This window comes from Lacerta agilis, chromosome 9 (assembly GCF_009819535.1).
Source record: "Lacerta agilis isolate rLacAgi1 chromosome 9, rLacAgi1.pri, whole genome shotgun sequence".
Lineage (NCBI taxonomy): Eukaryota > Metazoa > Chordata > Lepidosauria > Squamata > Lacertidae > Lacerta > Lacerta agilis.
The window spans coordinates 41743934-41816022 of record NC_046320.1 but is presented as its reverse complement, the minus strand read 5'-3'; the positions used below and the strand labels follow the sequence as shown (position 1 = coordinate 41816022).

General features: G+C 39.9%; 1 non-coding gene across 1 annotated transcript; it reads left to right on the top strand.

Moving 5' to 3' along the window:
- Positions 1 to 35016: 35016 nt before the first annotated feature.
- LOC117053536 lies at positions 35017 to 35119 on the top strand. Its single transcript, XR_004427407.1, has one exon. It is a non-coding gene; the product is annotated as a U6 spliceosomal RNA (small nuclear RNA).
- Positions 35120 to 72089: the final 36970 nt, after the last annotated feature.

The window sequence follows — 72089 nt, the reverse complement described above, 5'->3', positions numbered from 1 at the left end:
TTGCAGAACTTCTGCACCCTATACAATGGACCATTTCCAGCCAAACCTCTCTCACCCTCCCTCCTACCCCATGGATGGAGAGTTTGTAGTCCATCAGGTAGGGCTGATGGGAGTTGTGGATCCAACAACACTTGGGAGGGCACAGGTTCCCCATCTCTGTCCTATTCAGTTCTCCTGTCCCAACCTTTTGTGAATTTGAACTACTAGGGTTATACAAAAGGCCTCTGAGGTGATAAAGCAGAGCCTATTTGTGACTGACAATCACAAACATAGAGCTCCCAGTGGGGAACTCAATCACACAGGCAATCCCTGCCAAAAGCAGTTTTGGTCTATGCTTGTTGTTTGTCCTCTAAGCACTCCACAACCAACTGGCTGTTTGGTGCTTGGGAAGTGCTATGCAAGAGACTTGGGTAGGTGGGTGGCACAATCTGTTTGTTAGTCATTGTATTTCACAATGTCACGTGACTGGCTGGTGGGTTGTCCCAACCACCTGTCAAAATTAGTCCATGGGGATGGGGACAGTAACAATCTGGCCTGCTGGTTCAAAAATGGGTTCCACGCTCCTGCTTTATAGCAATGGTCTACAGCTATTGGCTGGGAGCTTTATGAAGAATTCACTAAAGTCAGAGATAAAGATAAGGAGGAAATCCTGCAACCCCGAGTCATGTACTTTGAAAGGGGAAAATACTTGCCTCTGGAGACATGTGCTGTATGTATTTATGCATTCATGCATAGGGAATGTTCGTTTATTTGGTGAATGCAATGGGATGTTGGAACGCTCATCATTTTGCAGAAATGTTAAGTTCAGTGATGTAGAAGTACCTGTGGGGGTTATGGTGTGTGTGTGTTTCCAAAAATCAAGTATAATGAGCCATTGTCCAGATTGTGAGGTATTGGAAAATGTGTTCCGTCTGTTTTTATTCCCGAGGCTTAGTTTCAAATCCCATCTTGATCAAAATGACAGGATGTGATTTTAGCTGGATTGCTGCTTCACAGGTAAAACCTATAATGGGTCCGGGTGGATTACCATAACTCCACATACAGAGAAGTTTTCAGCATGGAGACAATCACAACTATCACTAATTCAAAGGTGTCCACTCTTCAGGAGGTATTATAAATGACAGGTTTATGCAGCACACTGGAACAGCTGACCTTTGAATCCAATTACCATTTCATTCTGTTTTGAGAAACCTGGAAATGTTTACCAGTCAGTTTTTTATGGGGGTGGCACCTTTTTAAGAATCAAACCCTGCTCAAGGCATTTGATAGTATCCTGTGAAAAGACAAAATCAGTAATATTATTATTTATATAGCACCATCTGTGTGCACACTGTTTAAAACACAAACACACCCACCCACAATAGACACAAAGAAATGGAGGACATTTCCCCCCTCTTACTTCAGTTCACATGGAGTGATCCTCATAGTGGTTTAACTATCAATCCATCTTCCCAGGCAACTCTGGGAATTGTAGAGCTTTGAGAGCAATAGGGCTCTCCCAATAACTATCAGCACTCTTAACAAGTGTAAGAGTGCTTTAAATGTATGGCACAGATGTGGCCATCAGTTGGTTTAGTGACAATAGGGGGTGTGCCCAATAGGTGAATTTTGAAGAAGGACTTAAAGGAAACGGGGGGGGGGCATTTCGAGAAGCTACTCCAGCAATAAGGGGCAGCAAGGGGAAATGTGTGGAGTTGCTTCAGAGAGCAGGGGGTGTTTGGTGGCTGAGGCTGGGACAGTTGGATAATCAAAGGTTATGGGATGGAATGTCTCCAAAGCTAAGTGCAGAGAGATATGGTGAGGCAAGGCCATAGAAGGTTTAAAAGGTTTGGACAAAGACCTGGAAAAAGACCTGGAAAGGGATTGATAGCAAGTGAGAGAATGACAAGACAGATGAATGATTTTGGCAGCTGGATGGCATGACTGGACGAAGGTGAGACCAAAGAAAAGAGCAGGGATAAGAAGAGAGCAGCACAAGAAGAGATGTGTTCATGACATAAACACGAGTTTTCGTTGAGAAGACAGAAAAGAAGGACTATATTTATGGAATACTGTAAAAGGATTTGCAACATGACTTGGTAACTTATTAGGGTGGTGAAAACAGTTAAACAAGACGTCTGTCATCCTAGGGCTCAGAATTTATTGCTATTTTGAAATAAATAAGCTTATTTTCAATAAAGAAATAGTATAACACGGGATGTGTGTGAAGAAATGCCTGCTACAGTTCTTATAAAAGCATTTGCTTATGTTTCAATTGAACAATTATTCAATATGATACTTGGTGTTGGCTGGAAGGATAGGAGTGGCATATAAATGTTGTTTTTATTACTTGGCATATTTTATAAATGTGAATATTATATTTATTTCAAGACTGATTCTTGCATTATTTGTTTGAAGCTGAACAAGTTTATCACATTGATTTCTTGGGGTGAATAGTCTGTTAAATATGTCCTCAGGTGGTGAGAGATAATATTCAAATAAACTAAAGGTGACGGAAAACTTGGGATTGACATGACTTTGAAATGTACACACAGAGAGATAATAGGCACGCAGACAGACACTAGCTGTGAGTGAGATGAACAGAGGTATTGAAATCATATCAGGCTGAATCTCGTCAGACTGGTCCATTTCACTGTAATATTTTGTGGGCTCCTATATTTGTGGGTGTGAAAAGAACCTTCCTGTGTGCAAGCAGTATTGAAACATTAGTAATAAAACAGGCAAGAAGTATAGTTTCATGTTGTCTAAATGCTTCAAGAAGCACATGGATTATCTGAATTCTATACAACTATTCAGCATTAATAAAATGCAGCCTCAGAGGAAAGAGAATAGAGAAACAAATGGTGTGGCGAACTTCCTCCCTTCCTCCCCTCACCCCCTCTCTTTTTATTTTAGTTGCAAACTGGATCAGTGTAATAGTTTTTGAAAAATATAAATCAAATAATCAATGCAATATCTGGAGCCAAAGACAATAAATTGGGAGGTCATAGATGCACAAGTTACCTCTTATCTCTGGCACACCTGCATGGGTGCCATTGATAGTAACCCGTTCATTTAGGTAAGAAGAAAAAAAACTCACCTGCTAGCTGTAAGTCTGTTCAAGAGAAATTTCAAAGTCACACTGTATAATCAGTTTTAATTTTGTGCCTCAGGTGTGGCTTCCCCCCCTCCTTAGATTCTTTTCCATTCCTTTAAAAGCATCAGAAATAGGTTTCCACAGCTGGTAAAGACAGGATTGCATTGTCATAAAGCACTGAGAAAAATTTGTCTTGGAGATAAAACAGATGGGGTTTGCTTTCATGCTATGGTAATCACTAATAGTTTTCTGTGAGGTCACAGTGGGGGAACTAATGGTACAACTCACAATCCCAGGATTTTTGTTTACCATGAACTGGACATCTACTTTAAAGCATGCTGGGTTTGAGGATGAAGAGACGTTTCTCAGCTATCAAATTTGGATTGGATTTCCGCTCCTTGCTCTTTTGATTTTGTTTTAGAAATTTCACAACTCCCTTTCTCCCAATCTTTTCAGCAAAAACTGACAGCAGAGGACTCTTGTCTTGCTATTAATAGGCTCTCACCAAGAACTCTGAACTTGTCAGCCATAATACAGAGGGAAATGGCTTTGAGCTGGTACAGCAGTCATGGGAAACCTCCAGTCCACAGACCGTAGTCCCAATAGGCTTGCTCATTTGGGCCCATGAGACTGTTTTGGGCTATCCACACCTATCATTTGCTTACCTCATATCAGATGCAGGAGAAGTAAAGCCACTACTGCAAAGAAACATTCAATTTAGCATCCTTCAAATGCACTCCCCATTATTACTTTTAACTCACTGATTGCATTCATTTTAAAATGAAGAAAGCCCAACTCTCACTGCTCTTCTTGTGATGTTTTTCTGTTTTCACATCCTTATTTTTCTTATTTTTTAAAATCGTCTTGCTTCCAAAGGGAAAATTGGAAGCACTGTGATCTATTGATCACACTCATACACTCTTCCTCTGAGGAACTCAAGGCCATTTACATTTGGTTCTCATCCAACCAGCTTTCAGGGCCAAACATGTTCAGCTTTAAGAGCAAAGATGCAGGGCCAGCCCACTTATGAGGCAAGTTCAGGGGAGGCTGCAAGATCCACAGGATCAGCAGATTTATCCAGGAAATTCATTGCCCAACACTGCTGCATGCTTCTTAGAGGCCTGATCTGCCACATTCTTTAGCAGTGCCCCCAATGCTGCCTCTACAATGTGCTCTTAGCAAATAGAAAGTGCTGCTGGTCCATCCACCCTGAGGTGGGAAATGGCAGGAGCTGCTCTCTGATATCATCTGTGCTCTGCACTTGCATTCAACCATTGGATAAGTTTGATTTGATTCATTGCCCTTATTCCTGATGTAGATCTTCATTTTGTGGTTTGTCTCAGATACCAAAATGTCTTGGGCCACCCTTGAAAAGAGGCATACAGAATGTTTAGTTTACTGGAAAACAGGGGCGGAGGAAGGGTGTGTGTGGTGGGTGCAGTCCGCCCTGGGTGTCACCAATGAGGGGAGGTGACAAAATGCCGGGTGGCACTTTGGGGCCTGCAGCATGCCCGAGCCACGCATCTCTTCTGGGAGAGATGCAGTGGCTTGGGTGCGCGCAGGCTCTGCATGGCCCAAACGGTCCCCCCGCTGCCTCCTCCCCAGATGTAGGGTGGCTGAGTGGGAGGAGGCAGGCAGACTTTGGAGGCCCCACAGTGTGCCCTGCCCCTGGGCACATTGCCCCAGGCACCCAAGCGGCTTCCTCTACCACTGCAGGAGAATGCATAGAAAAATACATAATCTTCATAAGATGTAAGAACGCAATGCAACGTTCCAGTTATGACAAAGCAGTAAATCTTCTAGGTATCTTAAATCATAGAATCATAGAGTTGGAAGAGACCACAAGGGCCATCCAGTCCAACCTCCTGCCAAGCAGGAAACACCATCAAAGCATTCCTGACAGATGGCTGTCAAGCCTCTGCTTAAAGACCTCCAAAGAAGAAGACTCCACCACACCCCTTGGTAGCAAATTCCACTGCCGAACAGTTCTCACTGTCAGGAAGTTCTTCCTAATGTTTAGGTGGAATCTTCTTTTTTGTAGTTTGAATCCATTGCTCCGTGTCCGCTTCTCCGGAGGAGCAGAAAACAACCTTTCACCCTTCTCTATATGACATCCTTTTATATATTTGAACATGGCTATCATATCACCCCCCTTCATGGATCACTGCCTTGTCGTGGCGAAGGGGCTTGAATTACTCAGGGAAGCTATGAGCTATGCCGTGCAGGGCCACCCAAGATGGACAGGTCATAGTGGAGAGTTTGGACCAAACGTGATCCACCTGGAGGAGGAACTGGCAACCCACTCCAGTATCCCTGCCAAGAAAACTCCATGGACAAAGACAACAGGCATATAAAAGATATGACGCTGGAAGATGAGCCCCTCAGGTCGGAAGGCGTCCAACATGCTACTGGGGAAGAGCGGAGGACAAGTACAAGTAGATTCAGAGCTGATGAAGCGGCTGGGCCAAAGCCGAAAGGACGCTCAGTTGTGGATATGCCTGGAAGTGAAAGGAAAGTCCAATGCTGTAAAGAAAAGTATTGCATAGGAACCTGGAATGTAAGAACCATGAACCTTGGTAAGCTGGATGTGGTCAAAAATGAGATGGCAAGAATAAACATTGACATCCTAGGCATCAGTGAACTAAAATGGACGGGAATGGGCGAATTCAGTTCAGATGACTATCATATCTACTACTGCGGGCAGGAATCCCGTAAAAGAAATGGAGTGGCCCTCATAGTCAACAAAAGAGTGGCGAAAGCTGTACTGGGATGCAATTTCAAAAATGATAGATTGATCTCGATACGAATCCAAGGCAGTCCTTTTAACATCACAGTAATCCAAGTTTATGCACCAACTTCCAGTGCTGAAGAAACTGAAATTGACCAATTCTATGAAGACTTACAACACCTGATAGAAATGACACCAAAGAAGGATATTCTTCTCATTATCGGGGATTGGAATGCTAAAGTAGGGAGTCAAGAGATAAAAGGAACAACTGGCAAGTTTGGCCTTGGAGTTCAAAATGAAGCAGGGCAAAGGCTAATAGAGTTCTGTCAGGAGAACAAGCTGGTCATCACAAACACTCTTTTCCAACAACACAAGAGACGACTCTACACATGGACATCACCAGATGGGCGACATCGAAATCAGATTGATTATATTCTCTGCAGCCAAAGATGGAGAAGCTCTATACACTCAGCAAAAACAAGACCTGGAGCTGACTGTGGCTCTGATCATCAGCTTCTTATAGCAAAATTCCAGCTTAAACTGAAGAAAGTAGGAAAAACCACTGGGCCAGTAAGATACAATCTAAAGCAAATTCCTTATGAATACACAGTTGAAGTGAAAAACAGGTTTAAGGACTTAGATTTGGTGGATAGAGTGCCTGAAGAACTGTGGATGGAGGCTCGTAACATTATACAGGAGGCAGCAACGAAAACCATCCCAATGAAAAAGAAATGCAAGAAAGCAAAGTGGCTGTCCAATGAGACCTTAAAAATAGTGGGGGAGAGAAGGCAAGCAAAATGCGAGGGAGATAGTGAAAGATACAGGAAATTGAATGCAGATTTCCAAAGAATAGCAAGGAGAGACAAGAGGGCCTTTCTAAACGAGCAATGCAAAGAAATAGAGGAAAATAACAGAATGGGAAAAACCAGAGATCTGTTCAAGAAAATTGGAGATATGAAAGGAACATTTCGTACAAAGATTACCACAATTAAGGACAAAAGTGGAAAGGACCTAACAGAAGCAGAAGACATCAAGAAGAGGTGGCAAGAATACACAGAGGAACTATACCAGAAAGATATAGAGGTCTCATACACCCCAGGTAATGTGGTTGCTGACCTTGAGCCAGACATCCTGGAGAGTGAAGTCAAATGGGCCTTAGAAAGCCTTGCTAACAACAAGGCCAGTGGAAGTGATGATATTCCAGCTGAACTATTTAAAATCCTAAAAGATGATGCTGTTAAGGTGCTACACTCAATATGCCAACAAGTTTGGAAAACTCAGCAGTGGCCAGAGGATTGGAGAAGATCAGTTTACATCCCAATCCCAAAGAAGGGCAGTGCCAAAGAATGCTCTAACTACCGCACAATTGCACTCATTTCACACGCTAGCAAGGATTTGCTTAAAATTCTACAAGGCAGGCTTAAGCAGTACGTGGACCGAGAACTCCCAGAAGTGCAAGCTGGATTTCGAAGGGGCAGAGGAACCAGAGACCAAATTGCAAACATGCGCTGGATTATGGAGAAAGCTAGAGAGTTCCAGAAAAACATCTACTTCTGCTTCATTGACTACGCAAAAGCATTTGACTGTGTCGACCACAGCAAACTATGGAAAGTTCTTAAAGAAATGGGAGTGCCTGATCACCTCATCCGTCTCCTGAGAAATCTGTATGTGGGACAAGAAGCTACAGTTAGAACTGGATATGGAATAACTGATTGGTTCAAAACTGGGAAAGGAGTACGACAAGGCTGTATATTGTCTCCCTGCTTATTTAACTTATATGCAGAATTCATCATGCGAAAGGCTGGGCTGGATGAATCCCAAACCGGAATTAAGATTGCCGGAAAAAAAATATCAACAACCTCAGATATGCTGATGATACAACCTTGATGGCAGAAAGTGAGGAGGAATTAATGAGGGTGAAAGAGGAAAGCGCAAAATATGGTCTGAAGCTCAACATCAAAAAAACTAAGATCATGGCCACTGGTCCCATCACCTCCTGGCAAATAGAAGGGGAAGAAATGGAGGCAGTGAGAGATTTCACTTTCTTGGGTTCCATGATCACTGCAGATGGTGACAGCAGTCACAAAATTAGAAGACGCCTGCTTCTTGGGAGAAAAGCAATGACAAACCTAGACAGCATCTTAAAAAGCAAAGACATTACCTTCCCAACAAAGGTCCGTATAGTTAAAGCTATGGTTTTCCCAGTAGTAATGTACGGAAGTGAGAGCTGGACCATCAAGAAGGCTGATCGCCGAAGAATTGATGCTTTTGAATTATGGTGCTGGAGGAGACTCTTGAGAGTCCCATGGACTGCAAGAAGATCAAACCTATCCATTCTCAAGGAAATCGGCCCTGAGTGCTCACTAGAAGGACAGGTCCTGAAGTTGAGGCTCCAGTACTTTGGCCACCTCATGAGAAGAGAAGACTCCCTAGAAAAGACCCTGATGTTGGGAAAGATGGAGGGCACAAGGAGAAGGGGACGACAGAGGATGAGATGGTTGGACAGTGTTCTCGAAGCGACTGGCATGAGTTTGGCCAAACTGCGGGAGGCAGTGAAGGATAGGCGTGCCTGGCGTGCTCTGGTCCATGGGGTCACGAAGAGTCGGACATGACTGAACGACTGAACAACAACATCATATCACCCCTTAACCTTCTCTTCTCCAGGCTAAACATACCCAGCTCCCTAAGCCGTTCCTCATAAGGCATTGTTTCCAGGCCTTTGACCATTTTGGTTGCCCAAAATGTCTGTGTCCTTGAACTTTTAGTCATATAAATGATCAGAACAGCAGCAACCCCGGACCTAATCTTAAGCAGTGCCCAATACCCAGTGCAAGGTGTATGTGTAATGTGAGATGAGTGCCGCAACCCCAGAGTCGGACACGACTGGACCTAATGGTCAGGGGTCCTTTACTAAACAGGGGAAGATGTACAGCAGGTCTAAATGCCTGAAATAACTTTCTTGGGAAGGGAGTCTGAGAAACCGAGGAAATAGTTGTGACAACAGATGAATCAATAGCTTATTGGAAAACTAAAGATGGCACCCAACTAAGAGTTATTCAAAAATATACATGTGGAATTCCTGATGTTTTAACAGGAATACAACTTGTCCCTGACAACAGCCTCCATAATTGAGGATTGGAAAGCAGCCAATGTAACATCAAATTTTAAAAAGCGATTAGGGGTATCCTGGAAAATACAGGTCACTGAGTTTAAAAAAGAAGGCCAAAAGCATTGTCAATGATAGAATTACAAAGCATACAGAAGACTGAATCTTGCTGCAATGATAAGTCCTAGTCTTGTTTTACTAACCTTTAGCAGTTCTTTTAGAGGGTCAACAAGCATATAGGTAGAGGTGATCTAGTTGACATTGTTTACGCTGACTTTCAAAAAGCCTTTGACAAAGTTCCTCACCAGACTCCTGAGCAAGTTTAGCAATCCTAGGATAAGAATTGCCAGTATGTGACTGAATCCTGCAAGAAAATATCAATAGACTAGAAACACCCTTGGTTACTGTAATTAAATAAATAAATGGCAATCCACGATAGTCTCTTTAGCATGGAGAGACTTGATGTGTCTGGGTACCTTTTTTTTTTAAATAGAGACTGCCAGCTTATTAAACATTTTTAAAGGATCACTTTTATGCCCTGTTATTTTGTAGTAGCAATTATTTTATCGAAAATGTTGTATGCTGTTCTACTAATTTCAATTCACTCCTTCTAATTAAGACCAAAAAAAGTCTAATGAAATCTGAGGCTAAGTCCTGTACAATGTACCTCAAAATGCAACATGATTGATGGAAATAATTATTAAGACAGTTAGCTATAATGAAAAAAAAGTATGTTGGGTTGACTGATAACAGAGCATACCGTTTCTGCAACAGGGGGAAGGGAAATCCTACATATTAAAACTAGAGTGGGCAACAGATCACTATATATTAATATAGACATTAATTTGTCCCACTCACACACTTCAAGGGGGGAGTGCAACCTTTATTTTCCATATATATACATACATATATATATATGTAAATGCAATGCTTAGCTGAATGTCCTTGGTTAGGGAAATTGCTTATTAATTGTTGGATGGTGTTTCTTTAAAGGGAGCTATCCAGAGGTCTCATAATCACATGTTGGGAAAGTGTCCTGCTTGGAGGTTTCCATAGCCACCTGGCTGGCCACTGTGAAGAATGTTGCAGGCCTACTAGATGGGTTTTTGGCCTGCTTATGCAGGTTTTTTCTTATATTATGTTATGAATTCAAGGCATTAGAGCCTGGAGAAGCTGGAGAAGCTGAAGGGCAGATGTGAAAAAGCAATAGTAGTAGTGAGGTCAAGTGAGGCAGAAAGAAGGTTGTGAGCTGGAGGCACTTTACAATCAGAGGTGGAATAGCAGATCCACTACCTTCTAGGTACGCATACTGTTCATAATCACTTCTGTTTTATCTGCATATTTCTGGAACTTTTGAAATGGTGACTTAGGACTGTGGCTGACCAGATTTGTGAAGGTTAATTCAGGTAAGGGGGAAATGCCTTTGGCTAGTAAGAAGGCTGATCCAGGAATAGATATACATTCTGGTTTGGGTTGCACTCCCCTTGAAGAATCAGACATGCAGTGTGAGTATGCTTCTGGCCTTGACCCAAATGCCCAGTTAGCACCTGTATCTAGAAGTGCTTTTGCACAACCTAGGCTGGTGCAGCAAGTGTGCCTATTCCTGGCAGAGCAGAGCTGGACATTGTTGTGTGTGTGATTGGTTAGATTATTGTGTCTGCAACAGAGCTTGTTTTGAGAAACATGTAACACCTTTGTTGCTGCACTGGTTTCTGATATGTCTCCGTGTGAAGTTGGAAGTGCTGGTGATTACTTTTAAGACCTAAACAACTTGGGCTCAGGTTGTCTAAAGGACCATTTCATCCCACACAAACCTAGTCACAGCAGGTTCAGTCCTTTTGTGCATCCCGCTATCATCTGAGGCAGGGCTGTGTGTCATTTTAGGGGGGTGAAATGTAATTTTTACAAATTTATTCAGTGAGGGGTCTTTTGTGAGGAATTCAAAAATGCTATTATTTTTGTGATTGGACAACACTTAGCTTGGTACATCTACATTTGATTAAAAAGTAGATAAAATGCTCTTCAAAAACCAAAGAATTTTATTCTTAAGCTTCTGAAAATGTCAGGTAATGCTATAAAAAATTAACTTCTCTGCAAAACACATATCCTACTAAGTGTAGAGGATTCTCATTCTCCACATCAGTTTCAGGGCTACCTGCAACCTTGTTTCCTAGCACCCAGGGAAGAGGAGATGAGTGAAGTGGGCCTTCACACTTCGTATTCTAGTCAGAGAAATGTATGACTGTATCCCTTACCATTGCTAAGGGATGTATGAATCCCTGCTTTTTGAAGAGATTTTTATTCCTGCCCAATCAAAACCGCCACATTGGTCCAATTTGTTGTCTAGCCAAAATTGCACTAAATAGACTTCCACTGGCAGAAAACCCTGAAGAATCCTGCTTCCGGCCTGACACCAAGAGTTGGACCAGTGACCATCCAGCCACTGAGGATTGGTGTTTCCATGATAATGATTTCTTTTTCTTTTGCAAATTTTACAGTACTTCCAAATATGCAAATTATTATCTCTGAGCTTGTTATCCTATTCATTGTGTGCCTCAGCACTAGAAATGTTGCCAATACCTAAAGATATTCTTATTATACATCAAAGCAGAACAATTTATTTCCCTGTTCTAGGAGGGTTTTTTTGCATTAAAAAAAAATCTTTTTACTAGCCAAGCCAACCTCTGCCAAGTGGTGCATGAGAGTCCAGGAGTCTTGGCACTTGATCAGGGTTTGTGTTCCTTTGAATGAGGCACGGCAGAGAAAGTAGTGTCATTAAGAAATATGGTTTATTTACACTTATATACACCTGAGTTTTGATGGAGTGCATAACATTACTCCCCAAGAGTGTGTCATGTTGCTTCTTCCACAGCTTCAGCAAGCTTGGGTCCAGAGAAAATGCCAGCCATGTTCCCCGGTCTCTGAGTACAGCCACTTCCAGCTGGCCCTGCATGGCCCCTCTCTTCTTCTTCCTAAAACATTTCCTGTGGTGACATCAAACCCTCTAACCAGAGCTTTCCAAACTGTGTTTCACAACATGTTGGTGAGTTGGCTACACCACATAGGTATGTTGTGTGCGAATATTCCCTGCAAGGCCAGATTTAGGTTTGATGAGGCCCTAAGCTACTGAAGGTAATGGGGCCCTTTATATGTCCAGCTGTCCTTTGTCAACAACAAATTGTCGTTGTTTTTGTGTTGAATATATGCTATACGGTAATTTATGGACCTAATAACATCATACACAACACAAAACACTGTTGCTGTATGTAGGTTTTATTTTATTTGTTTTTTATCTTATATTTTAGAAATATTTTTTCCTCCTTTAAATTTTTTTTGGGGGCCCCCAGGAGATTGGAACCCTAAGCTATAGCTTGTTTAGCTTATACATAAATCTGGCACTGGTTCCCTGGACTCTTCCCGGGCTGGAAAGGGGTTAGTTTCACCTCTGGTTTGCTAGTAAAACTGAATTACTGTGTCGCGAAATAATGCATGTTTATAAAGTGTGCCACCAACATGAAAAGTTTGGAAAGCTCTGCCTCCAACCCTTGCAACCTCACCCCCCCCCAAATTCTTCTATTGTCTTTTGCTAACTAGCACACAGCAAGGGGAGGCACTCCCCTTCTTGTCTTACATTGAATGTCCCATCTTTTGTCAGAGTAATGACTCTGCCATCACACATCTTTGTTCCTTGAAGGCACCTGTGTTGGCTGATCTCCTGAACAAGAGGAGAAGCTTAGTCTATATTTTTTTCACTGTGCCTGGCATCATCCCTTAATACTCCAAATATTAGCTAAATTCTATCATTTAATAAATTAAGAATTTTGGGGTTCTGCACCCTCATATTCATAACAATATTGTATTTCTGAGCTCACTTATTCTGCATGCAACCTAGCCAGTAGGCAGGGAATGGGGAACTGGGCAGGGCGGGAGACAAGGCACCCTGACCTGATGGATAAACAAACAAACAAAACGAGGCCATTTTCCTCCCTTCCCCCAAGAGCAGAGGCTTCACTTGCCAAGAGGAAATATATGGGAAGCTGGATTTGATTTATCAGGCCCTGAAGACAATTGTTGACAACTCCACTCAATTTTAGGGTAAAAGGTGCCAGCCTTTCACTCCCTACTTTTTTTGCCATCATGCTACCCACTGGAAAAATACAAAGGGAAAATGAGAGCTGCTGTGCCGGTGGAGGGCAGGGGGAGAAGAAGAATTAAGATGGGACATCAGGACATGGAGGAAAGGAGCATGAGGGCAAGGTCCCTGTGAGTGTGCGTGTATGGAAGGGTTGGAGGGAGACAGCAAAGGAAGGCTTTCATTTTTCAGCACCATACTTTCTACCAACCTGTGTTTCTGCATAGAAGCGTGCATGCATATGAGTAAGAGGGAAAAGGCTCCCTTGACCAGTCCTGGCCCCTTCACTATCCATCCATCCATCCATCCATCCATCCATCCCTCCCTCCCTCCCTCCCTCCCTCCCTGTGTGTGTGCTTTCAGAGAGCCTAGAGACAGCTGAACCTGGGGTGCAAATAAGTGAGTGGGTGAGATAGAAACACAATCAGCTACCGATCCTTCCTACTGGATTCACAGTACTCATTTCCTACACACAGGTCATAGTCAGCAGTTGGTGTTCTCAAGGTTTTTTCTTTTTAAAAAAAGTAAAGAAGATGCTACAGACTTCAGCTGTGATGCTATGGTTGGGGGAACTCCTGGTGGAGTGAGGACCTTTACCTGCAATGCCCCACCTGGCACTAGAGGCGCCACTGTGTCCTAAATGCATGTCTTGGGGCTCCTCCAGGCTTATTGAGCATTCATCCTTATTTTCTTGCACAAAGCATATGCAGGGTAAGACTGTATCTTTTATTCAGTAGTGCTTACACATCTTCCCATTAATCATTCATTCATTCATTCATTCCACACTTTTCAGTGTATTTCCCCATTACTTTCCTAACTGCAAACAGTCATTTTAAAAAAGTGAATTTGTTATGCTTGGGTGACAGCATTTTAATCCTCCTTAATTGTGCCAGCATGAAATCCATCTGACAAAATACTGACATATGGGGGCAACTTCATATCTATTCTTAACAGAGTTGCTTTAAAAGAAAATATATATATATATATAGCCCTGCTCCATAGAATAATTGATGTAGATATTATACTGGCACTGCCAACCAACCCACCACTGACCTGTAACACCACCTTGTCCTGATACAAAATCCCAAATATAATAAAATTACATCAGATAAACATTTGTGCCTTTTACCTTTTTAATCATCTGCATAAATATGCATTCAGTGTGTTCATTGGTATCTGGTACTTAGTTAAAAATTACTGTATGCTAGAATACTGAGCAGTAAGAAATGTAAAGATGTATAACCCTTGCGGAACTATGGAAATATTAATTTCCTGTGAAATGAATATTCCAGATGTTTGGAGAAACCAGAGTGCAGCATGAAAGAATTAAATTCAGTAATGAGGCATCAGTCAGCTTAGACGAGTTATGAGAGGTCTAAATGTCAGTCTCATCTATTTCTTAGCTTTTTCACAGATTAAATTCCTTCTCCCATGGGCTTGAGAAGGCTGTGGTTAGGCAGTCAAATCCTGCAAAATTCTTCTAGAACTGAGACCAGGAAGCACCAGAGGATTTGTGTGCTATCAGTTTATCTTGATTAAAGCAATAACAACAAAGATTTGTATAAGAAGAATGATTGGTCGGTGTAATAGATTGCCTCATAATCACTGGTTAGTCAAAGACACAAGAATATAATGTGCATTTTCACTTGTATTGCAGACAAAACACAACACAAACATTCATCAAAGTAATTTGGTAAATCTGTGGTGGGACAAAATGCATAAATCACTGCCTGCCATTCTGTATTTGCAAAATACCTGCAAGATGCTATCAAAGACAATGTTTGTTTGTCGTGCATATGCTATGAAGCATTAATATTTCATCTGATCTTCTTTATGGGCAAAATTGCAAATAATTGTGTTGTATTTACTGAGCAAACTATCTCAAATTTGGAGACAGGAAGAACATTATCGACATTAAATAGTGTCCTGAATTATACACATTTTTCTCATATATATACATACGCACAGAGACAGAGAGACCCCCCCCCCAAAAAAAACATTCTTTAGTTTTCTTTCTCAAGTATAACATTCCACAGTGTAATTGCAAAGGAAATTAAAACCCCTTTCACAGGTTTAATAATAGATGAGATGGAGGCTTTGAAATAATTGTTTTTTATTGAGCTTTGTCATCTTTCAGCACAGCAGGCAAGCTGCGGCTCACAACTTACACCTCTGTCAGCTCCAAGATGGATTAGAGAAAAACGGCCCAGGGTTCCATTTGGAACCCATCAGGAAGCAAACAGGTGCCAAAAAAACAAAACAAAACCCAATCCACCGCCCACATGTAAACTTCTCATATTTTGGTTTCTCATTTGGAGAGCTTCATGTCGAGTCTTACTGGATTGCCTGACAGGGCACGCTGCTGTGGCACACTTCACATGCCAAGCTTTGAACTCGCCTCCCTCTCTAATCCTGTATCACCATGTGGCAGCTATTGCCTGTTTTCATGCCTGTGGATCTGTGTTTTCTTTTCCAATGCAAAGGAAACCAGCTGAAAGTGCCATACAAAGCCCCAGAAGAATGTGGCATTAACTAGGCTGAAATTAGATATGCTGTCCCGCTTCACAAATCAAACAATTGACATAGTTTCTTTTCACGAGACCTAAAAAATTGCACACTGAGAGATTTTAGACAAAAAGAAGAAGTAGCTGCCTAATTTGATTAACCCCTTAAATCACATTTTGCAGCATGAGGAAAATACTTTATGGTTGTGATACTATCAATCTCTGAACAACAGAATGGCTTTAGGTAAATGAGCCTGTGTGTATGTGCATAGGTGAGGAACGGAGATCAGTATTTTTTCAAAGGCCAGGTTTAGCTAAATATAATGCAAGTCTACCCCATCCATGTCTATCATATTTAACCACAATTCTCTTAACTCACAATCAACTGGGCAATTCTATGAATGGTCACTGGGCTCCCTTGGAAGGACAGGATGCAAATTTAACAATAAAGTAACAAATAAAATAAAATAAAAATAGTCCTATTGCATTCAATGGAGTTATTCTGTGCTATGGAGTGGGGGAATCTGTATCACCCCAGAAGTCATTGGACTCCACCTCTCATCAGCCACAGCCATTATGCTCAGGGATGGTGGCAACTAGAATCCAACAACATACCACCGTGTTTCCCTGAAAATAAGCCCTCAAAAACAACACTATGGCTTATTTTGGGGGGATGTCTTATTTTAACCACTCTGCGTTGGTACGCTGCAAAGCCATGCCTATCCAGGCCGTCTTAAGGGAGGTGCCGCATCACTATGTCTTATTTTTGGGGTATGGCTTATATTGCGCAAATGCATAGAAATCCTGGTACAGCTTATTTTATGGGTATGTCTTATTTTCGGGGAAACACGGTAATAGAATAATAGACCTAATAGAACAAAAAACACCTTGGTGGTTATCACCAACTGAAGCTTTGTTACTCAAACTGCTTGGCAAAAAGGGGGAGTGGCCTACATATGGAGATTTACTGAGAGATCAAGAAGGAAAATAGAAACGAAAAGATTATGAGGAAATCAAATAACATTGTCAGAGTTGGTTGCATTACAGACAATTAAATGAGATGTATAAGGAAGATATTAAAAAAGGGTTTAGTTATACAATCTCAAGATTCCAAAAGGAGGTTATAGAAGAAGATGTGAAGCTATTGAATAAAGCATATAGTATTCTGCTAGAATGGGAAACAAAAGATTAGTAGGCTAAATCAGTTATGATTGAATGTGCGCAAGATATAGGACATACGTATTATACAATTTGAGGATTGGGAAAAATTGTGGAAGGTAGATTTGAAATTCACAGACTGTTCTCTTTTGAAGGAAAATTATATGAAAATGATGTACAGATGTTATATTACACCAGTAAAAATGGCAAAAATGTAAAAAACCGGATCAAATACATGTTGGAAATGTAAGGGAAAAGAAGGTACTTTGTATCATATGTGCTGGGAATGTAGAGAAGTCAAAAATTGGGAAATGATATATAATGAATTGAAAAAAAATGTTCAAAATGACACTCATAAAAAACCAGAAGCATTTTTGTTAGGGATCCTAGGACAAGACCTGCCAAGGAAAACAAAAAGCTTATTCATGTATACTACAACAGCGGCAAGAGTCTTACTAGCACAAGGTTGGAAATATGAGGAAATCCCAATGAAAGAACAATGGCAAGAAAAACTGATGAGTTATGTGGAGTTGGCAAAGTTAACATATAAACTACGCGAGGACAAATGTAACTTCGAGCAAGAATGGGAACTTTTTACAAACTATTTAAAAAGACAACAAAAGGATTTGGCAGGTTCTGAATAAACATCCACAAATTTATTAGTAGAACATATGATAGATAAGGCAATGATATGTACATCTTTACAACATGCAGAGAATAATATGTATAAATAAACCAGAGGGGGGAGCTGAGGGAAATCTTTGGAGGGGAAGAGGGGGGAGGGAGGGGGGAAAGGGGGGAAATGAAATTGGTTATATGATGGATAATTTGTATTGTTTAAAAAATTTCTTTTAATAAAAATTTTACCACAGCTGTCAAAATATATTTAGGAATTCAACCTAAATCTTATTTAACCAGTGCATTTCATTGGAATAAATGAAGCTTTACTTCTCCTTTACATCTGTTGTACCACTGAGCTAGGTTTGGCCCTTCCGCAAACCTATTGTGTCTGACATATTGTATCTGAAAAATAAACAAACTCCTCCTCAGCTCCTAATTAATCCAAGTAGAGTGAGTGTTTACTGCCCTTTTCTTCTTCTGACTTAATGTGCTGACAGAAATCAACACTTCTGCCTACATGGCAAGCTGAATGTTGCCTCACCTTTCACTTCCTCCAAATACATGCCTCCATTTTTTGTCGCACAGTTTGAAAATGTATAATGAACACATGGAGGAAGTCTAGGACCACACACCCTGTCCCCACTGCCAATGTTTAGAGAATCTTTGCAGTAAAACAATGAACACATCATACAAACTTCCTCTCTGTGTAGGCTCAGTGAACACAGGTCCCAATTGGACACATAGATGTTGGAAGCCATGAGAGCAGACACAATTTTGTTTCTCCTTTCCCATATATAGTTATGCATGCTTTCTGGCAATATGAAAAAGAGCTTCATAAATAAAAGCGAGTGGTTGTTGAAACCTGGCAGTAGCTGCCTCACCATTTGTCCAAGGAGATGACCAGCTCTCCGTTGTAAGTCTCTAAGGTTCATTATGGTAGCAAATGTTTGTTTGAAACAGCCTGAGAGTCATTTCAAATGTGGGGGTCACATGTGTATGTGTGTGTGGATTTATTTATTTAGCTATTGAAGTTCAACTGGAATACTTTTTGTTGTTGTTGTTGTTGTTCAGTCGTGTCCGACTCTTCGTGACCCCATGGACCAGAGCACGCCAGGCACGCCTGTCCTTCACTGGCCAAACTCATGCTAGTCGCTTCGAGAACACTGTCCAACCATCTCATCCTCTGTTGTCCCCTTCTCCTTGTGCCCTCCATCTTTCCCAACATCAGGGTCTTTTCTAGGCAGTCTACATCTAATGAAACTGGTTTTGCTCTGAAGTCACATTAGATTTGGAATAAAAGAGAAGGAATCAAAACTCTGAGCCAGTTCTGCAATGTTTATTTTAATACCAAAAGGCCTAATAGATTTGAACTTTAGATTTCTCTCCACCACCCCCCCCCCAGGTCTGTCTATGTGAGCTGCTAAATTCTTGAGGAAAGACTTCCTCAAGTAAATAAATAATTAATGCAACTGGTGATTTCTTCCCGGCTGCCTCATGTGCAATTCCAGTAAAGTGATGATTTACAATTCTTGGAGTCTGTGAGTATTTGTGCAGAGTCCTTAGGGGTTGTGCGACTGAGACTCTACAGACTGTAAACAATTTATAAAGCTGTTGGCGAGTCGTATTTATGGAGATCTTGAGCCCTGTAAAACAGGTGGCTTTCTACATAGAAATAATTTAGAAGGGAACCAGCTTTTTTGCAGGGTGTCTGTGTGTATGTTTGTGTCCAGTTTTACACAAGCTGTTATGTGGTTGAGTATACTTGATTCCACAATTGTCTGCAAATGGTGAAGGGAATATTATGTGGCCCAAATCTAAGTGTTTTGGGAAGACAAAATCCAGCATGCAGATGCAAACTGCTTCATCCCTTGGATGATGGTATGGAAAGTCATAGAAGTAGCTTTTAGATTATTATTTTTTTAAGGATAATTTCATCAAACAAGACAAGCAAAACAGCTTTTAAAGACAGGATACTTGTGGGCATGAAGGAAATGGCATCTCAGTAAGGATAGCTTTTTATGCACTAGCAATGGGAAAGTTACTTTTGATTGCCAAGGGTGGTGGTAGTTGTTGCTTTAATCAAAACCATCTTGGGAGCTTTATAACTTTAAGTTCTGACAATTTGCATTTCTGAGAATCTGTGGGTAGAATTCAACATCACACTATGATAAACATTTTGTCTGTGCAAGCCATGCAGCTTGCCAGGCAGTTATAATACCCTGTCACCTCTGGCTGCCACTGTTCTGGGTGTTCTCTCCCCCCCCCAAGTTAATGGGGGGGGTCATTAGATTACCCTCTGTGTGGTGTGTGAGAGTTATATTAAAGCAATCCAAGTTGGTGGTTGTCACTGCTACCAGTGAAGAGGCATGCATCTAATTTGCATGTGTTCTTTGTTCTAGAAACAATTAATATAATTTCTATTGGAATGCAACCCTTCTCAGGTGACATGTGTTGATGCTCAAACTGTTTTCCATGGTCTATTAATAGACATCTGCTAGGCCCTGGTCTCCCTTTCTGTGGTTTGTTATATTTAAATCAGACAGTCCTTCAGTTAGAATACTCCTTCAAACAGAGGCTTGGCCTCTGCAAAGTAGGACACATGGCCACCTGAGCTAGGCATCACAATAGCTATTAAAAAAAGTTTGATGTATGTCCCAACAGCAAATCCTGCTGGCAGGTGGGGATGTGTTTTGCTCATTTGCATTTAAAGAGTCGCTGCTGCTTTCTGCTTCGAATGGTGTGAAGCACTGGTTTTGAAACATTTCCCATGAAACCTGTTGGATGGTGAATTAACAACAACAACAAAACAACCACAACAGCACTAGGATATGTGTACCTCTGGTCACAAGCCAGGCTCCAGTCTTCCAAGAGTCTTCTTTATGGCATAGAGTTGCCAAGTTAAGTCGGAGCCAAGACCAACCAATCAGCGATATCAGTGAGGCTGCTCCTTCACAGCATTTCCCAGTAGCTGAGCAGACAAGCAAGAGGCAAAATTTGTATAAATACAGAAGATTTGAAGCTCACAGAAGGAATCTCTGAATAGCAAGTGAATGCAGATTTTTTTATAGGACTTATGTTTATAATCTATAGCTGCATCCACATAATAAATTGCATTTGTGAAAGTATGCATTATTGAAAACTGAGGTTCTCTGGTTTTGTATTAAGGAATATATTTCTTCACTCCCCTTCTTAGTCTCTTAAGATGCATTCATCACATTGTAGAAGGAAAATCAAACTTGCACTGTGTCAGAATGCTGTTCGAAATTGATATTGAATTTATGTGAAAACACAATATAGAATTGTTGCCTATCCGTTAAACCAATGTTGCTCAATATACACTTCTATTGGTTCATTCTTCCATTAGAGATTAATCACATTTTGTTTCGTTTAGTTTTGCATTTTGCAGATTACTTGTTGGTTTTAAGGACAGCAGAGGAATGGAACTAGGCTGGACATATGACCTGTTTGAATGCAGCATATGTAGGCAGCACTGAAGTGTACTAAAATTGAAGCGTGAAGGTTGTAATCTTTTAGAAAAATCTTCACACAATATACAATTAGCAATCAAAGTGTTTTGCAGGATCGCTTCATTCACAGGCTTTGCTTTACTGAGTGTTGTCATGATCCAACACGTGTGCACCATGTGCTGAAATGTGCTGCTATATGTGCCTCAATGCTACATGCTCAACAAGCTACAGGTGACGGTGATTGAACCTGGGACCTTCTGCATACAAAGCAGATGCTCTACCATTAAGCTATGACACTATCTACTTAGCTAGATGGTTTTGTGTCCTGCATGGCTGTAATTTTATTTCAAGTTTTGGCTACTGAATTGGGAATTCAGCATGAGAGTCATGCTGTGGATTTTATTTACCTTTGAACTGGATCATGGCAGATGGAGTTCTTGGAGAAATCATTACATAACAGTTGAAAATTAGAAAGCTACCAACAATGAATTTCAGTCAATTAAATGTTTCAATGGCCTTGCATTACTGATGTGTTGACTCCTGCCCATTAAGGATGCATCCAGACATGGGGAATATTGCATTACTTTCCCTCCTTATTACGCTAGTGCTTTCCTAATGTTTCTTTCACACTGCAGTACTGATTGTCTTATGGAGCTATGGCTTTTTGACCAAGGTGCCATCACATCAGTTTAAATTTTATTCACAGTAGTGTGAATAAATAACAAATGCCATTGCACAACATTGCTACACCCCACTTTTTTGCACATGTGTGCTTCTGTTCCCCCATGATTCCTTCCTTACTAACAATATGAAGTGGCCAAGGGTGTGTGAGTTTCCTTTAACAATCAACTTCATTGCACTGAAAGCAATGAGAAGAAAGTCAGAAAGAGGTGTCATATTGAAAGGGTTTAATTGTTAACTTAAAAAACAAACAAACAAACAAAAAACATTCTGAAGCTCCCCGGTGCAGTATTGAGAATGCTTGATACAATGATATGTATAATTACATTTAGGATCTTTGGGAATACGTTTTAAGGTGCTCCTGCACCTGTTTGCTTTAAGGTAACCTTCTGCGCATCGCACGGAAGGCAAGGAGATCCGGCAGAGATTGTTGCCTGGATCCCTCCGCGCTTGGGGCAAAGCGCGCCAAGACAAGCTTCATTAACGGTCAGTTAAGAGTTTCCCGCCCAGAAACTCACCTAGATACAACGTTGTGATTGGTTATTGACAATGTTATGACGATGTTTAACTTTCTAATAGCCCCTGCTCTCTGTAGCGGTGTGGAGTGCATGCGAGACAAGCCAAGAGAGAACATCCGTGCGAGACAAGCTAGAGAGAAACTGAAAGAGAAACCAAGCCACACAGAGCAGTAGAGCGCAACTTCACCATTGACTGCAGTCTCTTAGTCTTTATTTCATTTCATTTTATTTCAAAGTTTATTTGGCCTTCTTAGTTTTGGCCGCTTCTTTAGCTTTGCCTATCTTTCCTATCCGGAAACCTCCGGAACCTCCGGAACCTTCGGAAACGTTCGGAAACCTTCAGAACTCCCAACAACAATCTCACGACCTTCAGGTTCATAACCAGCGGACCCTTTCACGGCCAGTGGGAGCAGGAACTCCGGGAATTACTGGTCGCCCCAGATGCTGGTTATCCCCACAAGGATCAAATACACATGTTCAGTGCAACCTTGCATTTAAGATGCACATGTGTGTATGTTTTTAAATGCAAATAGCAATTTCTGAGGAGGGTATCTGATTATCAGACATCAATATGTGAGGCATAGTAGTTTATTTCTTTGCTCTTCTTTTGTAATCAAGACCATTAAAAAAAAACCTTCAAAGCTGCTGTTTGCAGTAGAAAAGTTTGGTGCAGCTCTGGAGGAGTTAATTTTTATAAGGGACAAAGGGTTAAACTCCCACTGCTTGCCTGCTTTATAACAGCATTTTTTATCAGAAAAACATGTTCATAAAGGAAAATAATGGTTTGCTAAATATACTTTTCGAAGAGGCTTATTTTTTTAGACATGGCTGTTAGAAAACCTACCATTAATTTTTAAATAATAATAATGTATTTTTCTTCTGATGCTGTTTTCTTTTAGTAAAATGCTACTGACCCTATCATGCATCCTTAACAGTGAATTTTCTATGGAGGAGCATGCCATTAAAAAAAGCAGGGATTTTTGTTTAACACACCACATCTGCTGCAATCTTTGCAGCACAGATGAATGTGCTTTCTAGCACTGTGTCTCATCCTTTTGGGAATAGTATCTGAATTGTCCTGGTTATCTTGTAATCTTAAACATAAACCAAGTAATAGATGAGAAATCACACATAAAATTGGTGTGTCACATTAGTTAAGCTCCAAAGGACTCTTCATATCTCTGGACAGAAAGATTTGAGGTTTGATAATATGTGACTGTGTTTTGCTACTGCATTTCATATGGTGTTGTATGAATTCTGAACACCCAGGTGCTCTTAACTATAACAGCAGAAAGAGAAGGAAAGGTGTGGGGGGGGCAGACTTAAGTGTAGCTGTTTTGGTTTCTGCTTCTCAAAATTGGACATGTCTGCAGTTAATTTACTTTAATGGAGGCAATCAGTTAGGATTTAAGTCTGCCACAATAAATGCAACCTGTATAAACATATTGCATAAAACAGTGTTTTAAAAGATAGATTGGGGGGGGGAGGACAAACATACCAATTTGGTGATTTAACGTACATACTTTGGGCCAAACTCGTGGTGATATTTTTCTTTGCATCTAACATTCCACTTTTTCAGCATGCAAATGCGGGAATAGGACTGATAATTAATTGGAGCCTGCCTCTGAATATGCTTTTACATTCGGAAGAAATTGCCCATTGGTGCCAGTAATGGATTCTCCCCTCCAGCTATTTTTTCAGGGGGTGCTCAAGGGTACGCAGTACCGGCACCTTTTTGTTTTGTTAAAAAGTGTGACACTTAGTGTTAACAACTTCATGGTGAGTACTGGCACCCATTTTTCTAGAAAATAAGCACTGCTCCCCACCTCAAAAAATAAAATAAAATAAAATAAAATAATCTAAATTCTAGGTTCAAAACAGAGGTTGCGTGGACAGGCGGAGACCCCCCCCCCAACCCAAGGCCAGCTCCTGCGTGGAATAAAGACACACAGCACTGTGTTATGGGATTAAAATTGGCCACAACTTTATTTAAGATTAAGATATAGGGAGACCTTGGCTTAGGCCTTGTGTGTTTATCCCTTCCAGTCCCCAACCAGGGATCTGGGGAACATCAGGGTTATCCAGATTGAGTGGGGATTGGACTGGCTCTGGGAGCAGTCATTTCCCCTAGAACAGCAGCAGGGAGGAAAGGCTTAAATTCCTATTCATGCTTCCCCTGACCCTTCCACCAGGTGATGCATTTTGCATTAAACAAAACTAAGCCCCATGCATCAGATGCAAAGGATCATTATGAAATTCACAGCGCTAAGAAGATTTTCCCATCTTGGCGATAAAGTCAAGAAAGGCAGCTGTATAGACAAAACCCATATAGAAAAATATAGTTCTGTATTCCACAAGGGATATCCAGTATGGAAGTCTAGTTTTGCACACTGAGGGGGTCAGACTTTTCAGGAGTAGGGTGTTGATTCATGGTTTGTAGCTGTGACAAAACACTCTGCTGGGAATGTCACCTATGGCGCGCAGGGATCTTGGCTAATGAAAAATGTCAGCCCACATAGAAAATAATTTGTAGACCATGAGCCAGAGTGTCATGTGAATCTGTGGTACATTGTATGGTGATTTGTTGTTGTTGTGAGGAAATTGGAATTAGAAATCTGGAGCATGGCTACTGTGTATAACAAGAGTTGAGGTTTTGTCAAGATTAGTCAGAGGCATGTCTACAAATTGAACTAATGTATAAGACATGTGATATTGTCACATACTGTTATCGTATACAGATAGTAGAGGATTTTTTAAAAAAAGAATGTGACTACTAGATTTTCACAATAATATACCTGTTTGCTTAGAAGTGTTAGAAATGTCTCTGGATTTCTTAAAAGCTATTAATTGCTTATTTATGTATTTATTACAAATATTTACAATCAGCCCTTCACCTGAAAGTCGTCCCAAGACTTAAATATATGAACCTTGAACTAAAACTTCACTACAGAGCAAAAATCCAGCTCAAAATAACCCCAGAGAAAGCACAGCCAGGTGCTCACAGCAACATGAACCTCATTAATAATTTCAATTTAGATTATGTGAGAAATGATTATTTATTTATTTATTTATTAAAAGTTTACTTAGAAACAACACATATTGAGTTCAGTAGCATTTGCTCTCAAGCAAGTGTGAACAAACAAACAAACAAATGCATAACTGTTCCTTTTGTAAGATTTACTTGGGGACTTTTGTAAAATTCACTGGATTGTGCCCAGATGCCACTTCTTAAAATTGCTGATATTCTTATGTTCATGATAATGAATTCCAATTTGTTTGAATGTTGATGGACTTTTGCACATCGGCCTGAACTCAGAGATGTATAGGAGCACAAAAGAACTCCAAGTCCTTGTGGAGTTCATATTATGCAAGGTCTTCCCTACTGATTTCTGAAGACAGTTCTGTGCACGTCTCTAAACCTCTGTCAGGAACATAATGTACAGTGGAGACACTGTAGGAGCATTGCACATTGTACATGGAAGGGTCTTTGGAGTTCTGAATTTGGCTTTCGCTCCACTTTCACACATATTAATTCTGTGGTTTTTCTTCAGAAGCTCAATGGGGAGTAAATGTGCTTAGGTGGCAGGCTCAGTAAAACTGAATTCTCACTCAGTGACTCACCTCAGCATAGTTACTATACTTCACATTTTAAAGAATTGTAAACAAGGAAGTGTCTCATATGCAAAAGTAACTCAACTATCTTTGATGCATTATTTATATGGGCTAATCTTTCTAAATCAAAATACTGAAGCAGTTAATAAGGACACCCTTGAATATAGATCAGCGGGTATCTTTGTTTTACCTTCCTCAGCTTGAGACACTTATGAACAGAGAGACTGCTGATAGGACAAAATCTTAAGTGTTTAGTCTTTAGGATTCATAGATTGCTTACAGCCACATTTTTTTTTTTTAATTATGCCAAGGGTTGCATAGAGAGATCTAGAGACCTGATTTACATAGAAATGAGCAGCCACCATTAATCTAGCAATTTAAACCATGTGAAATTAAAAAAAAAAACAACTATTATTTTATATTACAAAATTAGTTGTTGTGAAATAAGTTACCTTGGACACAGATTTTTAAAGTTAGCAGAGTGACTTAATCAGGCCTGCTAACTCCTAAGCTGTCAAAAGACACATTTAGGCACATTGTGGGACAACCAAGCAAAGACTCTTCTCCTCACGCCAACACCTTTAACATATTTTAATGTTATTAATATCTTAAAGCTGATGTGGACTATTTTAGTCTCTCCTTTAATAAATAATAATAATAATAATAATAATAATAATAATAATAATAATAATAATAATAATTTGTGCCCTGCCCATCCGTCTGGGTTTCCCCATATGGGCGGGGCTCTAAACAGATTAAAAACAGAATAAAACATCAAACACTTAAAACTTCCCTAAACAGGGCTTTGTCAGCGTTGGAACATTTTGTTTTTACCCCTAGGTGTTGTTGCAGAACTTTTTATGTATTCATATTTCTTGTGCTGAAGATATTTTATCAGACATTTTATTGTATTAACTGCCTTTTGTGGAACAAAATAGATGACTAATATGTGCAAGTAATAAATAAGCAGTGAAGGGCAAAGTGCAAGTCTAGAACCATAATGCTGCCTCTCTTTAATTCCTTTGCATTTTGTCTATCACTATGCTTCCACAATCATACAAAAGCTCGGTTTTGATCTACTTACCTGTATTCCTATAGTGATTTCTGCAATCCTGAAGTAGTTCTAGACTCTGTACATCCAGACTCTACCTTTGCTATCTGCTACCCTGCCTCCACTTTCCTGCAACGTATTGCCCTGTGCTGACATAAGGTCCGAATGCTGCCCTTCCATTATTTCCCCCTCAGAGGTAATGAATATTTGCATTGCTTGTAGAATGCACTTTTTAATCTTATGAAATATTTAACTCAACCACTACCACTTATGTCTATTATATCTTATGGCTACAAAAATTCCCCCTCCCAAATAGGTTGCTGTTTTGAAGCTAGAACCAAGTCTTCTGAAACTGGTTCATTTGGGTGCAGATATAACATTCTCAGTTGAAAAAGAAGCCATTAACAATAAATCTTTGTTACAAATAAAAATGTCACCACCACTGAATATTTAGAAGAAGAGCTGTGGAAGCTTAACAATCATCTAGTCATGATTAATATATTATCACTTTTTATTATGTGGTAAAAACATGGGATTATATTTGAAGCCATATTACTGTTATGAGCAATAAAAATGAATAGACTCTAAATCATCCACTTGCAACAGTGTATTCTCTGCTCCAGTAAATAAATTATTTAAACAGGCTTGTGAAGATGGTGGAAATACCTGAGAGGAGAGGACTGTTCTGCTAGTTTGGGCTATATTTAATTTAAATTCATAAATGCATGCATGGTCCATTCCGAAAGGTTCCAAATTTCTTCCCACGGTGTTTCAAATTTTTTTGGAGCAATGGCATGTGGTCAGTGGACTAGGGGGTCTAGACTAGTCCCCTAAATGTTCCTGGTAAATTAGAGTGTTAATGTATTAAAAGCCTGGCACCTCCTTCCCAAAGCCCAGGAAGCTTCTGCCTGGTTTAGGGATGGAGACACGAAGATCCGATGGGGTCCAAGAATCCTTTTGCCACATAAAGGTTTCCAATTTCTTCCTACAGTGTTTCAAAACCATTTGGAGAATTGTACTTCCAAAGCCATGTTTTTGTACATGGCTCAGTTTTATCTGCAATATAGATTTGTTCTGTTCTTACATAGTTTGTAGGAAATTTTATTGAATGTGATCATTTGCATTTCTATTCAGGGAGGAATAGGCACACTGCTGAAGATCGCCCCCCCCCCCACTATATTAAGCAGTATATTCTAAGCACATAATAAACAAATAAACTAGCAATGGACAAATTTTAGTTTTCCATCTTCTCAACCTTAAGTTCTGTTCTCCATATTTACATACCAATGTACACCTTCATCAGCAAATTCATCCACACCCACACACACACAGAGAGAGAGAGAGAGAGAGAGATGAGCGAGAGAGAGAGAGGAGAGAGAGAGAGAGAGAGTTTTAAAAAATCGTTTAGGGGTACTCTTCATTTTCCTACTCATATTGATATATATTTCAAGGCTGAAGAATGGCATGAGCAATCAGAGAAATGCAAATTTCAAAAGTTGGTTGGGTTTGTGTTTGTGCATATATTGGAAAGTGTGAATTAGGTATGTTTGCCTCTAACGTGAACTAACTGAATTTCTTCCTCACATCTACAATCAGCACAACCTGTTTAGCACAGCTGTGATGTCAAGTTGTGAGTAGGTGAGTAGGCCACACACACACACACACACACAGAGAGAGAGAGAGAGAGAGAGAGGAGAGAGAGGAGAGAGAGAGAGAGAGAGAATATCAAAATCTCTGGACATTCTAGTTTCTCGAATTGCCAACAAAGCCATCCATATCTACAGCACAATTCAGTATCATGTTCTTTAATGAGGAAGACGTTTGTGTTGCACAACATGTATGTTGATCAATCAACTATAAATCGATGTATGCTTGCTATTTTGGCTCTCACTAGTCCTTTCCTTCATTAAAAGTTCAAACCAATAATGATTTGTCCATACTTCATGCCCAGTGCAACCCCCTACTGCTTCCCTGGATTTCCAAGTGACTGCATGGACTGGTGGTAACTTGCATGGTTCCGTCAGCTTCCATCAATCATAATATCTCTATGCTGTACATACAATAGATAATCATATCTCACACCCAGCAAATGATTTTTTAATTGCTATGCTGCTTTCATTGTGGTATATTTAATCTCTTTCATGAAGAATGGAAGGGCAAAGAATAGGGAGAGAGGAGGAGGGAGAAATCATATCTGAAAACAACATGGCACTAGATGAAAATCTCTCTTTTTTAAAGAGACATTCTGAAAGAATGAAATAAATGTCTTTATAGCTGCCTTCAGGAGAAACTGGAACACTCTGCGCTGAAAACAAAAAAAAATTAATATGAAATATATTCACATTTAAGGCTTTTCTACCCAAAGTCATATAGGCTCCATATATCTCCAGCCATGATAACTAAATATGACATTTTCTTTGGATAACTTTTAGTATCTAACTGAACAAATATTTCATGTAACTGAGCTAGAGAAATGCACCACAAAAGGATTTAATGTGCAAAACTTCTATGCAATGTATTTTCTTAAGTTGAAAGAAGTCTACTCCTTTTCACATTAAGTACTTAAAAGAGAGTGTTTTTTTTTTCCTTTTCTTTCTTTCTTCTAAAGTACCTCAGAAATGTGCATTGCTTACGCTATTTTTTTCTTAGGATATAATTTTATACATTTTGAAACCACATAAGGGTTTTGATTGGTACCCTGGCATTAAAGTACACGAAGATCGGTCTACCAAGAACAGCTTGGCATTGTCCAAGGGACCTACGGGGCAGCATTATGGTTTTCGTTGTTATGTAAACATAATAAGCCTAAAATCCTACTTCCAGCATGGCAAATGGTCAGAAATAAGTGGAGTTGGATTCCATCTATATTGGAAAAATCACAGGTACCCCACCCTTGTTGTAAAGGTTGATGCTAGTGCCATATCTTCCTACACCAATCTCCTTGCCCTACCACTTCTAGTTCCTATGCTAGAGCCATGGCTGAGCAAGTATTGCTGTTGCCTCAAGAAATGCTGTAGGTCTTCACAGCAGCACACACAAATACAAAAGATGGCCCAAATCAGTGCCAAGAAAACGGCTGTGCCCAAATGTCAATATCTGTTGATATTAACCTTCAACAGCTGGGCTCATGTCAAATTGATCGGAGCCAACCCTAGTGTTTATTACTACTTACATTGCAAGGACACAGAATGAGGTGACACAGTAATGAGTAGATACAAATGAGTTTTGTAACTTCTGTAGCACTACCAGACTTGAGAGAGGTAATAAGAAAAAAAGCTATATCTGCTTTTGTAGCTGTTTTAATACGTTCCATTTGATTTAATGCAGCTGTTGGGGGAAAATGGCAAAAGAAAATAGGTCACTGTGTATTTCCCCCCACTCCTTTGATAAATGAAATGATATTTACCTGGCTGTGCCACAAGAATGATATTTACTTTTGCTGATGAAGGAAAAGTAGAGATTTTTCCTGCTCTTAGCCATATTACAGTGCTCCATGAACATTTATATATTGGGGACAGGTTCAATATTATGGTAATTGTAAAAAAATGTTTGCAAATGATCTTGGAAATATATGTTTTATAATAAGCAGTTTGGCACATTATGGGAAATATATATATACTTTACAGTGATCTAGTCAGTATATAGATTGATATGTTGTTGTTTTTTATACCCAACATTTCCTTTTTTTAGATATTGTGTGTGAGATGTGTTTTAAATTAATGCACACTTTCACCAGCAAATTAGTAGTTATGGGGGGTATTCATAAATTGTCAGTCACAATCACCATGCTGATCCAAGTGGAGGAAACAGCAACAATGTCCTAAGAGGTGATCGTGTTTGATAACTGGAGTATGTGCATATGTACATGTGGAAGTGAACACGCTTGATCTAATCATGTGATGCTCCCGGTAGTTGCCCAGGAAAGATAAAGACAGGGGAAAGTTCTTACAGTTCTTTTTTATTTCAAACTTTACAGAGTTGAGGCTATAGAACCCAGCTCTTGGATAATGGGGTTGTCCCAAGTGAATCTCCACCCCCTCTCTCTCCCACTTCCTCATGCGTTATCATCATCACATCCTCTATGGCTGCTGCTAAGTGCCCTCTGTCTCCAAGCTCTTGCCCTCCTACTTTTAAGGCCCGCTGGGTTATGGGAGATAGTGGGTCTGGAATGCTTTCTAATGACAATGTCAGTCAGCTGCTCCGGCTCCCCCATGATTTCCCAACTTTACCCCTCATCTGCCTGTGCACTGTTACCTCCCTCAAACCCCTGTTGTAAATCTATACTGTCTTCCTCTCCTCTTCTGGAAGGGTTAGGATGGGGAGGCGGTCTCCACTCCTGCTCTTCTGCCCAGTCCCTGACAACCAGATCCAGGTTCACCAGTTGATGTCAATTCCATTGACTATGTTGTGGTGGTTCCATCCGTTTGGATGACCAGCTACAGAAGGTAGTTCTTGTGGAGCACTGAGTGGTTTTACACAGAGTTTTGAAGCACACTCATAATTATGCTCGTGACACACAGCTTTATTTCTCCTTTTCAGCTTCTGCAGATAAAGCAGTTGAAGTGCTGAATCAGTGCTTGGAAGTAATAATCAACTGGATGAGGGTAAATAAATTGAATCCAGGCCAGATTGAGATAAGGTTAGTGGGTGGTTCTTTTGTCCAACTATATGCTGTTCAGTTTGTTCTAGATGAGCTGGTCACTCTCTCTCTGCAACCTCCTGCTCATCCTGGGACCTCAGAAGACTCCAGGAGGAGGGAGGGAGAGAGGGAGGGAGGGAGGGAGGGAGGGAGGGAGGGAGATCGAGCAGCTACTCCAAATCTGTCAACCTAGAGTTGAATATCTAGTTTACATTCCCACATTGCATGTAGTTGGTCTAGATTACCCTTGGGGTCCCTTCCAACTTGACAGTGGTGTGATTCTATTATTCATTTGGTGCCAAGAACACAGTTCATGGGCATCAACTTGCATTCTGATGGGAAATTGAAAGTTGGTGGTTAAGACAGCTGAGCAGCAATAAACCCCAGCTGAGGGATAAGGGGCGCAGGGAGAGAAAGAAAGAAAGAAAAAGAAAGAAAGAAAGAAAGAGAAAAGAGAAAAGAACTCATGAGTGTGCATAGTGCTGTGCAACACACCTCCTACATGTCCAGCCAGGATGGAGGGGCATTGCTCCACCACACTGATTCTGCTCCCACCAAGGAGCGGTGTGAAAGAAAAGCCGGGTGGTCCAAGCTTGTTGTACATTTATTTTGGCTTTCCTCCCTTCCTGCTTGGCTCAGCAAAATGGGCACATTATAGTGTGCTTTGGGGGATCTATGGGTCTGATTCCAAAGACCCTGAAGCTGACCCTGCTTGCTGACCCCTCAGATTTTCACCTTGGGCATTCACTCTCTTTTTGGAGACACCTAATCAAAGTTATGGAGGCTAAACCACTAGCCGTGTCCTGGCCATAGAACATTTAACATGTTTACAGGTATCAAATCTAAGTCAATAGCAATTCACTGGTTTCCTGGTGAAGCACCAGGTGTTGGGTTCCCCACCACCTACCTGTTTCTTTGTAGCCCTTACCTTTCCCCATAGATATGATCTGATCCATCTTTCTTTCTTTCTTCTTTCTTTCTTCTTTCTTTCTTTCTTTTTTCTTTCTTCTTCTTTTGCCTTCTCTCTGCAAACTGAAAGCAATTAAGAAAAGGGAAAGGGAAAGGAGAAATGAGAAAGAAAAGAAAAGAAAAGAAAAGAAAAGAAAAGAAAGAAAAGAAAGAAAAGAGGAAAAACAGATTCCAAAACAAAGAAGATGCAGGGATCTGCAATTGTAGCAACAATGAATAGGCTTCATGAATTGAATCTGTCAAAGTATAATCCTGCATGCCGGCAAATAAAGGGAGAAAACGAGCTTCTAAAAAGAAGCATTATGTTAATGGGCACCTAATAAAAATGGCAAAATTAAATAATACCAGTGAAGGCATCCAGCCCTTGACAAATGTGTAACATGCAGTAATAATGAGGACTTCTTAATAGAAAAGTGATGATTTTTCAGGGTTCCAATTACACCTAAAAATGTCGTGCTTTTAGATCATTATTTTTCCTCCTTCAATCTCTGGGCATTAGACTGCTCATTTACTTACAATACTTAGCATATCATTGCTCACAGCCATTATTCCTCATCATACTATGGATTTCCCTCCTCTCTAATGTCTTACACACTTAACTCTTCACTTTTTATTTTCAAAAAGCTTTTCAACCACTTCCGAGATGTAGGTGGTTGTAAACTCAATTTGAAGGTGGTTTATCTTTTGATTAAATACAATTTCACACACTACATGCATTTGTCAGGATGCAAGGACTGTGCCCTAACCTTGAAACAATTTTACAAACAAAAAAATGCAGTCAGATTATTCCAGAAAGGGAAATCCATTTGCAGAAGCAGGGTTCTGTGGGGTTTGGAAAATCTGTTTACACAAATGGGGGTTGTGCCTGAACTGAGAACTGCTCCTTAGTGGTGTAGTCACACCCCTTACTTATCCTCATGTTCATTCAGCCAATAAATGATGGAGTTAGAAACATATGCATGGGGATAGTGCTTTCACAAACTTTTCTTTTTGGTGCAGGTGAGCAGGGGGGTACTTAATGCTCTTCTAGAATTCCAGTCTCTGTGGCAGTATAGCAAATTAGAAAAGGAATTATGCATGCACTATGAGGAACCTAGTTATTGTGATGAAGTTTTGACTGCATCTAATGATTGCAGTCATGGGCAGAATGCTGACTCTGTACATAATCTTACCTGTCATATCTCCTCTCTGAACTGAGCTTGCTAATGGACAGCTCGTATCAGTCAGAGGAAAGTAGCATGAAACAAACGTCTCCAGCCACACCCATCAAACCCTACACATTCCACACAGAAACTCTGCTTCTGAACTCCCTGCTGGTACGGTAGTGCAAGAACTGATGGCGCAGCTTTCCAGCTGAATGGAAATGCTCAACCTTTGTCTTGGTGAAAACCATCCTGACCTATGGCAGCTGGGACAGCTTCTGTCTTCCCTGATGGCTAGATCCAGCTCAGTTTCTGTTCTCATTCAGTTGCCCATTTTTCAAACTTAAATTCTGTTTTTTTTTTACATTTTGCAGCAATCTGTGATATTTTTTTTATAGTTATCAGCATTTTCTCCTGTTAAACCCATTTTATATGCATTCTTGTTTTTACAAATTTACACATTTTTGCAAGCAGGTTCCCCTAATAAAATGTTTTTGTAAGTCCCCCCCCACTAATATTTTCATTTTAGGACCACTTTCTCTTAAAATATGTGTTTTTGTGCTCATTGTTTGGATAACTGCACCACAAAATTCAGTGAAGTGCATATTTTTAAGGATAACTATGTTTTGGTTCACATATTGTATCAGAATGTGCACATTTGATAGATTTGGCTTTAAATACACATTGAATCATTCCCCCCCCTCCATCCCTACCTGAAAGTAACCACCACTGAGATTTACTTTTGAGTAAACTTGTAAACAGCCTTCATGTGGAAAAGGAAATTGTTCTGTATGCCTAAAGGAGTTATCTGGTCTGGGGCCAAAATGCATGTTGAAACACACATTACATATTCCTCTCAGAAACCCAGACCTGGAGAGACCTGCTTTTATGATAGCTAAAGGATGAAATTAGTCAAAGGATTTAAAATATTTCCATTAAATATTTAAAGACAAAGAGCATACACAGCTTCTGACAAATTAATATATTGCCCGCCTTATTTTCAACCTTAGTTCTACTACTGAAAGCATTAGAGAATATCTGCAGATTCATAGGCCTCAATGTCTAATTAGCCTAGTTCAATTAAAATATAAATCTCTGTGGAATAATAGATTATCAGATTATGTTTTCAATATTGACTATCAAACATACTTGCAGAAGGAGTTTTCCCTAAGCAACTCATTTTATTCTTGTTAGCCTATGCCTTTAGGGTTTCAGGACTGATAATGATCTGTGCTGATGAACCTTTGTAATGAAAGAAAACTAGAGGTTATAAGTATCTCATTAAACAAGAGATGCATCTCAGATGGATTTGGGAGCCTTGTTCATATTAGGTGGCAGAGAGAGACTGCTTCTGCTGATAATCAAGACTTAACCAGACTTAATGGGGACAGGAAGACAGAGAAAGCAGCCACTGCTTCAGAAACGGCTACCTGGTTCTTTCCCAGCCTCTATACATCCTGTAGTATAAGTAAGTCCTAACATACAAGGCCCTATACAGGTCACAATCAGGTTACTTGAGCAGCTGCCTTCTCCCTTATATTCCCAGTAGGTCATGCCATGCTACAGGAGAGCTTATTCAAGTCTCAATAATATCAGAAGCTGCATAGTCACTTCGCTTCAGCAGCACATATACTAAAATTGGAACGATACAGAGTAGATTAGCATGGCCCCTGCGCAAGGATGACACGCAAATTTGTGAAGCGCACAGTCACTTGGAGCAGGGCTTTCAGTGTGACTGTTCCTATTCTTCTGTAGCAACTGTTTTGAGACATGAGGCTATCTGCACTTTTTTCTTGAAACACCTGAAGACATTTATTTTATTTTATTTTTGTTTCAACAAAACAACAAAATAATCTGTTTCAACAAAAATTGTTCTTTACTTCAGGAAGGGCAATATAAAAGGGTCCTAAATAAAATGAATGAAGGCTAAGTCAGATGTAGCTATGTCTAGCAATAGTTTTAAAACAGTTGGAGGCCGCATCAGTTTTGGGAAGCACATGAAACATTGCAGTTTGATAGTAACAAATGTGAATTAACCTTAGCACAGGAGTCTGGTTTGCACACAAACTCACACACCCCTCTATGTCCACCCAGTCATGGCAGAGGCATTATCAGATTGAAGGATATGTTCCAGCTATGCAAATACACTCCAGGACGATGCAAAGCAAGGTCGGTAGAAATGTAGCCTCCAGAGGCGGGGTATGGTGTGTTGAGAGTTCTGATGGCCACATACAGAGCCTTGGAAGGCCCCATTTGGCCCCATGGAGGAGGTTCCCCACCACTGTGATAGAATTCTGTGCTTTGTTTAAACAATGTTTTATGTAAATAAAACTATATGATAGAGTATGGTATTCCTGGGGTTTTCCAGATTGCTGGACTACAATTCCTATCCCCTCTAGCTTACACAGACAGTGGTGGGGAATGACAGGATTTGCAATCCAATAATAATCTGGAGGGCCACAGATTTCTCTACAGGTTTAGTGCATAACAGAAATGGAAAGCATTCAAGGGAGAAAAAGACATATAATAGGAAATATGCCTACAGATGACAACAACAACAACAATAAATGAGGGAGTGATTCAATGCATGCTCAAGTTGATGAGAAACATACTGCACAAATGTAAGCACGTTTGGTTAAATGTACATCACACAGTTTGACTGCACTTATCCTGAAGTGAGCTTAAGTGGGTTGCTGTCCAAGGCTGCCATCCTGTACAAAGGTATCTGTGACTTTGATCTAGTTTCCATTTATTCCTGTGAGACTCTCTCTTGACTAAGCATGTCTAAGGTGGCAATTGGTCTTGAAATCACCAACCAGTTAGTGTGTCAAGGCACTGCACACCTTTACACAGAAAAAAAACACACACATAAGGAGACAATGATATTTAAACACTAGCATCTATTAATGATTTAATGCATCGTACCATTAAACTGACAATTACAAAACCTCTGCTTTTAAGAGAAAAAGTGACTGAGAGAAGAAACAAGAAACTTTAAAAAAAGAACTTTAATTACTTATTCAGAATATTTCTCTTGAGTGAAGGACTGATAATTAATTGAACGGAGAAAAGACTGTCACAAATTAATTCATCACTTTGACAAATAGGAAAAATTATAGTTACTTTCTTTTGGTTAATGTGCATTTATTACTTTCCTTAAAAGCTATTATGAGTGGAACCCAAAGGTGCTGAAACTACTTCAAGGTGTTATAATTGTATTTTCAAAAACATGCAGTAATGGAAGGATTTGATTTAAAAAGTATAAAACATATTAGCAGCACGAATATACATGAGGAGATATCTCCTGATCTAATGGGGGCCTTGTAACCACAGAAGCAGGCTATACCGGATAGGAAATATTTCTTTATTTTTTAAAAGAGTTTTAAATAGCTTTTCAAACTTAAGCTTCACAAGCAGTTTACAGTTTATCACATTGACTAAATTACACTTTTAGAACCCAATAAAACCATATATAAACACCCAAAATGTTTCAAAAACTAGTGCTTGGCAAACATGATACCCAACATACATAGTCTGACTAAAACCAGAGTGGCCCAACAGTTAACTATTAAAAGACACAATAAGCAGATGGGGTCTTTAAAGCTCATTTGAAAATACTAGTGGAAGGAAACCTCTATTCAATGGGAGGAGACTTCTATCCTACCCTCTGTTCACTATACAGAGTTCTGCTGCAGTTCATCTTCCACCAAAAACTGTACTGTCCATTGTGGCAAAATTATGTAACTTGTATAATTCACATTATTAAATATGTAAATGATTTTGTCATTACCTTGTTCTACCCCATTCATTTCAATGCAAACAGAACAGAGGGGAAGGTAATAATTACCTGTGGAAGTAGAAAAAGCCACACCTACAGGGAATACTGATAATATTTGCTGAATTGATGTCCATTTTGGATGTGTGACATCCATCCGTGATTATGTGTCCTGTCTCCATTTTCGTCAGAATTTTCTGGCATTCATATGGTCTTCATATGGATTTCATGCCATAGATGTGGGCCACTGCTGAAAAAGCCTTTGTTTTGCTTGCTCATGAACTATTCAATTATAGATGCAGACCCTCTAAGTGTCCCTATTTTCAAGGGATGTCCCAGTTTCTGATTTGATCCTAGAATGTCCCACTTTCCTTAGGATGTCCATATTTATTGGACAAATGTTGGATGGTATGGAGTTATCCGACCCCGAGCTGCTGAAGGCAATTCTGTATAGGAAAGTTTAATATTTAATATTTTATTATGTTTTATATATGTTGGAAGCTGCCCAGAGTGGCTGGGGCAACCCAGTAAGATGTGGGGTATAAATAGTAAAATTATTATGGAATGAACTTCCTATTTTCATCGGAGAAATGTTGGAGGGTATGTTGATGGTGAACATCTGAGCATTACCTCTGAGGATGGTTGGTATGGGTGGAAATGATCCTTCAGTTAACCATGTCCCAAAGTATTAAGGTTTTTGAAGATTACTGCAAGCATTTTGAATTGGCCCATAGCCATAGTGGGAACGGTACAACTAGAATAATATAGGGTGCACACCTTCTGTCCATCCAACAAGTGTCTGGCCAGCTGTATTTTGCACCAGCTGCATTTTCAGAAACAGGTGCAAGAAGGCACTGAGCCTCGAATCCCGCAACTGATCCTGTACCTGAGAATTCTGAGATGTTGTTCATATAATCTTATCAAGGCCCTCCCACCACCCAATAGAAGACAGATGAAGGAAGGTCTTGGGTTATGGTCCCCTCATCATCTTCACAGGTGATAAGTGCTCTTGTTCTTGCTCTTGCTGACATATATGCACAAACTGCAGTACAGTGGCAGTTCAGCCTTTCATGTATTTATGGATTGACTCTGTTGTACATTTGTCATAGCAATGGTACAGAACAGGGAAATGCATGGTTCTCAGCTTACCGCATAACCACTTTGCAGAGTTCATGGCACTGGAGAAGCCTGTCTGTGAATGTTCATATGCTTCATGGCTGAAGAATCTCTGTGTTTGTCAGTCACAAACCAGCATCTGAGGCAGGCACATACAACTGACTGGTTTAGTCAGATACGACACCTTATCACTGCTTCTTGGCAGATGCACCTAACCCTTTGCTTTGCGAGAAACATCCAGAAGGAAAGGAAGAGCCTTTCCATTTTAAGATTTTAAAAGGTTAAAAATTAAGTCTACTATTGAAATCCTTAATCAAATGGAATATGGGATTTTCTTGGCAATGCAATGCAATTAAAGAAAATTAAATAATAAAAAGCTGTTAACTCATTTGTAGAATAAAACATTTCTGATGCTCTTGATGCTCCCTTGAAACTGAATACAGTATTTGTGGTGGGATCTTTATACCTGTGAAGCCTTGTAACTCCAGACTGACAGGCGTGCCTGCCAAGAGTCGCTGAATACCATAATTCCTTGGTCAGAATACAATCCTCAGTGGTTCTCAATGCTTCAAACTCAGTTATTTACTGATGTTATTCTGGAGAAGAACTCTGTTCTTCCTTCTTTACCATCCACAAATCTACTTGGCTTCTTGTCTCCAGTCTCTTTCCTTTTACTCAGATGTCTCTAACCCTCGCTCTTCCACCCTTCAAGCCTCCTGTTGTTGTTCCAGTAATGGTAGAGAGAAGGGAAAAGTGAAGGACATCATTTCTCTTCTCCTCCACTTCAGTGCCTCTCATTGATGCTGCTATGTCAGCAAGCCAGTAATGCTGGGTAATATAGCTTGGGCTTCAGGAGGATGGGAAAGGATTCGATTCTATTGCATCTACAATTAGGAACATGACAGGCCATAGAAGCCAACCCCTAAGGGCTGAGGTCCCTTCACACCCCATGAAATATTTGAGGGGCTGACACCCATCAAAGTTGATTTTATTGCCATTCAAATGGTGTGTGGGCGTCTGTTTGTGATTGATATGCAGAGTGGTGCTCATTCAAGTTGGCACCCCTGTGACAGGGGCTGCTTTAACCTGCATCAGTTCATAAGACGTTGAACTATTTCTCAATTTGAAATCTGCATGGAAGCCATTTGAGGGCAAAAGGGAGAGAAATTTGGTTCATTTTACATTTCAGTGCAAACTTACCTAATTTGCGATTTCTGAAAAAAATGCCTCATCTCTCCTTACCTTTCTCCATGGCTGGCAGCAGCCTTCCAAGAGCATAGGAAGTGGGGATTTTGTTACTACAAACACACAACCCTGACTTCCAAATGGACTTCTTTGATCTGTTGTTTATTGCTATGCCTTATCCACAACACGTGTCTTTTCCATTGGAAATGGCTTGCCCTGTATTCTGTTCTGTTTGGGCTGCAAAAGCACAGGAACATTTATACTGAGAAATTATAAAGTTAATGAGTCCGAACGCTGAACACTGTAGGCGGTCATTCCCACCACCACACAAAAAAGACCTAACAAAAAGTCTAAAACAAGTTTGCTTATCCTTCTCTCTTCTTGATACTGGTTTATAGGTACTTAACTTTGCTGGATTTTGTTCATTGATTTATTGTAAGTACTCTCCGAAAGCCATCATGCAACTCTTCTAGTGCATGCCTCACTACACTCATAGACTCTACAGATGAACGGTTTTGGTGTAAGAGATTTCATATTTCAGTATTTGGTGTTTCTGATGAATAGATAGTTCCTTTTTCAAGGTGTAATGTTTTAGGTGCAACACAGGCCCACATCATACATTAAGCTGTCCCCTGCAATCATTTGCAGTAATATTCAGAGCTATAACCAGACAACCAAAAACTAAAAATAAAAATCAGTGTTCAGGAGACTGGTTTTCATTGGGGCTATTGCTCATTGAAAAGACATTTAACCTTTCCTTCCCCAACAAAATCTCCCATGCTGTGTGTGTGTGTGTGTGTGTGTGTGTCATTGGGAAGCGTTAAAATGCCTCTCTTTGCACCCCATGGTCCCAATGAATATCAGCCCCATAACATTTGTTGTTAGCAATGAAAAAATGAAAGTTGCTCATGCTTTGGCACATCTCTCTCCAATTCAGGAATAATTTGAGATGCTACGTGGCTGCTGCCATGGCCCAGGAGGGCCCCAGGAACTCTTGAAAGAAAGATAATGGTGTGTGTGTGTGTGTGTCAGAGAGAGAGGGGTACAACACATCTGCTCTCCCTCATGGATGACCATTGTGTGAGTAAACAGAATGGCTGAACAGTGGTTCTGCATTTATGTAAAACTTCTTCTTCTTCTTTCTTCTTTTGCTAGTGGTCAGCACCTTTGCAGTAGAAAACATGTTTTGCATGCAGAAGGTCCGTCCTTTGGATCACCCAGGAGAGCTGCTTCCAGTCAGAGAAGACAGTAGTGGGCTATATAGGCAAATAGCCAAAGCTAGACATGAGTGTATGGGCTTATTACTAAGGCAGCCAGCAAAAGTCACATTTTTTATCCTGCAGGGATACTTACAAAAAGATGGGTTGTTTTTTAATTCTGTTTAAACAGCCGCAAAGGCTCAGCTGAGTGCAGGCCAGGTAATGTAATCCATTTCCCTAGTGGATTTGTTCCCCCATCCACCCCTGTGCATTTCACTTTTTAATTCCAAACAAGGAAATAGGCACATTATCAAAATGAAAACCTCCAGTACTATGTATCTGAAAGACTGATGTTATTACAGTAAAAATGGAATTTGACATCTGTGGGGGCACTTTAAATAATGCTGAATTAAGAAACATAAATGTTATACATGTGTGTGCATGTACAGTGCAATTCTGTTTTTATTCATTCATTCATTCATTCCTGTTTGACCAGGCCTTACCCTTATTATATTAATGGTACATTCTTAGAGCATGCCTAGCACTGCCTGAATTTGCCTTTTCTGCATTCCTAATTAACTGGGAGTAAAACCCACCAAATGCAATGGGACGTAACACTGAACAGATATGTATAGAATTGTTGGTGTGGCAATGTGATCTTCCTTTTATATATACATATAGGTAGGACTCGATATTTTTTTCTAAACAACCAAAGCTGAATTGTTTATTTATATTCTCTTCTATCAGCACAATTTTTAACACTTGGTTTTACCTGGTTTTACCTGCCTTCCCAGATGCTATTTGAATATCAAATATTTAACCAACCGATAGATGATTGATAGATAGATGATAGGATAGATAGATAGATGATACGATAGATAGATAGATAGATAGATAGATAGATAGAGATAGATGATAGATAGATAATTTATATCCTGCCCTTCTGCCCAAAGGGACCAGGGCAGCAGATAAGAAGTGACCAAACAATAAAAAACATCTTAAAACAGTTCCAATACAATGCAAACTAGAAAAATCTGTCTTTAAAGGCTTGTTTAAAGCATACTTTGAATATATGATTTGTATTTGCAGTAGATGAAGTTCTGGGACTGACTAAAAAGGGGGGGCATTATATTGGAAGGCATGCTTTTTAATCTATAGAGATCAGGGAGAAAGCTGACCAACCTAGGGCGTTTGTACACTTACCATTTATAGTGGTATGATTGCTGGGGGGGGGGGTTGTTTCAGTTTTTTGGCATGCTGCCACACAATGTCATCATTATTCAGCAAATGAACAGTATACTGAAAAAACCCACCTTTTTATACGACAAACAAAAAACTCGAATTTTGTGAAATTTCTGGAATGAATCCTCAATATTTTCATTTGTGTGGCATGTATACAAGCACTTCCCCTGCTCTTTGTGTGATGCATTGGTGGCTCATAGTTGTGGTTTGGGGGAAAATCCTTTCATGTGACTTTCCTCTGACTGGTATAAGCTCAGTAAGGCAGATAGAAGTGATGATACTGAGTCAAAGTACTGCTACCTGAGATTGTTAAAAAACCAAGGAAAGCAAAAGCATTTTTTGTTTTAATTTGTTTTCTTAAAAATCTCAAAAGTCAAGCTGCCAAGATGGCTTCTACAGCTTCTCACCAGAAGAATAATAATTCAGAAATAGAGGTAACAGGAAGGATTCTCTGACTAATTTCTGAGAATGGGTTCCCTGCCTCATGAGTAAATTTCACTGGTGAGGAAAAATTTCAGAGTGCAGCTGAATACTTAATATTTATCAGCACTATTTCATTGTTGCTGAAACATGACTAAGTGCAATAACATAAGCATAATGGTTTTATTTTTCGAGCCTAAATCTTTATAGCAAAATATGTATCTCAATTTAATCTTACACTTATAATACAGTCAGTGAACATAACATTTGTCAAGATTCAGCATCAGTAGCTTTACTTTGTTCAGAGGGGGAAAGAAAACCCCAATGTCCTAAACCACTGAAGAAAATCAGTTCATAGATTAAAAACAGAAAATCCGATAAAATGATTTAAAACCTGGGTGGGGATTAACCCATTTTGATAAGCAAACTAGTTTTGAAAATGAATCTTTCTGAAAATAATTTTCTGATGAATTATGCTTCTCTCCCACATATCTGCTATGATATGCAAATGTAGCACATTAAAATGATGCACATTCTTGAGCATTCTTGGAGCCACCTGTGGTTTGCCTTTTGCTGATGTCATGGTAAACTTGTTGAGAAACTATTATTTCAAATAATATTCTACTTGGATGTCCAATGAAGTACAAGATGGGCCCAATTTCATATTTTAGCAAGTAAGGATTTCCAATAATAAACTGGGAGTGGTAACCCCAATCCAACACACGGGAGAGTAGTTAATGCTCTAATCCGTCTAAGGAGATATTCAAAGTGAACAAACAGGTGCCATTTGCTATATTTGGAACTATTTAGAGTTGCCATACATCCGAATTTCCTGTACATAATGGAAATTGCTGAAACGTCAGGAAAATTCAGACATATGATGACCCATGTCGGCCGTGTTGTTGGCTCAAAAATTCCAAATATTTTTGAGATTTTGCAAAAAAAAAAAATGAAACAGCTTTCCTATCCAGATTTCACTTCTTGAAATATGACAACCCAAACTGTCTGTAATTCACATAGCTATTTGCATGTACATATGAGTACAATGGAACCTTGGTTCTCGAACGGCTTTCTTGACAAATTGGCTCCTGAATGCCAAAACCCAGAAGTAAGTATTCTGGTTTTCGAACGTTTTTCAGAAGCCGAATGTCCGACGCAGCTTCTGCTCCTGCAGCCAACCAGAAGCCGCGCTTTAGTTTTCGAAGTTTGGGAGTCGAATGGACTTCCAGAATGGATTAAGTTCAAGAACCAAGGTAGCACGGTATGCACATCTACCTGGAACACCTTCTGTATGTCCTGTATTTCTTTGAGTGTTTCCTGATATTTCCTGATGTTAATTGTAATGAGTAATGAGCCTGGTTTAGTCAGGAAAAGGTAATCATGCAGACTGTAGAATTTGATGATTCACTGGGTTAGCTAAACTTTTCAATGATTGAGAAACGGTGTTTCTTGTTGCCTCAGTGTTAGGCAGCTTCCAGCAGCTGGAGTTCCTGTTTCCCTTCCAAAGTGATTGGACTGGAATAGCATGGCTGGATGGTTCATGCACATAGCATTTCAGGCAGCCCCCATATAGTTCCCGTAAGTCCCACAAAGCATGACCATAGTCATACGGACAGAGTTGAAATGCACGAGGTTGGTTAGGAAGACAGATTTAAGGTGTCTGGTAATTGGCAGTATTTCATCATATTAGTAATATATAACTTAGAAACAAAACAAAAAAAACATTGCAATTATACCACAGGAGACTTAACAATGCTTCATTGTTTAAAAAGCAACTGACATCACCTTTCTTATCTTGTTATAAAGCTGTATATCTCTCACTTGGTGCAAATATAAATGACAGATAATCTAGAGCTCTTAAAGACCAAAAGGAAATGTAATCAGTCATGAACTATCATTATTGCTCCTATAAAAGTTATTTGATGAAGTTTATGGGTTTTAGTCCATAACTTGACACTTTATAGGGCTCATCCTACCAGTCTTACTTTCAGGCATATGAAAGGTTAATAAGCTATAAAATACACTCGCATTTCTGTAAAAATAATGTAGGTATTCACCATGCTTTATGTTTCAGTAGAAAACCAGGCATCTTGTTACATATTTTCTCCAAACCACAACTGTTTACAGCCAATGTGCAAGATATCCAAGGAAACTCTTACAATCAATAGAATGCCTATTGCTGCATTAAATTGTCCACACTTTGGAGTAACATTTTAAACATGTATTTATGTTATAATAAAGTGAATTGGATCCTAAACCTTTCAAAGTGAGAGTGTATTTTATTTTCTCCCCTTACAAGGACAGTATATAGTCTCTATAACTGACTGAAATTTTCCTATGTTGTACATTTTAGTTCAAACTCCTAGAAAGTTCTCGGTGAATTAAAAAGTTAGATGTTTTCAGTTTGAATTTAGCAAATAACAATAGGATCAGAATAATTTTAGTTTTTGCATGTAGTAGCAAGAATTCTTGACGAGAATTAACTCTACATCAATCAAAATGTTGATCATATCTTATATAAACACGTAGTATGGATTTCTGAATATCAGGCACTTTTTCTGCTAGACCAGGAGTGGAGAACCTATGGACTACCAGATGTTGACAGAGTGCAGCTTCCATCATCCCTGGTCACTGGTCATTGGCCAGGGCTGTGCTAGGCCTAGTAAGTGAGTGCACATACATTTTTATGACCTAAGGCCAGAAACATAACATTTCAGAATCTCTCATCCTTAGCTACAATATGTCATTGACAATGATACTGTGTAGTCTTTACCCACATGGATAAAAGATGTGGGGGCGGGAACATTAAAATTCTTGACTTTTGCATTGCTATACTGTAGCATACTTTAAAAGAATCACATCAATTGCTCTCCTCGATTTTGGCTGTGGCCAACATTGTATGTGGCCCACAGAAGGTTGCCCTTTAGGAAGTATGGCCCTCAGGATGAAAAATGTTCCCCACCTCTGGAGCATACAGTCATAGACCTCTGTAGCCTTTAGCGTACTGAATTTTGCTCCACACTGCTTGCTCTTCCATGAATTCAGAATGCCTCAATTAAATATAATCTTTCTTTTCTTCCAAGTAACCAGTCCCATTATTTATATCTCTGGCTTCTTTCCAATTTCCATATCAACTTCAAGGTCCTAACTTTTTTGTTTCATGCACTCTGCCAGCATCTTTCACACATCCTCCTTCCCCTCATGTTGTTTTTCTTAATCTTTCAGCCCTAACATTTAATTTACTCATGGATATGCCATTGTGTTGTTTATCCTTAAATGTAAGCATTATACCTGCAGTCTGCAAGAATATTACACAAAATATGTTTGTCATGTTAAGTAACATTCTGGTGCTTTTGTGAATATCTTTTCTCATGAAAATCAAAATGTCATGGAACTTCTTCAACTACAAGCCTGAAAAGAATTCAGGAGTTAGAAAACTCTCTCTCTCTCTCTCTCTCTCTCTCTCTCTCTCTCTCACCACACACACAGAAGAGACACACAGAGAGAGAGAGGAGAGAGAGAGAGAGAGGAGAGAGGAGACTATACCGGTAATATTACTATATCTTTCAGGGATACACTTCTATTTTATTTAAACTCTACATTTCAGCATGCTTTCTTCTGATCCTTTCTTCAGCTAAGGCACATCAGACTTGTAAATAAAAGGATTGAAGGCTGTCAGTTAGAAATGTCATGTCATGCTGTCAATGGTTCATGAATAATTGACACAGAGATTACCTAGGGAAAGCTGCAATTAGCACTGCTCATTAACATATGAACTAAGCCTGGTTTGTTTTGTTGTGTGTAAGAATTTTACTTAACTCTTTGATCTGTAGAAACAAACACAACCTTTCTGCAGCATTTATAATTATCCAAAAGGCTTTTCAGTTCAGCCATGTATCTGGAATATTTATTCTTGTGAAATGCATTGCATTTCCCCACATTTATATTTACCACAGAGGTTCTTTGTGTGGTGTGATGTAGTGTGCAGAGAAGTTTTATTTCAATACCTTTTCCATGTTATTTCTTGCTCATGTATTGTTGAATTTAATTCACCAGATGAGCAATTTCTTAGGATTTAGAGGACAAATCAGACTGAAAGGGAACAAACTATTAAACTTAAATCCTCCTTTGTTAAACAGCTTTGCAACAGCTTACCTCAATAATATGTAAGCCCTTCTCTCAGTGACATTTAACCCAGAACAGACATTACAAAAGCTATTTCCTGATAACTCACAGGAGGGAGATAATTCAGACCTTATTTGTACCAACCAGATTTTTAAACAGTCGTTTCTAAAAAAAAGAACTGGACAAGTATTCTTCTGGCACCATATTCATACTGTTCCATTCAAAGAGCAAGCACCTGCCCATGAGAAATTATAAAAAAAACCATAATGGTTGGGGCTTCTATCACAAACACAAAACAGGTGATATGAAAGTGTGCATGCACACGAAAGCTCATACCAAGACCAAACTTAAGGGTCTTTAAGGGGCTACTGGAAGGTATCCTAATAGTAAGAAGGATACCACTAAAAGGAAACATCCATGTATGCAACATTTAAACTCAATGGGGTTGCTTTAACCTCCATATACTTCTAAAGTTTAATGGTATTTTATATGTTTTTTCCCCAGCAAAAAATATACCGGTAATATTTAGGATGCTTGCTGAACTTGCTTTTAGGTGCATCGTTTTCCATTTTTATGGGTGGATCTTTAGTCCTGTTAGCAACTTAACTCTAGCTTCAGAGTGGCCTGAGGGGTTTAGGTTATGGACCTAGTTAAAACTTTTCTTTTATCAGGTAGCAATCTGAATTTTAAGTCTAAACTATGAACCAGTTTCCCTTATGTAATTTCCATATTTGATGCCCTTCCCTTCAGGTCTCATCACCTTTTGGAAACAAAGCAGGAATTAGAGACTATCAATCATTCTATATAGCCAAGTTGTATAAAGAAATAAAAAAAAAATACTTAGGTATAATGAGCACTTCAACATGAGCACACAGCCAAAGTCATTGGCCTCATGGGATAAACCAACGTATTGCCTCTCAAATGTAATATAGCTCATTATAATGTAAGCCTTCATTTTAGACCCATGCCTATTGTACCTCTGACCCATGTAAACCTGGTGATATTTCATCTCTTATTCATAGCTGAAACCTGAAACTGACACAATCGAAAACTTTTTCCCTGACAAAAATAGATCAATGAAAACTTTATACCTTTCCCATTTTCTAAATTTATCTATTCTCATCTTTAACGTTGGTCTTAGTTTGCATTGCAGAATGTCACAAAGACTATTTTTTTCAAGGATTTGCAGCAATTAGTTTAGCAGAATTGGGCATCAGGCATAGAATCATTTGGAATACAATTCCATATGCATATTTCTTAGTAAGAAAACAGACATTGACAATTCATTGTAAGCATACTGCACTTGCAAGAATGGACTTTCCGATTCACTTTCAATTCAGGAGGTAGCTTTATGCACAAACAAGTTGGGTGTTGGTCCTCTAAAACCGAGTCATGCAGATGTTCTGGGCACTGACCATGGAGTAGGTGGAATTAGTGGCCTTGTGAATATGGCTGAATCTGTCAATTTCATTTTTAACCTGTTTCTCATTTTTCCCAATCTTCAGTTTGCAATCTTTAGTCTACATATCTCATAATATTCACTTTGGGGTGAACTTCTGCCTAACACAATACATGTATGTTCATCTCCCTAATATACATTTTTATGCAGATATTCTCCTAATATATGATTTTTTGTACATATTATGGCTGTCAAACTGCATCACAAAATACAGACAAGTGTCCAATTTTGGTTAGTGTATTGTATTGTATTGTATTTGGATATAGTGTATTGAACTGAACCAAAACCTTTCCCCCTTCCATCCTCTGTGCAGAGTGGAACAAACTCCTGCTCAAAGAGTTTTTAGGGTTTCCATGTGTTGTCTTTTTGCAGGACATGTCCTCTTTTTCAGGGGTAAATTTTGAGACAAATTGCATTGAATGGCTGTCATAGTGTCCTTTTTTTGCTTTTCAAAATATGGAAACCCTAGTTTCTACAACTGAATCAAGCCCACTGCCGCCAAAAACTGACTTCCAAAGATATATGTTCTTACAGCCCACAAATGTGTAATGAGTATAACAATCATATTCATTAGAAATTTATAATATGGAGAAATGAGTGTAGGCCTGTTTTTAGGCTGAAGAACACCACTCTAAAATGGAGTCTCGCTAAGACTTGTGGAACTGATAAGGTTGGCAAGCGAAGTGAGGAAGAAGTGCTGAGCTCATGAGACTTGATGTACAAACAGGCTGATACAAAGGATGGGTGTTGAGCAAGATTGACTAATAAGGATGCAATGAACTCTGGAATGTGATGAACAACTTTGAAGAGGAACAGATGGCAGTGAATCCCCAGAGATGGAATGTCTGATTGAAAGTATATAAAGAAGGGACTTTCCAGTGGAAAGGTGTGCCAGGTTCCCAGTGCTGCAACGCCTGCCACCCGTCCTCTTGCCAATAGCCTGATCAGCTACTGGTGTACAGTTAGTGAGCATGATTGAGAATGTGTGTGTGTTAGGGACTGCAGTTTCAATGTATACAATAAAAATGCTTTGCTGAGTTGCAACTCTCTGGGTCTACTTGCGTTTCTTTCTCCTTCAGAACCAGCTAAAAACGGATCAAAAGAATATCTGATTTGTAACAAATGTGCAGAAGATACAAATGGCAAAGCTCTTGTCACTGTTGCCAATGTGACTCTTTTTTAGACTTAACTACAACAACTGGCACCAAAGAACAAACTAAACTTAGAGAACGTCTCCAGCAAAGTCAAAGCAAATGTTCCATGTGAGAGTAACTTTATTACTCATTTAAAACCTGGAGCTTCTGTAACTGTTATGTCTCTCCTCAGGGGAAAAGTGTACAACAAAGGGGCTCTTTGGTTCTTTGATTTCTGAAATCCTCCCATTTGGGTATATATTTATTCTTTTAGCTGAATAAACAACCTATTGTCTGTTTCCGTAACTTCATTTTCAAACTGAAAATCATGAGTGAACTCTTCCCAATCGATAGCTACCCTATAAGAAAACCTTTTCATCCCAGAAATGATAGCTATTGTCAACTCATCCATAACTTTATAGTGTTGTGAGTTTAGTGAGAAGGAATAGGGCTGTATGCATGAGTCCCTGACTATTCCAGGATCCAGCAAGGAATCAGATGCTGGAGTAGCCAGGTCAGCTTCTTGCTAATGGCCTAAGTATGGGCCATTAAGGTTCTGTGCTAGAAGACAAATGGATGGGCCTCCTCTCCCTCAACTGCTTGATATTTAGAAGGACGGGTCAGAGTTGAGTTGTATGAGAGTGAGCTAGAAGCAGGCTGCAGGCTTGTGAGGGAGAGACATGCTTGATTTCTGCTTGAACCCAAAGCTGGCTATGGGAGAAGCAAGCATGATAATGTTGTGAGCCAGAGGTGCCATATTGAATAAAATGGGGGAGGAGAGAGGAAATAATCACAAGATGTGCCACATACACACCATTTGAATGATATGTCCATATTTTAGGGGGAATGAGGTTGAAGGGATCTCAGCCTCTAGGAGTTAGCTCCTATGCTGAGTTCTGAAGAATTTGGGCTCCCTGTATTACTAGAGGAATCATGCTGCAAGTTGACCCATGCCTGTTTGTTGCTTGTGTCAGTAGCTGGCAGGATGTGCTAAACTACTTAGAAGGTATGTCAGGATATATTGGTAGATCTCCGAGAAATTTGTAGTAGACTTCCAGTTTTCAAATGGTTAACTGTGTGAGTTAGTTGTAGCAAAATAAACAAGAGTCTTGTGGTGGCAAATTAAAGATTGATAAATTGCATTAATTTATATCATAAGCTTTCAAATATTTAGTCCGCTTCATCAGGTACATCAGATGAAGTGGAATTTAGTCCAGGAAAGAAGTTGACAAAATAAAAGTTGTTTCTCAGCAACTGTTGGTGGTTGTAGACTAGCTGCTGCAATTCCCCACCAGGGTTACTCTTTCTGTACACACAATAAATCTTATATCAAATTCTATAATATTACATTGCTGCTATTTCCTTCTTTCCTGTCAGTTGACTTATACATACAGAATAGATCTACTGGGGTAATAAAATTATATTTTGTAAAAAGTCAAGCTATGCTTGCGGGGTGAGAGAGAAAGATATACACTCTTTTCTTTACTTAAAGATATTGATTGGATGACTTATAAACCACTTAATATTCTAAAAGTATTTCCAATAAAATACAGACATGACCTTTTTGCCAATCACATTCCAAGATATTTCTGCCTCTTTGCATGCAAAGAAGTGGAGCTATTCTGCAGATTTCTGCAAAAGGGGAAAAATGTCTTATAGTGAATTCATAATAGCATAGAAAGCTTCCTGGTAGGAAATAAGCAACTAAACACCACTAGTATGCCATGCTGCCTCTGATGGTACAGAAGCACTTTGTGAAATAAACCCTGTTAAGTACATATTAAAAACCTGTGGCCTTTCAGATGTTGTTGGACTCTAGCTCCCACCAACCTCAGTCAGCATGGTCAATGGTCAGAGATGATGGGAGTTGCAGTCAAATAATAATAGATGACAACAATCCCCATCTCTGTTTTATAAAGCTTTTGCACTGGTTGAGAGGATTTCCCTGAAATGTAGTTCAAAAGGGAAATTTAAAAGGCAATGACACATGGTTACAAAATGAAGCCCGATTGGAAGAAAAATCAAATTAAAAGTCATTCCTATACTCTTTAATAATAATTCCTAGGTAGCATCACAACGAGTAAGGACATTGCTTAGTATTTAAAAGACTTGGAGCCCAGGTTCATGACAGAAATGTGCAAAAACTTTGCATATGCTAATTTATATGTATGGATACAAATTTAATATGGAAAGTCCTGAAAACCTTTCCCCTCTCAAAATGGCTATCTAGGAATAACCCTTATTTGATGGGTTATGTTCTTTCCAGCTCCTCTTTTTAAGGGGAGTGCTGTTGAATGGTAGCTTTGAAACTGTTTATTATAGAATTGACCAAGAAATATTTTCAATATATCAGTGATATAGTTTATTATACTGCTATTTCAAGAACTGGTGGTTGCCTAAAATGTCAAAAGATTCAGAGAAACAAAACTGCCTGTTTCTGGAATACTATACAAGCAGCGATCTGGAAGTGGCTCTTCATTCTCCAGTGGTTATATCATCTGTCCTTGAAATGTCAGTCATCCTATCCATACAACAAAAGGAAGCTTCTGCTGCCAGAACAGAAAGCTAAACAATACAAAAAATATAAAACGATAAAATAAAATAAAATAATAAAATAAAACTCTAATATAGGAATTGAGCTAAAGTACAGCAAAATACATTTTGATAAATGAAGTATGATGCTGGAGATGAGAGCCCTGAAAGAAATTGCTAAAATAAAATGAAGCTGATTTTCGTTTTTGTTGAGATGAGTAGGCAACAGTCTACACAGGTTAACCACTAGATAGTGGGGCCCACCAACTGCAGAGTTCAGAAGAAGAGGAGAAAGGCTATAATTCAAAACTTGCATGCTAGAATATGCATGTTAAAATCATTGGGACTTTCTTTCATCAACTTGAGATCAGACTGCTTTTTTTTAAGTGTTCACAGAAGATGCAGTACTTCTCAGACTCATCAGATACATTACTATGATGCACATTGCCATAGCAACTAAATACATCTTGATGTAAGCCAACTGAATCATTTGACATCTATGAGGTGGCTCATTCTATGCCACATATTTTGCCGATTTACCAACTGATTGCATGTTGTGTGGGCCGAACATATGGACAGATAAGTGTTCAGAGAGAATACCAGCTACATTACGCGGGTGGGGGGGGGGTGATGTTATGTTTATTCTTTATATGTTTAGACCTTTTTGGAATATCCCAGAAGCTGCAATTCCAATCAATCAAATATGTATTAGGACAGATACATATTGTTTCTTTCAAAGACACCCAGTGTTTATCACAAAAGTAGTTAACAGACAAATGATGTATTCTTTCTTACTAGAATTCTTTTGTTAAAGCTAATGCACATTACCTGGCTTTGAGCTGTTTCCCATTGTGAGAGGTTGTGTAGGGGAGGGGAACTCAAATTCTTAGTATTGATTTGAGGTAAATGGATTAGAGCAAAAACCCATCCATGCATTGCTGCACCAAGTTGTGGGATTTTTATTGTGTTACATCCTTCAGAGGAGATGAGATTGTTATACAAAAGCAACTGCAGAACAGAAATACAGATTTAAACTCTCTTATTCTTATGCAGAAAAGTGAAAACAGGTTTTTGTTCTGTTACGTCCTAAGAAGTACAGCATTTGCTAAGTGATGGGGGGGGGGCAGGGCGGTTAGATGCCTCACTCTGGAACTTGGACAAACTGTATCTGTTTTCAAATGAATGCAATGTTGAGAGACAAGTTAAAGTGACCTCTTCCTACCCCCCATGCCTGAAAATATGTATCTCTTTTCAAACTGCTAAGAAGTGCTGACAGTCCTTCATAGCTGTCATGCTTTAGTTATGGTTCAACCTAAATTCTTCCTCCATCTTATGGCTTTGCTGTTTGATGTTCACCCTTATGATGCTTTGCTGTCACTATACAAGATATATAACTAATAGCACTAAACATGACTACATTTTCATAGCTTCTGTGCTTCCAAGGCTTCTCAGCTTTTATGCTTAGGAGTCTAGGTTCACCGCTTCACACTTTTTAATTTGTGTCTTCTTAAATGACTTAAACATTAAAAAAAGAAGACAAGCTTTCATAAGTTCTCAGGAAGGCAAGGTATGGAAAATCTGTGCTTTGTTTTGCTAATTATGTTAGAGGATATGCCAATGTTAGACACCATATTCTCCTTCAAGTTCCATTATTGCTTTAAGTATTTGGCTGGAAGTTTCTAATCGGTTTCAGAAGTGGGTAGAAGTGGCCTTCAAAAATTATGGCATTTTTTATTGGTGGGGGGGGGAGGGTAGTCTGTGTCTGAAATTCATTCATTCTGTTGGGGAGAATTGGCATTTAACATTTCACAGCAGAAAATTTATTCACCATTTCAAGCAGCAACAGAGCTGTGGTCAAAATAATCTGGTGTCACCACCATTTATTACCACAGATTGTAGCTCTTCAGTTGCTTGAAGTTCTAGTGCGGTTTCCCCCTTCTTTTATGAAAGAAATGAGAAAATCAATTAAAATCAGGATAGCCAATGTGGAGTTACTTGACCACAACTCCCATCACCCCTACCATTGGACATGCTGACTGGGGCAGATGGGAGGTAGAGTCTAGCAACATCTGGAAAAAAACTGTTGCCTAACACTGTTTCATAATACAGTGGTACCTCAGGTTATATACGCTTCAGGTTACATATGCTTCAGGTTACATACTCCGCTAACCCAGAAATAACGCTTCAGGTTAAGAACTTTGCTTCAGGATAAGAACAGAAATTGTGCTCTGGCGGCGCAGCGGCAGCAGGAGGTCCCATTAGCTAAAGTGGTGCTTCAGGTTAAGAACAGTTTCACGTTAAGAACGGACCTCCAAAACAAATTAAGTTCTTAACCTGAGGTACCACTGTATACCAGGTTTTCAAATTGTCCTGTTTCTGGATAAAATTCTAAAGAGGAAAGTTCCAAAAGTTTTTTTTAAAAAAACTGCAACTAGGATGATCTGGTCAAAGTTAAGCAGATTTCACAGCATTAGTGGAAACAAAATCGAAAATTCTTTCTAGTAGCACCTTAGAGACCAACTGAGTTTGTTCCTGGTATGAGCTTTCGTGTGCATGCACACTTCTTCAGATACACTGAAACAGAAGTCACCAGATCCTTAAATATAGTGGGGGAGTGGGGAGGGGTATTACTCAGAAGGGTGGTGGGAATGGGTGATAGGCTGATAAGTGTGGAAAACCTGTTGACGACTCTAAACGGCTGCAATTAGTCTTGCAGGGAAAGGCAAGGGGTGAGATGGCTGAAGATGGCTTTGTTATGTATAATGAGATAAGAATCCAATGTCTTTGTTCAAACCAGGTTTCTCCATGGTTTTAAGTTTGGTGATTAGTTGCAATTCAGCCACTTCTCTTTCCAGTCTATTTCTGAAATTTCTTTGTATTAAGACAGCTACTTTGAGATCTTTTATAGAATGTCCTGGGAGATTGAAGTGTTCTCCTACTGGTTTCTCTGTCTTGTGATTCCTGATATCAGATTTATGTCCATTTATCCTTTGGCGTAGGGTTTGGCCTGTTTGTCCAATATAGAGAGCTGAAGGGCACTGTTGGCATTTGATTGCATACACAATGTTGGAAGATGAGCAATTAAATAGTCCTGAGATGGTGTGTTTGATGTTGTTGGGACCAGTAATGGTGTTATCCGGGTTTATGTGGCAGCAAAGTTGGCATCTGGGTTTATTGCAGGCTCTGGTACCAGTGTCCATGTTGAGTCCTGTTTTTGTATTATTGTGGGTGAGGAGCTGTTTGAGATTGGGTGGCTGTTTGTATGCGATGAAGGGTCTTAGCATTAGTGGAGCCAGATTAAAATGGTCCAGGATTCAGTGAAATATAATAAGATAATAAGAAGTATTGTTTATGCAAAAATTCTTCTGAATGTTAGTATACACAGCAACTGATGACTCAACCTGGCCTTCATTCTCACATTTCAACCTGGCTGCATCATGGCCCAATTAATATACATTAACTGTCTGGCCCACAGTCCTCTTTACCTACCTCACAGATGATGGCTATGAAGACAGCACATTCTCCTACCTCTAATTCCAACCCTGAACTCCGGGCATCCACAGCCTCTACATTTCCCAACCCTCAAAAGTAACTCAGAGCTTTGGCAGGTGAAGTCATATTCTTCATTTATCCAGAGACATGCTATAATTTTACGGAAGTTCCTGCGCTATTCTTATCGTGAAGTAGTTTTAAATGCTTCTTGTGTTAGATGCCAAAGATTACTTGCAAATGTGTTCAACAAATTTATGGATTTCTATTTCATGGCGCTTCAAAGATTATTGTTAGCACAGCGAGAAATATTTTACTGTTCAAATCTTCATATTTATTGAGGATGGATTGCAAATAAGCATAGTCCTGAGATTGAAAGCTAATGTATTTCCAGATGAAACCTCGAAATATTTTTCTAATGAATTTTAATTAATCTACATCAAAAGCCATAGCTGACATTAATTTGAGTTAGCTTGTGCTGTGAGCAAATATGGGAGAAAACTGGTAGAAGGGAGACATCCGGATATGCTGCTGAAGTGATATCAATCCTGGGAAAAAGCACCCAGGTTATTACAATTGGTTGTACAGAATGAAGTCATCTGGTTCATCCAAAGACTTCTGCTCAGGCATCAGAACCCCCCCCCCTTCTGTTCCCCTGCCCTTGAAATTGGTCTGGAGGATTGGGGGGGAAATTCAGAACGGAAGAGTGGAGGGAGAGTGGAGACAGAATGTTGTGCAAGCGATGACTTTGATACAACCCAATGGTGACAAATGTAGCGCAAGTATCAACAATACCATCTGCAATCCAAATTCCTACATGACAATTCCTACATAACTGGTACTGTACACACAGATATATTTGTGTAGGGACTCCGTGTTCATTTCAGGCTCTGACAAAGTTCAGGGCATAGAAACTGCACACAAGGGCATTACCATACAAAAAAAAATGAATAGAAGAAAATCTTTTTCATTTCATGTGGTTACAAGAGTCTCTGTTTCATCCAATTTGTGAACCGTTCATTGCTGAAATGGTATGAAAATATGTCAATATACAATGTTTTGTGTGATTGGGGTTACAGCTGCTAAATGTTTTGTTTCACTTCCATATGACTGAACTGAACTCCAACAATTTCAGTGAAGTTGTGGAAATGTATATCAACCAAGAACATTGAAGAACATCTGAGTTCCTTTTAAGACTCTAGAGAACAGGGTTTTTTGGGGGGGTTGTTTTGTTTTTCAAGGTAATTGGAAGGCTGGCAGCATCACTATATGGTAATAATCCTTTAGTGATTAAGACCCTTGTTACATGAATTTCACTCTATTTTAAAAGAAGCTTAAGAATCTAGCTAGAGCAAGAAAACTCTGCATCTTCAAAGAGTGGTTTGCAAGCCTGCTACCAAACAGAAAACATAAGTGGAAAGGGTGACCTTGGTAGAACATAGCTGTACCTGTTTGCTCTTTGAAATGTGGGTAAAGCAAGAATTGAAAAGTAACATTTGGATCTGCAGGATTCTATTCAAATGAGGTTTGAAGCCAGACAAAGAATCACAGTTTACAATTTCATACAAAAAGAAACTCAGCTTTGCAATAAAACTAGTGTGGGATGTAATACACCTCACTACTGCTGTGCCATAAACATATCTATATGCCACCTACCTGAAATTGCTCATGTATCAAGATGTGTTTGTGTTTTTTAAAGTAAAACACACACACACAAAAGACATTATTAGACTGTAGATTCAGCACTTAGACAAATAATTCAAATGACATATTATCAGTGCTGAATGGAGTATCAGGATGAATGTCTGATGAAATGGAAGCAAAGTGTGTGATATTGCTAAATTGGAACCTCATATTCCCATACACATTCTTCCTGGTGACCATTTAGCAACAAAGAAAGAAACCATTCTCAAAATTGCACTGGAAAAAACGTTATTATTGACAGCATGAAAATAAATTCTTGTAACAGTGCCATCAAATCACAAAGGATTCCCCAAGGAGCATAAAGTAGTCCTTGGTGTAACCACCTCATGGGACTGGGTAGAGAGGAAGTATGAGTGATCCATCTCCCCCTTTCACACTTCTGTGAAAATTAGAAAGTGAGAATTCATATGACACATTGTGATGGAGATGTGAAAGTTCTCACCTTAGATATTAACAGAAGAAGGGTAAGTAACCTTCAATGTTGTTTTTTTTTGTTTTGTTTTTGTTTTACCTACAATATGTTTTGATTTATCTGTTTCTGTCTGAATTGGCCCAGATATGACCCTAAATCAGACTTTGGAATCCACAGGTAAAGTTGGAGTATGTATCCTAATTCTGCTGTGAGGATGGGCCTTTAACTACTCACCCCACCCCGGATGCGGCCCAATTGCCTTCTCAATCCGGCCCGTGGATGGTTCAGGAATCAGCGTGTTTTTACATGAGTAGAATGTGTCCTTTTATTTAAAATGCATCTCTGTGTTATTTGTGGGGCATAGGAATTTGTTAGTCTGGCCCACCACATGGTCTGAGAGACGGTGGACAGACCCACGGCTGAAAAAGGTTGTTGAACACCATTGTCTAGCCAGTCCAGTTCTTATCGGGTGTAGCCTACTGCAGAAAGACACATGCCAAACACAAGCATGCAAGGATACAGAAAATTAGATCTGAATGAAATTGAAATAAGGAATCATGTAATACTTGGGAATCATGTAATACTTTGGGAATAACATGTTGGAAGGCCACATGCCTCCCCTCCAATATGCTGCAGAGGAAAATCGGGACATGCATCTTTCAGGGCTGCACTCCTGCAAGAGCCAGGTGACTCACACAAGAGCACCCCCCCCCCCAGCATTATTTTTGGAACCCCGCTCTCAGGGGGAGCAAAAATGAGACATCCCAGGATCCAATCAGAAGACAGGATGGCTTCTGCAATTCTGGGATATCCCACTCAAAGTGGAACAGTTGAGGGTATGCATTGCTGTTGGTCTACAGGTGCCATCATTGGCAGGACTATTGGGGGGGGGAGAAAGAGGTTGCTGGGACATACTGGGGCAAGCTGGGGATGAGGAAGGAGAACTTGGCATAGGATGTACTCACAGGGTGACAGAGAATACAAGGGGTGTTGGAGTCAGTGCAGAAGAGCCAGACCAGCAGGATCCTCAGCAGAGCCAGAGGGGTCTGTGGTCTCCATGAACATGGCAGGCTGTGAGTCTTAGGCAGCACCAGGAAGGGTACTCTAAGAGGCTGAGGCAATCAAGGCCTACAGTCCAGCCCACTTGCTGGCCAGGTGGGGCTTGCTAGCTCTGGGAGGAGGTGTGTGATTCCTTAGCTGGGGTAGGCTCAGGTGAGGGCCACATGCCTCATCAAGCGCAGATGCTGCATTCAGTGGGCTTAGTATAAAGGGAAGCAGAGCTGAGGTGCTCTGTTTGCTCAACTGCTTGTGTTGAAAGACCTTGGCTTGGATGCTACTAAATCTGGATCTGGACGCATGTTTTGACCATGGACGGGGGACTTGGCATACTTACTTGCTTCCAGGTAGGCCAGGGGTTCAGGACAGCAGGACCAAAACTTATTGTGGGTGGATCCAAAGCTAAAAGTTTATGGTATCACTTCTTCTTTCTGCCCCCTTCCCCCCCTTCTTCTCACCAGCTTCTCTCTAACCTTCTTTGGGTATTCTGTTTTTGAATGCTGGCAACTGTGGGGCTCAGGAGATGTGGGAATGAGCATGCTAGCCCTTACTGCTTTTCCCAGTAGCTGTTTCAGTCTCACTCCACAAGTTGTAAATGAGCTTCTGAAACAAGTTGCCTTTTGTGCACTTGGACCTCCTCCCTCATTTTAGGACCCTGGAATTGTTTGGTCTACAAATTAAATTTTAAAATACTGGAAAGATGCTAGATGACATGTCTTTCCCAGAATACTATGTTGAGTATGCCAAAATACAATTTATATTGAGAATGCATTCAAGCATATGGAGTGGCATCATTCCTAGTTTCCTAAAAGATGAATGAAGTATGTGCTACTGTTGTCTTTTTCATGTGATTATAAAATGATTAGCAATCCCCTGAGCTAGTTGGTCTGTCTCTAGATGAGCGGGGTGGATTCTCTTCCAGTTTTCTGGCTGAATTTTTTGTTCTTCTGCTAGTTGGCCAAATCTGTGACTATTGGCGATCTCACAGCTCTTGGATGCTCAATACAAAATTATACAGTAGCATTGCAGCACTTGTTCTAGTGAGAGCCCCATTAGAGGTGAATAGATCCAGCTGGCTCAAGTTGTGCAAACCAACCCAAGGTTGGTTCACTTTAAGCATGCTAGAAAGACACAGCTGACCATGACTCCCCAGAGAATATTCCCCCAGGGAAATAGAAGCATGTGCATTTGTCACACATGATGTTCTACACACAATGTTTGCCCTGTAGACAGTCAAACAGTATTGTGTATTGTTCCAGAGGGGGTCTTTCTTATCCACAGTGACTTCTGGGAATCATGAAGGAACATAGATGTGGGGGACTGGTGTATCTGTCTGTGAGATCAGTAGGTTTTCCAGGGGCAGTCCATCCCATTTCATTGCCTGAGGTGAAACAGGAAGGTGCTGCTGCTGAAGCCTCTTTTAACTTGTTTGTGTGGTGGTACTCACAAAGGACAGTGCCAGTGAGATCGTGTAAGATCTTGCAGAATGCATGGGATCTCACAAGATTTTGGTGAGATCCCATGAGATTCCACCGGGTGCTGGCACTTCTCCCATAGTGGTGGGGCAGATGCGCTGCCTCTGAGATGACTGCCTCGACCTGCCTCATGGGTGGGTTAATCCTGATGTCTGCTCACCCAGTGGGAGTTTGGAGCTAAGCCATTTTATGTGAAGTAAATCTGTAGCTTGTGCATACATCTGCTCCAGTCAGTGCAAGATCCAATGCTGGCTTATGCACATACGTATATCTGTATATCACAGGTGGGCTGATATCCCTTCACCCCCCAATAAATATTTGATGGGGCCAGGCCCCCCAAAAGTGGATGAGCATTGCAATTAAAATTGTGTGTATGCACCATGTCTTGTGATTGATTATGTGGGCTGGGGCTTATCTGCCCCCCAGTATTTTATGCAAAGTTGGCACCCCTGCAGGTGGGCAATATTTGGCCCAATTTCATATGGCCTCTACCTTAATGGAATGTGAGGGAAATTTGTGGGAAAGGAAGATGGAGTGGCAGGAGAAAGGGAGTGGTTCCCCCACTTTTGGCTCCAACCTGCCCACTTCTGACTCCAGGGCCACTCACACTACTGGGTAATGGAAAACCTCTGAAGTTTAAAAAGGGACGTATATGAAAGCTTCAAGATACATTGTATTGCACATGCTGAAGGGTCATACATAAGAGGCTATCACTGAGTTGCTTCACCCATACAATATTTCCAGACAGTAGATTGATTGTACTGGTCCATGATTCTGTAAACTTAATAAAGTACAGTATACACTTCTTTGACAATTCTATAAAACAAGCAGAAATATTCAAGTCAGACAGAATCAGAAGCCTCTTTTAGATTGTTTTCCAATAGGACAAGAGAATAAGCATTTCTTATGTTGCTTTTGTTTATTTATTTAGTTTTCTCTTCTCCACTCCCCCAGCCCTAAAAAAATAAGTCACTAGTAAAATTTGGTGGCCACTGTATTCAGCTGAGAGGGTAGTCAAAGAAGGCTTGATGATCACCACATCTTGGTTTTTTCTTTTATAATTTTAATAAAATAAAACAATGGAATACTTAAGAAATAATTATCCAGCTTTTACCAACAGCAGATTAAAACATTACAGCCAATCGTATTTGTGTCTGAGTGAGTCCCAACAATTATAACATAAATATTTTAAAATTAAGTTCTTCCAATTTATAAGATAATTTAAAAATACTTGCAATGTTTTCCAGAGTTGACAAACTAAGGTTTCCAGCTGTATTTCTCCCAACCATTCCAATAAAGCGTAAATAAACTTCATTTCTCCATTTTGCTTTCCAAAGTACTGTGAAGGTCCTTCAACTTTCTCTAGCTCAAGGAAGCAATATTACGCTCAGTGGCTAGCTTCCAGTCTTTGGTTTGTTCATCTGTTTCAATCTGTTGTAAGCCATTGGAGAGGATTTAATTATAGGCAGATGGAGTGCATAGAAGAAAGAGTGGAATGATATCAAAAACCAGTTAGAGCATCAGCTTCAGTCAAGAGTGTTTTCCTCTTTGCTGTTGTTTGCTTTTGCTTTTTGGCTACAGTCTCCGAGGTCTCAACATTCTAACACAGGGGAAAACAAAACACCCCCTGAAGAAATCCCAAGAGGTTTTCAAGGAAATTTGGTTGCCAGTGCTCCCTCCCAAGGCTTACCTTTAGTTATATTGCTATCTAGTGAAGAATCAAAAGGCATTAACTAAGTATGCTTTGGAAAGAGAGTCTCATTGTGCTTGCTGTGAGTATATATCATGCAAATGATAATCACTTGAACAATAAATGCACAGCATGCAATGCATTCATGTGTATGTTTACCCAGTACTCCCTGGTAGGATATTGTTCTTAGTGTTATTCTATCCTTATCTACTCAAGAGTATTTCTCACTGAAGTCAATGAGATGTATTCCCATGCTGTATAGACCTTGTTTACATTATCACTCCTTCTACAGCAATATGTTGATCTAAACATGGGCTTCATTCTGGACTGGCCCTACCATTAGGCAAAGTGAGTTAATCACCTCAGGTGGCAAATGCTGGGGAGCAGCAACAGCATCCCTCTGGTTGTTCTTCCTAAGCCTCAGAGTGGGCTGCATTCCCTTTTGCTAGAGGACAGTGTTGTGTGTGCTACATGGCCTGTTGGTGCAGAAAAGGGTGTAATTTTGAACTGAGAATCAACTGCCAATCCATCTGCTTTCAGTGTATGGGATAAGGAGGGAGGGCCATCTTTTCCATTGCCTAAGGCAGCTAAATGTCTCGAGCCAACCCTGTTTGGTTGATCTCCACAGCTATTTACTGCTCTATGCAAAGATGGAACTCCAACACGATATATCTAGCTGCCCTCAACCAAGTGGAAGCAAATCTTTCAGTTCACAAAAGCCTATTATTATAATGAGAAGCAATGCTGAGTAATTGAAGTTTGGCCAGCTAAGCAGAAAATAACAGCCAATATGCATTCTGCAGGTACATCTTCCTACCATCTACCAGCTGGAACAATCCCTACGAAACCAGGCAATTACATCTGTAAGATTATTTCAGAACTTTAAATGTTAAGACTTAAAATCTCTGGTGGGGGCACAGATGGAGACAATGCTGTCACCGCTTAAGGTTGCCACTGGAAACAGATTGAGTCCAATAATCAGACTGGACAAGTAATTCTACAACTGCACTTTGCCTAACCAACAGTGGCAGGCTTCTTGCCTCACAGTGATAAATGTACAGACTGTGTCTTGCATCTCATTTTCAAGTTTGGCAGGCTAACATAATCTGTTAATGAATGGAGACATCTTTAAGCATGTAGCTGGATGCCAACAACAGTTGGTAACCCTCCACACCTATCTTATTTCATTCTATTTACAATTCAGGCAACAAAATATTGCTGATACTTGGCCAACAATACTCACATGACTTTGGGAAATGGTTGAAACTTTTTTAAAAAACAACAACCCACAAAATTAAATAAATTCTGACTCCTAAGAGACTTAGGTTACCATCTAGAGTGCAGACAAAGAAGGCATATGTGAGAACACTTGTGTACAGAGCATGAAACCAAATCAGAACTTGTATTATTCAGAACACTGACAAGGGGAAAGAACATTTGGGAGATGCCTGGTATAAATAGCATTAAGCACATGCAAAGTTTTGTATTTTAAAAAAATTCTTTACAGAAGATATCAGACTCAGCATTTGAGTATATTAAGAAAAGCAATAAGTTCCAGTGAGCTAATACAAAAGGACTATGCCATTAAAGAGGAAGTATTTTGCAGAAAGCAGTAAACCTACAGCATAAGCACCCCCCATCCTTTAGGGAAGGCAACTATTAACTTGCAATAAATTGATTCTTTCTTCATATGTGGATATGCAAATAGAAGTGAAAGTGAAGAATGATATATTGCCATATGACACTGTAATGGTAATTTCCCTCTCAAATGCAAGAGGAAATATTCAGAAATGGCTGTTTTGGGTTTGCTGCTCTGTCTACCTGGTAGGAAGCATTTGTGTGGGGCTGTGTCCTGAATGCATACCCTGGCTGGATCTAGGCACACGAAAGAAGCGCTTCACTTAAAAGCATTGTAAACTTAAACAGGGAAAACAAGTAGAGAAAAACAGGAGGCTCCATATTGTCATCTGGTGGCAAAACATTATATTGCATATACAATGCATATAAACCACCTTTTCTTTACCAATCTAGCTGAGTCCTCTGTAAGCAATTGGTGACTCAGGGGTACAGCCAGCATAGGTATATAAACCCAAGTGCTTGTAATTCATGCACACTTACTTGCTTTTGGGTTTCAGTGTAGTTGCATGTGGGCATATATGCTTCAAATAGAGATTTTCTCCCTGTCAACCATGCTAGTACTTGGGGGATACTCCTCCCCATGTTTACCTAGGGAGGATTTTGACAGTAATGTGACGTGTTTACATATTAATTAGGGAGTTCATTAGGTCCCAACAGTTGGGCTGTTCAGGAAGTAACAAATACAGGTAAGAACATCAGTGTGTGCTCAAGGCACCAAGATGGTGAAAGGAGTTTCTTTGGACTTGCCACTCAGGGCTTTGAACCCTGGAAGAGGGGGAAGGAACCTTATTATGACTATCCTCGGTCATGCACCCAGAGTCTGGGGGCTCAGGGGCTAGTGACTCAGGTATGGCTTCCTGCCATCCGAAGAAAGTACCTGAGATTCTGCATTCAGATTAGATTTCAGTGAGAACTTCCCACCACATCACTCTAGGTCAGGCATAGGCAACCTTCGGCTCTCCAGATGTTTTGGCCTACAACTCCCATGATCCCTAGCTAACAGGACCAGTGGTCAGGGATGATGGGAATTGTAGTCTGAAACATCTGGAGAGCCGAAGGTTGCTGACCCCTGCTCTAGGTGAATGAAAAAGAGAAAGAGAGTAACAGGTTGAGGGGTTTGTCAAATGAAAAGGATTTGGGTCCTACCACATTCCTGATGGTGTCATTACCCCTCAAAATGGCAAATAGACTTGTGTGGAGCAGTTTCTCCATGTTGTTATTATCATTATTAACAATAGTTGGTTTTCTGATATTAGAGGAGTTCATTCACTACTAGTTTCTCAAGTGTTCTATACACATCATGTTTCAGGTGCATTGGTAATGTGACATGGTAGGAAACTAATAACAGTGTACACAGATTAAGAAAGGCATATCTGGAAATGCAATATCAATACAAAAGTCACAAGCCAACAAGCTGCTTTAAAACAGGATGGAGTTGGGGTGCCCAGTAGAAGTGTTTGTTCATTTTCTTCTGACAGCCATATCACATGCTGGTTTTAAGACCTTATTTTCAATATATGGCTGGAAAATACACCTTGAGAGCAGACTGATTTATATCACTAGTTGGGACTGCTAGCTTTTACAAACTCAGTGCAACTAAAACTAGATCATACCCAGTGATTAAATTTGGAATTATAGTATTGTAGAGTTGGAAAGGGTCCCAGGATTCATCTAGTCCAACCCCCTGCAATGCAGGAATCCATGAGATGGCTATCCAACCTCTGCTTAAAAACCACCAATGAAGGAGAGTCCACCATGTCTCATGAGAGTCGGTTCCACTGCCAAACAGCTCTGTCAGAAAGTTTTTCCTGATGTTTAGTCGGAATCTCCTTTCTTGTAACTTAAATCCATTGATCTGTGTCCTAGCTTCCTGAGCAGGAGAAAACAAGCTTGCTCCATCTAGTATGCATAAAATCAATAAGATTTAAGGATATACAATGCTATACAGGATTCCAGCCATAATGTCAGCTGAAAGCAGGCCCATGTGGAACTTTTCCGAGGCCAGGGTAGGAGTATTATTAGAATAAATTTATAACTTCACACGAAAAAGCAGCCAGTCCCTAGTGGGAGCCCCCAGCCAGTGTAGCCCTCCAAGATCCAGGGCAAGCATACTTGGCTCCCCCCTCCCCCAATTCCCACTTGTGCCTGGCTGAAAGGTTCTATGAAAAAATTATCTTTGACATTGTCAACTGAGAGTTAAAATATATGCATACCATGATCAGGGATTTGTTTTGTTTGGGGAAAATGAATTTTTAAGTTGTTTCTAAGGCAGATCAGTTTGACTGTGACTTATGAAGACTTTGCTTCTTGTATATTGAGCTACAGTTCTGGGAAATAGCATTTTGTGAAATAAGGTTCAAAACCTTAAGGGATATGGTTTTTTTACGCATCAATTTACATTTCAAATTCCATACTTCTTTCATGTTATGATGTTAATGATTTAGTGGTTATGACTTACCCAGAGGTGTATCTATTTTTATAAGCCTAAAGGGATAAAACAATTAATCAGTTAGCTATAGTATTTGTTAATACCAAATAAGGTGACATATATTTCTTACCCAAGGGTAATTGTCAGTTCCTCTTTGTTTTAATGGACCTTTAGGATAGTTGTTCTAATTAATGGATTCAGACGATCTAATGATGCCTGAACTAAATGCAGCATGTTGTATGCTGTAGAGAATAATATTTTACCAATTCATTCTTGTACATTTTAAAGATAAACAGTTGGGAGTTCCATCGTATTATTGTGCAATTAATAGACAATTATGCACTTGGAGGTACCGTATATGGGAGCGTTACACCCAACATTTTAGTCTGTACATGTTCCTGTTTTGCATCCTGTACAAGAAACAAAAGTCTGGCTACACTATTTAGATTCCTTAATATTTCCACCTTCCAGTGCACAAAAGGCAAGGAAGACAGCCAAGACTGGCCCTACCATTAAGCATGTTGCAAAACAGGAGGTGGGCTCTCCAATTACAGCTCCTTGCCCTGTGCCTAGCTAACCCCACATACTAGTCTCCCTTTGTTCTGCTTCTGGGAGTAAAGGGACCCTGTGCACAGCACACCAGATGATGGCATGCCTCCATCTCTGCCTGGCTGTTACCTACTGCATTCAAAGGCGAGGGGTGATCTAAATAGTTAGGGAAGGGAAGCTTCAGCATTCCAAAACACCAGCTTCCTACATGAACTGCTGCAGCATATAGGTAGGCTCTTCAGGGATAAAGAAAACCTTACCTGAGTTGCGAGCTCTCTGGTGTACTTTCTATGTCCCTTAATCAATACAAGATCATTCCAATTTCAGAACTGGTACATTTGGAGTTAATAATAAATTCATCTGAAGAAAAGTAAAAGAAAGTACGTAATGGGGGAGGGGGAGTACCTCCCTCTCTTTTCATCTTCTTTTCATGTCGTGCTTTCAGCTGTAAATTGAAGGCATTTTATCCTCTATTTATTTTCTTGTCCTTTGAATCTCAGCCTCTCAAATGTTCCCTAACACCTGCAATAAAGCCCAGAAGCTTAGGTTCCCATTTTAGCAACCAATGTCTGAAATAAAAGCTTTGTAAGGGAATTTTGCGGAAATCAAAGCAACCAGGCTCCTATTTAGAAGCAGAAAGAAAATCCTTGCCTGAAAATAAGTTGCACGATTCCTCTTAAACCCCACCCCACCATGAAATGTAGATGATCACCGCTTGAGTTATCAAGAGATAACACATCATATATATATATATATATTTCCCCAAAAAGATCAAATGTTCTTTACTTCAGATAACTGAAATAATTGTTCCTATTTAGCATTGTGAGCTTAACTTATAAAATTCAACAGAATATGATCCTTAATAGAAACTCTAAGGATTACTTATAAAAGTACTGCATTAAGGCAGAAGCTACAGGTTCGGTGCACAGGTTGTGTTTCAAAACCCTGGATAATAATGTTTTGTTTCCTAATTGGCTGATGTCCAATTGGCTGAAATATGGGATCATTATAAGGTTATTAAGTCTTTCCAATGCAAATGGTTGAGTGCAGAATGGCTAAAAGTTAGAAAATTTGGAGAGCAAATAATCTTTTCAGTTAGGCAAATTTGAAAAAAGTAATATAGGTTGATGACTACTCAGAAACCAGAAAAATGTTGAGCCACACCAACCCACCACAGCTCAAATATGATCAAATAAGATCAATAAAAAATGAAAGAACCCACTGAATGTGAAAAATTACCATACAAATTCAAGACTATGCTATCAGAAATATTGCTCTTAAAATATGGCATTGAACCCAAGCAAATAAGTACATTTTTAATGGATTAAAAGCATAGGGATGAACATAATGAATAAAATGAATCAAAGTTATCTGAATACATGTGGGAAGCATCAAAAGGATTATAAATCTATTCCTCAGGATTTGCCACAGGTAACAACCTCTCCCCAACCACACCCCACTGAAGTCCTTGAAATTTCATTCATTGCTCTGCTGACAATATTCAAGCCAATTTGTTTTCTGTCTTACCCTTTCTTTTGTTATGATTTAGTTTCCCAAACATAATTGATTTCATTCTCCACCCCCTCATCCCTGTCTGTTCAGGTAAGGAATCACATTTTTAGTTAACAGTAATTTTCAGATTTGGAGGTTTTTTTTAAAACAACAACAACAACAACAATTTATGAACGATGTTCTGGAACTGAAACTACATGGCAGATTAGCTTCATTTTTATGGAACAGGTTTAAAATATTAAACCCCCACAAGGGTTGGCTAATAAGCAATGAGTGATTTAAGAGTTTACTTGATAAGAATTCAACCTTAAAGAACAAGAAGCAATTGTGCCTAAATAAGAACTGTATCTAATTAAATATAAATAATTTGACTCTTTCGTTTTCTTTGGCAAAAGCTTTGCAAGCCTTAATATTGCTTTAAAAAACAGTATATTCAAAATGAAGCTATAAAAATTGAAGTTAGGATAAGGAGAAAAACAGAAATTGAACAAACACTTGCAAAGAATTTTAGTCTTTTTGTCAGGCAGCCAAAATGGAATCAAAAATCATCCTAATGAAATTTATTAGGGAATTAGTAGTTTCATGAAATACAAAATATGAAATATGTATGTTTTAATTACATGCCCAACTTTTTGCTAGTGACATAAATTTTATATATACACATTTTAAATGTTTCAATAGTTCCATTGTACACAACTATCTAGCATTTTGATAATACTAATATTGAGACTATAAAACAGGGTCTACCAACCTTTTTTGCACCCATGGACATATTTGCAAACCGGAGAAACTGTTGTGGGAACCACCTACTATCGACAACCAAACACACACTGCATCCTATTCTTATTCAACTGGGATTCTACTGGTTTACTATCCACCTCACTGCCCAGCAGTTTCCCTGCCTGAGTTGACAGAGCTGGTCTTGGAGGCAGCATCAGACTCCTAGACTGCTGGTTCGGGGGGGGTGTGTGGCTCTGGGGTGGCCCAAGATTTCATGGCCGCCATGACAACCATGGGGCTGTCCCAACATGCCATCAGCACAACACATGTGGTAGGTCACACTCTGAGCCTTGTTTTCTCAACTGGGCATGAAAAGGGTGATCTGAAAGTGGGGTCAAGTCACTTCCTGTTGAGATTTAGGCTTTCAGCACCTTTCCCCTCTGCAGAGGTGGGGGACCTATTACGATCATCTGATGGATCCAATGAGTTTCCAGGAGGTTCTGGAGGATTATCCACCTGATACGACTGGCACTCATGTCAAAGCCCTGACCAACCTCTGGAACATCAAAATAGCTTGGGCTATTGACACAATAGCTCCTGAGTGACCACTCCTGTTTTGTGTAGCCTGTTTGGCTCCCTGGTGTTCTCCAGAACCTAGGGTGAGGAAACAAGCTGAGAGATGGCTCGAACACAAGTGGAGGAAAGCCTTAGTCAAATGAAATTGAAAACTGGTGAGAGCTCATCGAGCCTACCTAGCAGCAGTGAAGGCAGCAAAGAGAGCATACTATGAGGACATTGTGCAATCTGGCAACAGATTCCCCAGCCATGAGCTATCAGATTCTATGCAATTTAGAATTGGAACAGTTTCTGGCACATAGCTATATGATGGCCTGAATACTAAGCTCCCCACCTACATTAGCCTTCAAATTAGCACATTTTCATGGGTTTGGATGTTCTCATCCAGCACGCTACTGCCCTGGAGCCACTATGTGGATTATGCACTGCTTTGCATACTATTTAAGATGGGATGTAGTTGATGTTTATGAAAAGCACAACCTCCAGCACAGCAGACAAAACCCCTGAAATCAGATGAGTGCCAGTATTAGGAGGGGAGGGGAGGGGAGGGGAGTGCTAAATGCTTACTGACCGTAGCCATTTCTTTTCTTTTCATAGCAGTACAGAATGATATCTAGGATTAACAGCAGTTAACAAAATGCATCACTACAGGGTTGAATACTTCATTACTTTTGTAGGCTAAACTCAGTGGTTTTGCATAATCATGTCTCATGCCAAAATAAAGAGAACTGCCTTTTCCAGCATGCTCTATTTATATAGCCAGCTCAATCCTATTTTGCTTTTTTTTTGGGGGGGTAGCTTTTGTTCTTCCCAGTATCACAGCCCTAGAATGATAGAGCTAGGAGGAATCTAAATAAGTGGGTCCATTATTGTGCCATACTACTGAATTTCCCCTCCAGAACACCATTGGTGTACATCAGAAATGTGTGATGCCTTTAAATACTAATGCACATACAACCCAGAACCTCAGTTGGGACTAGATTCCCAGACACAAATACGCTGATGTTTAAAGAGGAGGGAAGCAGCAAATAGGCATGGGAGCAGGATCTCATCTAACTCAGAAAAAACAAAGACACCTGAAACTGTGGAGCATCATCTGTTGTGGAGCTTTTGACAGCATCACAGAGGAATGAGGTCTCTCAACTCAGCTTCTGTCTCAGAGGACCGCATCTGGATTTTGAGTGTGTCTGTACCTGGAAAACTTCTGTGTTAATGCAAAACAATGTCTTAGTTCACATCTGTAGCAGAATAGAATTCATCATAATCTCTTCTGCTCTCTTGCCAAAGTTGACTGTTCTAACGTTTTCTTCTTTGAACTGGCAGGGTCTGACAAGCACAGTGGTCCCACTGAAAGTAGTGGCTACTCTGCTACCTGGTATAGAATCATAGAATTGTAATATTATTATAATAATAATAATAATAATAATAATAATAATAATAATAATAATAATAAAATTTATTTGTACCCTGCCCATCAGGCTGAGTTTCCCCAGCCACTCTGGGTGGCTTCCAACAAAGATTAAAAAGTCACACATTAAAAACTTTCCTGAACAGGGCTGCCTTCAGATGTCTTCTAAATGTCAGGTAGTTGTTTATCTCTTTGACATCTGATAGGGCATTCCACAGGGCGGCCACCACTACCGAGAAGGCCCTCTGCCTGGTTCCCTGTAGCTTTTTTCCTCGAAGTGAGGGAACCACCAGAAGGCCCTCAGCACTGGACCTCAGTGTCCGGGCAGAATGATGCGGGTGGGGACGCTCCTTCAGGTATACTGGGCCGAGGCCGTTTAGGGCTTTAAAGGTCAACACCAACACTTTGAATTGTGCTCGGCGATGTACTGGGAGCTAATGTAGGTCTTTCAGGACCGGTGTTATGTGGTCTCGGTGGCCACCCCCAGTCACCAGTCTAGCTGCCGCATTCTGGATTAGTTGTAGTTTCCGGGTCACATTCAAAGGTAGCCCCACGTAAAGTGCATTGCAGTAGTCCAAGCGGGAGATAACTAGAGCATGCACCACTCTGGCAAGCTGGAATTGTAGAGTTGGAAGGGACCCCAAGGGTTATCTAGTCCCTGCAATTCAGGCATCTCAATTAAAGCTTCCATGACAGATAGCCATCCGATGTCTGTGTAAAAACTTCCAAGGAAGGAGAGTCCACAACCTCCCATATGATATGAAAAAAACAACAACATGAGAACTCATGGACATCAAATAAAAATGGATGCTGGAAGATTTGGAACAGGCAAAAGAAAGTGCTTCTTTACCCAATGTATACTTAAACTATGGGATTTGCTCACATAAGAATTAGTGGTGGCCACCAACTTGGATGGCTTCCATTTCATGTAGCAAGAGGCTATCAATGAGTACTAACCATGATTTCCATGTTCTACATCCACTGTTGGGAACAGTGTTTGAATGCCAGTTGTTGGGAATAAGTAGCAATAGTTCTCATGCACTCATGTCCTGCTTTCAGGCTTTTCATAGACATCTGACTGACAGCTCTGAGAATAGGAACCACGTGGCCATTGGCCTGATCCAGCAGGATTTTTTGTTCTCTATCATACATCCACCACACCAGCATATTTAGGGGATCTACTAATTTGGGGGGATTTTGCAGTGTTCTTAACTTCATTCAGTAATCTGTTGTTGTTCTACACCAGTCTTTTCTATCTTAGTGCAACCAGTAAGTTTTGATCTACATTTCCAGTTAGTCCCAGCTTGGATGACCAGTGGTTAGGCATGGTGGGAGTTGCAGCTCAACTTTACCAGATTCTCCAAGTTCAGCAGGTTCTGTGGAACATGATTAATTCATTGACGGAAAGATTTTCTGTCTCATACGTAGGCTACCATCTAAATACTATAACCCCACTCACATTGGCCTACAAATTAGAACATGTTTATGGATTTGGCTGCTCCCATTCAATATGCCCCTGCTGTGGAGTCACTGTGTAGGTAGTACTTACATGGTTTCCATACTATAAGACTGAATACAGCTGGTCTATACATCTGCACATATATTTAAACTTTTTAAAAAATTTAATCCAGTCCTCCCTCCCCACCAAGTATATTTTCCCAATATGAGAAATTTTTGGTTATTCTCTCCAAGTTCCTTTCCTTTATTTTACTTTCTGCTCTGCTGTTCATTTTCCAATCTGCCATTTGCCTCAGAAGGTGGTAATGTGTGGTCACTGCCCTTTTCCAAATGTTAAGTAAAACCGAATTTTACTGTAATTCTCTGAGCCCTTCTGATTCAAAG